Source organism: Accipiter gentilis, chromosome 33, assembly GCF_929443795.1.
Source record: "Accipiter gentilis chromosome 33, bAccGen1.1, whole genome shotgun sequence".
In the NCBI taxonomy this organism is placed as follows: Eukaryota; Metazoa; Chordata; class Aves; order Accipitriformes; family Accipitridae; genus Astur; species Astur gentilis.
This window is the reverse complement of record NC_064912.1, coordinates 6,340,157-6,412,245: the sequence shown is the minus strand read 5'-3', so window position 1 is coordinate 6,412,245 and position 72,089 is coordinate 6,340,157. Positions and strand designations below refer to the sequence as shown.

The window sequence follows — 72,089 nt, the reverse complement described above, 5'->3', positions numbered from 1 at the left end:
TAATCCCAAAGCAGTTCATATAGGCAATTGCACAAACACTGACTGTACAGCACTTACCTCCTGGCTCCATCAGGTGTTTGTTTAACACAACGTTTTGCTCACACATGGCCAGAAGATCTTCGCCAACATCTGGAAAAAGTGATAATGATATTCAAAATAAGAATATTTTGCATGGGTCGTGCATGCTCCTGACCTCTCAGACTAATACTCAGTTTCTCTCAAATTGATGAGATTAAGGAAAATTCAGAGCAACTCTATCTACTGATGATTGCTTCCCTAGTATCCTTCTTGCTTTTGTCTTTCAGTACTAAGCTCTGAGCCACCCTTGAAGAAAGAACTTAGATCCCCATACTACCTATTTTAATCTAGGCACACTACCTTGAGTTCACAGCAATGCATCTTGCTTTTAAACTCGTGCACTTAAAAGTAGTAAAGCTTTTTCAATCTGTTGAGAAAGTTCTTGTTATTTTTGAATAAACAACACAACTTTATATACACTAATAAAAAAGTTATTAACTAAAACTGAATAGATGAAGATGAAAATGCCAGGATGAAAGCACTGCTTTGTGAAGTTTCATGAAAATATTTAACTGAAAATAACAGTCTTACCTGTGCAATAAACTCTCTTGGCAACTGTTCCCATGATAATGCTTGTAATTCCAGTGCCACCTCCAAGCTCTAGCACCGAGCGACACCTGAATGTGTCCCGTTTAAACAGAATGTAATCAGCAAGAAGAAAGGCTGCACGCCAGACCTGTGGATAAGAGAAGCAGTTAAAACAAAGTAAATTCTGATGCACAATCCATGAACAGCAAGATACTGCAAGGCAGAATACTTACTTGTTTACCAACATCTTCTAAGGGGGTTGCCATAGTATGTTCTGTGAAAATGAAATAGAGCAGAAATAATTACCTCAAAATGTTGTTGAAATCAAGTTCCATAGTGGCAAATTTGAAAATCACGGCACACTTCCCTTTCAAATATAGAACTAAACACTATTAATTCTATATAATAATGCTAGATAAAGCCAAAACCCCAACTCTAGCTAAGGACCACCAAGTTTCCCATAGTATACTACTGCCCAAAATCACTTCTGGACAAAAATGGTATATTTTTTAAATATTTACAATATCACAGTATTAGGTTTGTTTTATTATCTCCTTTCACTCAACAACTGCTGTTCCATTTCTAAAGAAAACCTATTTTTCGTTTTACACAAACATATTTATTCCATTTCTCCTTGACTGTAAGCCTGATACTTACCTATTTTAACAACATCACTGCAAGTATATTCTTGTTGTTCATCTTCAAAAGCATCTTCTTTCCCTTTCATCAGAACTACAGGATACACTCTATCCCTCAAAGGATCCTCTGCCTCTAAATCAGAGGCACTTCGAGGTCTTCTGACCACTTCCAAGTCTCCATCATCGTCTAGCAGAGCTTCTACTCCTTCACTATTTAATTCTCTTTCTGTTTTTAGATTATTCCTGTCCTTGTCACACAGTTCATCGCCACTTCTGTACTGGTGTTCTCTTTCTGTTGTAGCTTCTTTCACGTGTTTCTCAGATGCCAAATCTTCTGTGCTCCAAAGGAGTTTGAAATATGACAGGAATACTGTAAGAACACAGTGGCGGGGGGGGAGGGGGGTGTTAAACACCAGGTAAGAACAGAATCTATGCGCAACTTCCACATACACGAAATTTTGGTATGCATTCCACATATTAAAAATCTAAAGGACAAAAAAATTATACAGATAACTTGAAATACTAGTTCAATTTGCTACAAAAAAATATTTCTGTTATTAAGTTCTGTCAGTAGAAATAAATGAAACACTTTCATGGTCTACTGGCTGACTCAGCATCTACGCAGTCACAATGCACACTTTCATCTGATTTAGTAACACTTATTTTAACAACTGGCAAAAGGGATGGTTTCTTATATCTTCATTGTCTATCCTAGCATGAGAAATTTTTAAAGTCATCTACTGTTTACATGACAACCAGATTAAACTGATTTGAATATTTACAAATTAGATGATGCCATCAATGAATGAAACTTTTGTTCTCCAAGTCCAATCTGATCCTTTGCATGTTCTACTGTGTTTCAAGAGGTGTAAGGTAAAACTGACCCAAAGCAGCAGAGACTAAATCCCCATGAGGTTCCCTAAAAACCAGCAAGTGACAGTGGTAGACAGTTGTCATACTTGTTAGAGTAAAAGCTGTCATACTACAATCCAATTCTTGTCTTAATAAATGAAGGAATTTCCCAGACCAAGTACCTTCAGAGTAGGTAGCACATGCTGTCATTTCATTCTGTTGAAAGGTTCTTTGCATCAAGCAAAATCACAGCAAACAGATCTTGAACAGCATGAAGACACACTACAGCACTGATTACCCGTTTTTGACCCGATCAGGGTCAAAATTATTATCCACTCCTTTGTCAAGCCTGCTTTTATAATTTTTTACATTGTCATATGCTAGAACAACTGCAAAAGTTATTCTTTTTATGTCACAACTGAGTTCAAGAAAACAATGCTTCGGTCACAGCAGGAGCAGTACTTTTCTACAGAACATTTTACCAGCAGCTTCAAGGCCAGTTTCCTCAACAACTTTATAGAAACCTACAAGCTGGCAATCAGAGGCATCTGCCAATTCATTTCCACTACAGCCTTGACTTTTCACATTATATAAGTCAGTCAAAACCATTGCTATTCTGAGCTTTCTTGTTGCCAATTTTTTTAAAACAAAGAAATTCCCCAAAACCAAACAAAGCTGTTAGGCTCCTCTGGAATAGATGGTAAGTCATCACATAAAGATTTTATAGAAATTCATAAATTAATTACTGATAATTTTTATTTTAAACTTAAGTTACACTATTTTAAACCCCTGGCTTCTCACCTTTTGTTTGTATGCGGGAAACACCCCAACTTTTTAACATGATTCCCAAAATACGATATTGATATTATAGCCAAATGAACAAATAAATAAATAAAATTAAACCTGCAAGCAAGTTAATTTGGTTACTACTTCTCAGAAAGTAATTTTAAATTTCTTTTTTAAGATAGGCTGTCTACAAATTCTATATTAATAGGTTTCATTTCTGTAGTTAATTTTATGAGGAGAATCCAGCTAGCCCTCTTTCTGAAGACTGAGTAGGAAATGATTCTGCTTCTAACTGGAATAAAACATGTAATGATTAATATCAACCATTCAAAGGAGGATTCAGACATTACAAATATATGAATACACTTAAAATACAGCTCCATCAGTCTAAACATACATTACCTGGTTGTCCAACTGCATTCAGTCGTACCATGAGATGTCTTTTGTTTGGACAGTATAAGTGAACATCAGAAAGTACAGTGTCACTTTTAAATGTGGGATTATCCATCTTCTTCTCTGTTACATCTACCATGATGTGCTGGTGACAGGAACACCTACAGTCCCCTATGAAGTGCTGTCACAAAATGATTTGATACTCTTCTATTAACAGGCATCAAGTAACAGTTTTGCTCAGCAAGATAACCTCATGACATAGTTTCTGAGAAGACCTCAGGCAACATGTGCCCATGCAAGCTCCACCATGCTCCAATAAGACAGCAAGAGGAGCATCAAGATATTCAACCTAAAACCAAACACAGACAGCTTTTAGTGACATCCTGACACAACACTGCTCCACCAATATTTTAGAAGACAAAAATCAGATTACGGTGTCCAATAAAGTTGCAATGCTCCAATGCTCTCTTTTACAATGCTCCAAAGAATCATCAAATACATAATTGCTGGTAGCTCATTGGCAGACATCACATATTTTAGGAAGAGCTACTAATTAGCTTGTGTTAAAAACACAGCCCTCCCCCCGACCCCGTCCCTGAAAAAAACCCAGACGTTGTCATGAATGCACCGACTTACAATGCCAAGTCAAGGTCTTCAAAGGAACACAAAGCCTTGCGCGCACAACTTCACCATTTTAAGGGATCTTGTTCTTCATAGGAATCTCTGAATTTTCTCAGAAACTAACACAATTACGGAATGTATTATCATAGGTTAGTTCCCCAAATTTTGTAAAAGGACTATCTTCCCTTCCTGGAGAAAATCCAGCTCCTTTTATACACCTCCACTAATCAGGCAGTTAATGTCTCCTGCCTTTGGTGCTCATTACTCTTCCCCAGAAAAAAAATATAAACACCTGAAATCATTCTCGTTACTTCATGTCCAAGGCTGAGCTGTCTCTTTGTCCTAAGACACAAACAAATGAATTACCTCTTATGAGCAGAAAAATAAAGAGGACATTTATTTCCCTACGCTCTACAAAACTTGACATTTTGTGAAAAGTATGTGAAACACTGACGAACCATAGATCTGAAAACAAAATTTATGTCCTCAAAAACTGAGATGACAAGCTTGGATCACAAACACACACACAAATCATCAAATGTGATATGAACGATTCAGTTAACAAAGACACGCAGGTCTCACCAGCTATGAGCACCCCTAATACTCCTTATGTAAAAACCGTTGATGCCGTTTCCTATGTTGGCATTAACATCTTGGAAGATTAAGCTAAGTTTTCTATTACCTGCTTGTGCTTGAGCAAGATCATAAATATACAGGCTTAAAATGCTTCAAGTTACCCAAGCAGCCTTCGTAACTGTAGTTCTGAAGTTCTATTAACAGCTGCAAAACCTAATCCGGCCTCCAAACCTGCCCTTCGCCCGAAAAACACGCGCACAAGCTACGTCCAGACGTGACGTAAAGCAACAAAACGCACTTTCCCACCACCCGCGGAGGAGACAAGCCAAGGCAGCGCTGTGGGGGGACGGCCGGGCGCCGTTCCGCGGTCAGGGCAGCGCCCGAAGCCTCGCGTTCCGCCCGCAGCCAAAGCCGCCTCTCCCCGAGGACCCACCGCCTCCTGCCCGCAGGCAGGCCCCCAGCCCTGCCAACACCGGCAGGTTTCCAAACGAAGCCGCCGCCGCCCCCCCCCCCTCCTCCTCCTCCTCCTCCTCCTCCTGCTGCTGCTGCCCGGGGCCGGCCGGCGCCCTCAGCCCCTCCGGGCTGGAGGAGCGGCTCCGCAGGGAAGGGGTGGCTGCGGGGCCACGGCGGCGCCCGGGCGAGCGCGTCCCCTCGGCCGACCCCGGCGGACCGAGCGCGGCGGGCCCGCCCCGCCTCTCCCACCTGCCGCCCGCCTCTCCCACCTGCCGCCCGCCGCCATTTCGCAGGCGACGGCTCCTTCCGGCGCGCGGCTGACGCCGCCGCCGCCGCCGCCGCGCCCCGGCAGCCCCGCCTGCAGGGAGGGCCGGACCCGGGGCCGGGGCCGGGCGCCTTTCCGCGCCGCCGGGGTCCCGCTGCTCGCCCCGGCGGGCGCTGCCGGGCCGCCGGGCTCGGGCGCTCCTCCCGCTGGCGCCAGCACAAGGCCCGGGCTACGCATGCTTGCGCCTAGCGCCTGCCCTGCTCGCTGCGGGGAGCCGCTGCCCGCTTGCTGGTTTCCCGGGGCAGAGCGGGAATGACGGCCGGCCCCGGACGCTGCAGTCGCCCCCGGTGCTCGTGAAGGCTCTTCCCTGTTGAGGAGGTACCCGGCACTAAGCCCTCGGTGAAGATCTCTCGGGGGGGTCAGTCAGAGGAAACACCAGCAGCTAGGCTTAGTCTTGCCGCTGAAGCATCCGCAGCCGTTGCCCAGGGTTCGGACCCTCGTTTCTCACCCCTGTTCTGTTATTGCTTGCTTTCAGCGTCGCTTACCCTGTCGCAGTTCATGTGTAATTCCATGCAAAACCTCCAAACAGCTTCCAAACAAAAGACGGAAAACCTGTATGGAGGCAAGGGGGCATTTCTTGCTCAGCCCAGATAACGCCAGAACTCTTACTTCTGCCGTAAGATGAGATGAAGCAATAGCAGTATCTGCTCGCTCACTTGGCGGATGGGGGGGGGTTAGCTGCTTAATTCTGCAGAGTTTCTAACTAGGTGTCATGAACCAGGTAAAATAAACTGACGACTGAGTTCATACCAGAGTGCTTCGGGAAACTTAATAGAAATTTATATCGCTTGCATAGTTAGGCACCAGCGGCCTAGCAGATTTTAGTATCTACATTCTGGATCTCGGTGCCTTAGGTACTCATCGCACAGCCGAGCTCATCTACAGCCGAGAGCTGGCTGCTGATCTGGCGCCGAACGCGGGGCCGTGTAGCCCGGCCGTGCTGTCTGGAGGCCACGGGTGTTGTGCTGGCACGGTGCACCACAGCAGCTGGATGTGCTGCCGCTGTCCGTAGCTCTGCAGTCCGGTCTCTGTGCAAAATCACAGACATAGGTATGCTCCAAACTCCCATCCGTGTTCTAGTCAAGTTCCTCTGCAAGTCTGCAAGGGCTATTGAAGTTGTTCGTATCTTTCAGCAGGAGGATCCGGTTCAAAAGTGGGCATTTACTTATTAATTACTTGTTATAGGATACTAATGTCAATTGCTACAGATGATCTTTGTATTTTTCTGGAGTGGATGCTTTTGGGGAAGGAAGAATTAAAGAACTAATGCTGGAAAAAAACCCTTGGAATGTAATGCATGGTCTGTATTTCTAGACGTCTGTTTCTCGTCATCTGCATCCTTCTTTAAAGGCTAAGAATTATTAAGAGAATGAAGTAATCTTTCCCTGTTTTTACAGTCTAGAGTGTTGAGTGGTAATGAAACGGAACATACAGCGAGCCATTCAGATCTGCCATTGGAGTTTCTGTGGGGAATTCTATTGGATGAACATCTGACAAAAATGCTTTGGAGATTTGTTTTCCTTTTATCTGCCTCCTGTGAAAGAGCACAATATTATTTTACTTCCTGTGGTGATATGCTGCCACATAAATTATTACTGCAGTCTCTCTCTGCTGGCATATTCCCCACTGCTACAAAGTGCTAACAATATGCAGACAAAGTGGATTATATTTTTCACAAAATCTTACCAGTTTGCAACAAGAGACACTTACTGGTGTGCAGACTAAGTATTACCAGAGGAGTAGCTAAAAAGCTGGGTGTTTCACTGCACTAGACAGAATCTTTTAAACACAAAGGCACGCTATATGAGAAATGCAGCTGCTATCATTTCTTTTCTAACAAATGCAGCTACCTTTTTTTACATACATATAATCATTAGGCAAAGCAGGAATATCCTGTGGCTGTAGAAGGTCTTAAAGGAGCCAGTGTGGCTGCAGACATTATAATGTGGGTGATAACAACGATAGTGTTTAGGGACTATCTGGAGGTGCAGTTTCTGTACTACACACAAGAGGGCTTTGGCAGCAAATTCCTGAGATCTACCTCTTTTTTAAAGACTTTAGGATGCACCTCAGTTACATTTCCTATCTTCCTCACAGCCATGTGAGATAGGAGTTTGCTTAAAGAAAGCAACCCAAGAGTGTCACTTAGTCACATCACACCAGGAATTAGGGGACTTAAAATAAATGACTGCTTCCCGCATGATTTTTGTCCAATCCTTTCATGGCCCAAAGGATATTGCTAGGACAATTCCTTAGAGTGCCTTCTAAAATGCCAGCACTGCTGCAGGAGGGTCAGAGAAGAATACTATACAGACAATCCTGAAAAATATGCATCACAGGGAAAATCTAATTCCTTAGGAATAGATAAGAGAACAGAGCTGATTCTAAGCAGGCAGGAATAACCAGATGAATTATTATGCCACCACATACTTGATCTTGTACTGTGCTGTAGTATATCCCTGGTAGCTCATGATCTTTTTCCAGTACATACTACACTGTCTCTTTGCTTGTCTTCTTTTCCTTCATTATATGTCTACCAGACAGAAGCACATTCTGTGCTTTCCTTAGGTCAGTAAAACCAAAAAATAAAACAAAAAACAAACTGAAGGCTATCAGCAAGAAAAAATGTATCAGCCCTCATAATTTCAGTCATAATGTACTGGGGCTGTTGAAAGGAGATATGCTGAACTAGTTTTCACTTCATCTTGTTTACTGGTATGCTGGTATGCAAAGTACTTGAGACAAGTTCCTTAAGCCATCAAGCAGCACAGAGAAATGTCAGGCAGCACAGCGAATAAAAGGACTGTTGGTCTAGATGATAAATCAGTGAAGAATTTTGCTCTGCTCTCCAAGCATGTATGGCACCTTGGTGTTGGTCACCAGGTTGAAAATTCCTAAATAACTGCTTGAAGTTGAAAAGTGCATGAGAGGAATAACCAAAAAATAATTAAAAAGGGCAACTGCAGCTGTCAGCTTTTGTGTTTCCACATTTCCTGACCATCCATTTTTCTTTCCCAGGGGAAGCTAAGAATCATACTGCCTCACCAGCAAGAAAACTGAATTACAAAGCACTAACAGTAGCAGCACAGAGCTAAAATCCACAGTGATTTCTTTTTCATTAACTATTTTGTTGTTGTTTATCAGTTACATTCATACTCATTGACTATAGCATTTTTCTTTATGGGCTTATTCAGAACAATAATTTGCATGCCCTTGGCATCACCCCATCATGACTCCTCACATCCAACACAAGCTGATTTGCACTGAAGTTTTTCTGAGAGGCATGTATGTAATGTCTCAGGTGATTCTTAGAACAATGTCAGCCCAGTGACTATAATTGCAAACACCAAAAATACCTCTCTTTAGTTAGGGGAAAAGGAGCAAAATTAAGGTAAATGAAAAGCCCCCCTTTACTCCCAAGCATCAAACCCACAAAATACAAAAGCTACTCTGATTCTTCAGCAGCAGTCAGTGATCATTGTCTTAAATCAGTATCTCTACACTAGATTATAGTCAAGAACTGCAGAAAAGTATTTTATATTTCATGCTGCATACCAAATGCTCTCTTAAAATTTTAGCAAAGACTTTCACATTGAGCAATGCTCCAGAAAGTAAGAGAAAGTTCCATCCATCCATTCTGCTCAGCAATACTTTTCATTACTTCTTCAAGCATGTCAGACTAACAAGGCAGTGAAACAGCCTCAGGCATTTCTCACCCTTAGACCTGTAGTGGATGAAAAAGAGGAAGGTAAAGACTTTAATTTACCTCACATACCAGACAGCTTTACAGAGGTTTAACTGCTTGTTTTAAATGATGAATTGGGCCAATTTCATCCACTGACTGAGTCCCAAGAAGTCTATGCTAGAGATAAACTGGGTCTATTCAAGACAGAGTAATAATTAGATAATACAGCAGTTTATTACAGGCTGTTCACATCATCACCGGGGGTCATTTAATCTCAATTTAGATTCTCATTAGACCTGCTCCTCTCTGACATGCTGTACTTCTCACGTCCCTCTCATTGTGCCTCCTCTGTATTTGCTTGCACATACCATGGCAGACTTCCTCTTTTGAGCTAGCTGGGCTAGCCAAAAAATGCTACTGTTCCTGTTGCTTAATACAATCCACCATCTTGTCTCTTGGTATTAAGACTATAAGAGTGTCCATTGAAGCATACAGATGAGGTCACCTTTATCACCTGCTTCAAGTGGGCAGTATTTCACTTACTCTGTAACAAATCATAAGTGTGCAATGGAAATGAGACACTTTTATTAAACTAAGAACTTTGGCATCACCATTGACCTTGATACTATGAAAAGTTTTTGTATTCACGTCCACCACATTCATTTCTTCCCTGACCTGTTTTAGAGGCAGGCTGTTAATATAACCTTTGTTCACAGTTTGGGGATTCAGATCAGGCTGTTCTTTAAGGCTGCTATAATTCTTATCCATATACTGAGTACGTGGGGCCTTATTATCTTAAAAAAATGCCTGGATAATTAATGTCTGGATAATGCCCAAGAAGGAAGGTTTCCGTGTTGCTACATGTCTGTCTGTTTTTCCCTGCGACATATGCACCACTAGATCCTGTGGAAGAAGCACAAGACTGCAGCCTTTCAGAGACCGCATGGACATGGTCAGCTGGGAATCACATAGGTGGGACAAACGGCAAGTGAAGGAGACACATATGGAACTTCCTGCCTGGGTATGGATGGAGAACAGAGCCTGACCGGGTGTCAGAGCTGACGGCAAGACACACTGAGGGACCTAGAGAAGACTGTGAAAAGTGTTCCAATGCAGGAGGCCACTTCAAGACTGCAAGGCAAGGCAAAAGGAGAGGGCTGACTGTGAAAGTCTCAGTGGGCAAGATGGAAAATAAAAGTCCCATATTTTAACATGATTTCTTTATTTTAAAAGCTGCTTTGCTCTATTTTTTTTTTTTCTTGATAGGTCTTACAGACCAAAGTTAATGCATCCTGCAAGTCAGGGTGCTGAGACACTAAGGGGGAATTTATCTCAAGCTCTTTTTTCCACATACTTCTTCAGCAGCCAAAAATATTTCTGTTGTGGGTGGATTGGTTACTCCTGTATTTCCTGCACTGCCTTTGTGTTCTGCCCTCTTTTCCCTAGTCTTCCTGAGCAGTATTTGTCCCTGTCAGGCTTGTCACTTTCAGTGTTTTAGCTCATCAGCATCTGTTCTACCTGCTCAGTACACTCTTATTACCTATACATCTTCTTCTGCTTGACACACTGCATAAATACGTGCTTCACTAAGATTAAGTTACACAAGCTTCCTTTTTTGCCTTGTGGTTCCTACACCAATTTCCAGTAAATCAAATTATGCTTCTCAGAGTTTTATGCAGTTCTTTGTATGTAGCCATGTCAGAATTCAAACCAGTGCTCTGTAAATCAATTTCCAGAGTGCACAACTTTCAAGAGAAAAGAAATGAGACCAGCAGTTGATTTTTACTTTCAATACTCATTTCTTTTTTTGACTGGCACCTTTCTTGTGTATCTGAGGGATGTGAGGCTAAGGCAACTTTTGGGGGTGTGTTTAAATACAATATTTGATCTGGGATGCCCCACAGTGAAACATAGTGCCATTATAACTGGGGATTGCCATGTGGATGACTTGGAGGCCTTATTACTAAGAAAAGTGACACATAAGAACAGCATTGATCTTCGGGTGTTTTACAGTGATGGAGATCAAGCCCAGAAGAAAATGTTAGGAAATCTTATATTCAATACAACAATGACAAGATAATTTTCAGATGTCATTAGGTAGGATTAGAAGTAGAGTGCCTAAACCAGAAGCTTTTCTTTCACATACTTGAGTTAACACTTTGTTCAGAGCACTGGATTAAGTGTCTTGCATAGTTTACAGCTACTGGCTTCCTATGCAAAGAAAAGCCAGATTAAAAAATAGAAATTTTTTTTTTTTTGGCTCTAGACAAGAACTTTCGAAAGGATGAGATGTGACTAATCTCTTTATTGAGTGTTTTGAACTGCCTTTCAAGCAGAAAAATATTTGGAAAACCTTAACTACAAAGCTTATCTGAACCAGCCTCCTGAGATACTTCTTTAGTCCAGTTTTTGTTAATGGTATTGCCAAGCATAAGCATGGATAATCAAAGCTTTCCCACAGTCTATATTCTCACATAGTGAAAATAGAAATATGTGGGACTTACAGTTCACCCCAGTCCAAAGGAGGAAGCTTAGGTATCACGTGATGAAATACAGAAACACAAAAATACATTAAGAAAGAATGCCAAGGGAGCTTATTCAGCATGTTTTGAACCTTCCTCATATGCTTTGCTTATAGCTTGTATGAAAGCTAAACCCTCTAAAGACAACAAAATACTACACAGATAGTGTAGTAGTATTGGTACTATATAGTGTCTTGGTATGTAGTTTTCGTACCCATAGTCAAAGCAACTGCCTGAGACCTTATGGGGCACACCATAAGTTGCCAATGTTCTTAGCTGATCCAGTAAGGAGTTTACAGGACTTGCTGGCATATTTTTCCTTTTTTGCACCAAAACACAATCCTATATTGTATGCAGCAGCAGTAACTTATTATACACCATTACACACCATAGTCTTGCCAGATAATCCTAAAGCCCGTAATGACTTTGCCAGAACTTTTCCTATGTCCAGTGTACATGCCATAGTAACATCAATAGGATTTTTTCTCTGGGAAACCATTGTGATGTAAAATAACATGGCATAATACTAAAGAAGAAAGTTTTGAGCTGCATTCTGAGGCAGCATTTGATCAGTGACTGCAGATGGCCAACAGTAGTCTTTTTTGTTGTTTTTATGACTCCAGTAGGAAGCTTTGATATAACTGAGTAGGAGAGTTAGTTTCTGACGGTATGATACTGGATTTTGCCTAAAGATTATCATTTTTCAATAGAACTGCAACTTCTTTTAGTGGCATGACCATGAACAGAAGATTACAGGAACTATAGCTCCAGTAGATACATACAAGACAAACTTAAATTTTAGTTTGTTAAATATTTCAGTTCAACAATTGCACAAAGAATTTGCCAGTGCTCCTATACATATCAGATGCTAGCACTTGCTGATGGTTACCCAGCTTGCAGAAAATCCTCATGTAGTGGGGTCTGTTTCTAATGGGACAAGTAGCTACTGCACAAAGCATTTAACTTTCCAGCACTTTCCCTTTCTGTACATGGTTAAGCATTAGAACCTGAACTTGGTAAAGAAAAGCACATACTTATTTGTGCCGTTCAAAAATACTGCTTTAATACTCCATAAATACTCATCTCATTTTCTGTATCGGAAAGCCAGGTAATTATATTTCTTCATTTTTCCACAGCATATTCTAGCAATCTTTATCTAAAAGCAATGACTTTATTAAAAAAAGCCTTCTTAGGTGTCCTTGTCAGTGTACTTCCTGAGTGACCTCAATTCCTCAGTGACCACTCCTGTATCACAGTGGAACTAAACCTGAGAGACTAAAACATTTACACTTAACATCATGAAAAAGATTATAGAGCATCCAAATGAAAACGGAACACTAACCATGGATTTTTTACTATTCATGCAAACAGCACTGTAGAGATACTGTTATTCTACCTACATTTAGAAATGGATAGTGCTGTGTATGTGTAGACAGAAGATGCTTACCTGGTAAATGGTAAGCGAAACGATAGATGCTACTACAGAATATTTGTTGCTGTAATTTGCTAGAATAAAATTGCTAGAATTTGTTGCAATAAAGTCACAGAATATAATCTAGCCAGGTGGCCTAAAAGGAGATATCCCTCCTACTATAACCTCAACAACTAGTTCTCCATCAAAACAATTTACAACAAGACTTGAAAGAAACCTAAGTTGACTGTGATAATGTGTGCTGGGTACTTCAGGCACGTCCCTCCTTTAATTCCTCTTTTAATTCAATATGACATGTCTACACTCCATGGGTTTCTTTGGCAGATCAGGTAACACTGAGTAAGAGTCAGGACATTGTGATATATGCCCTGTATTCTCTTGTCAGCGATAAATTGTGACTGGGCAGTGCTCCTTTAAATTCACTGCAGGTTGTGGCTGTTCAAAAAATGGACATGTACAACTGCATGATGAAAAGATTAAATCCGAGAAGTAATGGTCAAACCTCAGATCAACCCGCCAAAAGTCAGTGATTTCAAAATGCAGCAAATCTTAAAATTGTAATATTGTACATTGCCCTTCAGCTTTTCTCCTTTGAACCACAGGGGAACTAATTGTAGTAATCTCTTAATAGTTTAAAAGAACAATAATTTTCAGAACCCAATAAGCTTTACTGGAAGTGCTGAATGGTAAACTGGTTTTCAATTTAATTCTTCAGTCAAAGAAAAAAAAAGGAGAAAAAAAGTGGTATTTCCCTGGAAAAGACTGTGAATAACATCAGGTGTGTTGATAGTACTTGTTTCTGTGGCAGCAATTAATTACAGTCATTGGTGCACATTTATGCTGACGGGCTTTTACTTTCCTGCAGTCTTATGGGTAAACATTGTGGGAATCCCTCCCTTCCTCAGTTTACATATAATTTACTTTTAGTAATTCAATCAACTCTTTCACAAATACAAACAGAGCAGGGGAAATTGAGGAATTAATCTTGTAAGAAGAGTCTTTTTTAAAAAGAAAGGTTTTGATGAACATCTTAAAAAGTATACGTGCTTACTGAACTTACATGGATAGTTTATGTAGTTTGAAAAGACAAACACTGGACCTATGAGAGGAATTGCTCTTTTAAATCCAGACAGAAGTTAAGTCCAGAGAGAAGGTAGACATTTTGCTGGTAACAACTGTGTTTGTAATAAGTTTAATGACATGCTGTTCCCTACTCTGAGTGCTGATATTCAGTAAACCATTTAGAATGATTGACCACAAAGTGCCAAATCACTTCCTCTGGCTTTCACTCACTCCTTTCCAGTATTAACACAATTAGTATAGCACTTCCACAGCAACTTTACCTCAAGGATCTCATTTGGACTTAGCTCTCAATTATTAAACGTAAATGGACTGGGGCCTCTGCTGAACCAGTACAGTACAGGTTGAGAACAACTCAGAAGAAACTGTACCATAGATGCATTTTACCCAGTAAGAGTCCTGGGAAGCCATGCTGGTGATTGCCAGAGCACAATGCCCTCTGAATGCTTCAGCACCCATGTAATCTTGCAAGCAGAAATGGTAGGGTAGAAGTTACTTACATAAGCTCTGCTGTGCTCAGACTGGAAGACTGCTAATTTTGCTGCATCACACTCTGTGGACTGAGAATTAGCTGCAACTTTGGAAGCATTTTCTGAATTCTGATATTCTGAGCAGTGGATTGATGCTAGCAGATCTAACCAACACCTAGTCTGTCTATGCAAAGTGAATTACTCCTCCACTGTCGTGGTTTAACCCCAGCCAGCAACTAAGCACCACGCAGCTGCTCACTCACTCCCCCCCATCCAGTGGGATGGGGGAGAAAATTGGGAAAAAGAAGTAAAACTTGTGGGTTGAGATAAGAACGGTTTAATAGAACAGAGAAGAAGAAACTAATAATGATAATGATAACACTAATAAAATGACAACAGTAGTAATAAAAGGATTGGAATGTACAAGTGATGCACAGGGCAATTGCTCACCACCCGCTGACCGACACCCAGCTAGTTCCCGAGCGGCAATTCCCTGCCCCTACTTCCCAGTTCCTATCCTAAATGAGACATCACACAGTATGGAATACCCTGTTGGCCAGTTTGGGTCAGGTGCCCTGGCTGTGTCCTGTACCAACTTCTTCTGCCCCTCCAGCTTTCTCACTGGCTGGGCATGAGAAGCTGAAAAATCCTTGACTTTAGACTAAACACTACTGAGCAACAACTGAAAACATCAGTGTTATCAACATTCTTCACATACTGAACTCAAAACATAGCACTGTACCAGCTACTAGGAAGACGGTTAACTCTATCCCAGCTGAAACCAGGACATCCACAAAGATAAATCTAGATTAAAATTTTGAATCTTTTATGCTGAAAATCCTAGTTTGACTTTCAGAGTCTTGAATTCTTTTTGAGAGACCTCAGTAAATTGGAAATTACATCTCTGGACAAACTAATCTGTACTACTGGCTTTTTCCTTTCATTACAAACCTTTCCTAATGAATACATGAAGGTGTTTTGATGAACTCATACTCTTTTAGTTTCTGGACTTTGCAGGAATTAATTTTTCCTCAGCATGAGAATGAATGCCTAAATAGATTATGCTGATGTGGAAATTAAACCTCTATGTAGAGTTGATTTATTCTTGACATAAACTTTTCTATCATCACAGTCTGGTCACACAAGGATAAGGGGTTAGCAGGCTCTAACTTTTGTTTACTGTAAAGTTAGTCTAGACAGATTCAACAAGGACTCCCACATATCTTAGGCAAGGAAGGAGAGGTGATGGGTTGGCTCTCTATTTTAGGGAGTGTTTTGATTGTACAGAGCTACATGATTGTGATGACAAGGTTGAGTGCTTACGGGTAAGGATGAGAGGGAAGGCCCACAAAGCAGATACTGTGCTGGGAGCCTGTTATAGACCACCCAACCAGGGTGAAGAGACAGATGAATCATTCTACAAGCAGCTGGCAGTAGTCTCACAATTGTGTGCCCTTGTTCTCATGGAGGACTTCAACTTTCCAGACATCTGCTGGAAATACAACACAGCAGAGAGCAAGCATTCTAGGAGGTTCGTGGAGTGTGTGGAAGATGATAACTTCCTGACACAGCTGGTAGGTGAGCCTACCAGGGGAGGAGCCTTGCTAGAGCTACTGTTTACAAATAGGGAAGGACTGGTGGGAAGTGTTATGGTCAGAGGCCATCTCGGGCACAGCAACCATGAAATGATAGCATTGTCAATTTTTGGTGAGGCAAGGAAGGTGCTCAGCAAAACCACCACCATGGACTTCCAGAGGGCAAACTTTGGCCTGTTCAGGACACTGGTTGAGAGAGTCCCTTGGGAGACAGTCCTGAAGGGCAAAGGGGTCCAGGAAGGCTGGACATTCTTCAAGAAGGAAACCTTAATGGCTCAGGACCAAGCTATTCCCATGTGCTGCAAGATGAACTGCCGAGGAAGACAACAGGCCTGGCTGAACAGGGAGCTTTTGCTAGGACTCAAGAAAAAAAGGAGATTTTATAATCTTTGGAAGAAAGGGCAGGCAACTCAGGAAGAGTACAGGGATCTCGTTAGGTCATGCAAAGAGGAAATTAGAAAGGCAAAAGCTCAGCTAGAACTCGATCTGGCCACTACTGTAAGAGGCAACAAAAAATGTTTTTACAAATATGTTAACAATAAAAAGAGAGCCAAGGAGAATATCTATCTCTTATTGGACACATTGCCACCAGAGATGAGGAAAAGACTGAAGTACTTAATGCTTTCTTTGCCTCAGTCTTTAATAGTGAGACCAGTTATCCTCAGGGTACTCTGCCCCCTGAGCTGGAAGGCAAGGACGGAGAGCAGAATATACCCCCCATAATCCAGGAGGAAATAGTTAGTGACCTATTACGGCATCTGGACACTCACAAGTCTATGGGACCAGATGGGATCCATCCAAGAGTACTGAGGGAGCTGGCAGAGGAGCTTGCCAAGCCACTCTCCATCATTTATCAGCAATCCTTGTCAACAGGGGAGGTCCCAGATGACTGGAGGCTTACCAATGTGACCCGCATTTACAAAAAGGGTTGGAGGGAGGATCCGGGGAACTGTGGGCCTGTCAGCCTGACCTCGGTACTGGGGAAGATTATGGAATGGTTCATCTTGGTGTGCTCACATGGCATGTGCAGGACAACAGGGGATCAGGCCCAGACAGCATGGGTTCATGAAAGGCAGGTCCTGCTTGACCAACCTCATCTCCTTCTATGACCAGGTGACCCACCTAGTGGATGAGGGGAAGGCTGTGGATCTTATCTACCTGGACTTCAGCAAGGCCTTTGACACTGTCTCTCACGGCATACTCCTTGAGAAGCTGGCAGCTCATGGCTTAGACAAGTGTACTCTTCGCTGGGTGAAAAACTGGCTGGATGGACAAGCCCAGAGGGTTGTGGTGAATGGATTTAAATACAGTTGGTGGCTGGCCACAAGTGGTGTTCCCCAGGGCGCAATATTGGGGCCAGTTCTGTTTAAGATCTTTACTAATGATCTGGACGAGGGGATCAAGTGCACCCTCAGTAAGTTTGCTGATGACACCAAGTTGGGAGGGAGGGTTGATCTGCTCAAGGGTAGGGAGGCTCTACAGAGGAATCTGGACAGGCTGGATTGATGAGCTGAGGCCAATCGTATGAGGTTCAACAGGGCCAAGTGCTGGGTCCTGCACTTCGATCACAACAACGCCACACAGCACTACAGGCTTGGGGAAGAGTGGTGGAAAGCTGCCTGGCAGAAAAAGACCTGGGGGTGCTGGTCATTCAGTTGGCTGGCCATGACAGCCAACTGAATATGAGCCAGCGGTGTGCCCAGGCGGCCAAGAAGGCCAACAGCATCCTGGCCTGTATCAGAAATCGTGTGGCTGGCAGGAGCAGGGAAGTGATCGTCCCCCTGTACTCGGCGCTGGTGAGGCCGCACCTTGAGTACTGTGTTCGGTTTTGGGCCCCTCACTACAGGAAAGACATTGAGGTGCTGGAGTGTGTCCAGAGAAGGGCAACCAAGTTGGTGAGGGGCCTGCAGCACAAGTCTTATGAAGAGTGGCTGAGGGAGCTGGGGCTGTTTAGACTGGAGAAAAGGAGGCTGAGGGCAGACCTTATTGCTCTCTACAACTGCCTGAAAGGAGGTTGTAGTGAGGTGGGTGCTGGTCTCTTCTGTCAGATGGCTGGAGATAGGGCGAGAGGAAATGGCCTCAAGTTGCGGCAGGTGCAGTTTAGATTGGACATTAGGAAAAACTTCTTTACTGAAAGGGTTGTCAGGCTTTGAAACAGACTACCCAGGGAAGTGGTTGAGTCACCATCCCCAGAGGTATTCAAAAAGAGTGTAGACAATGCACTTCAGGATGCGGTTTAGGGGGCATGGTTGATGGTTGATCTTAAAGGTCTTTCCCAACCTAAATGATTCTATGATTCTATATCTTGATGGCTAAAACAAATTATTTAATAGTGTTTCTAAAAATAAACGTGTGTCCAGAACTTTGTGGGCCCTAAGATTAGGACAAGAACTCTCCAGGACACAGATCATCACTGATAAGCATTTCATACAATACTTGATTAACAGCTTGGACCCAACTGGGTTAAATGTTCCTGCAGTTTTACACCCTTTGCTTTCCCTTGATTTTAATTGGGAGATGACAATGGCTGATCATTGTGGTGGCATGGTGGTTTAGATGCATGAATGCCTCTGGTTTAGATTTATGAGAGGAGAGCTGATAAAACATGTGCTCAATACATGATGTCTGTGGGGCTAAGAAAAACTTTCAAGTAACTCTGCAAATATAGTTAGAAAAAACCAAACAAGCTTGGGGTCCCAGTTAAGACTCATGTGCCCCAAAGCTCATTCATTTTTTCTTACTGCATTGGTTAGTCTAAGAAAACATTTCACCTTGCTTCATAAACCTTGTATGGCTGCTGTCACCTAACTATCACTATTACGACGAGGTAACAGCTGCTTAGCTTGTAGAACTACACAGGCACATTCATATATTACAAATACAACTTGGAGATGTAAGAAAGAGATGGCAAAGGCTCAGAATAATGCTACAGCTGCTTCAGTGTATTCCTGAATGGAAAGACTATTATAATCCCAGCAATATACACCTTTCTGTACTTTTGCAGAGCAAAACATGGTCTGTAGTGCTGATAATCACTGTGTTTAAATAAATGCTCTCTGCCAAGGAATATTTTCCTTTTAACTGATCCTACTGCTGAAACCCTACTGGTTCACAATAGCTTGTTGCCATGGTTGGGTAATGATGTCACACATTCTGCCCTGTGCCCATGCCAGAAACTAAATGAGAATGATTTTTTTAATGACTAGGAGTTACTTAGCAATTCCCTGGAAGACCTGAAGTGAGTTACAGGAAAACAAGATGCCCCGTTGACCCAACCTGCACTGTATCTTTATGCCAGTGAAGTGATGCTGTAAAACTTCATAGTAAATGCTCTGCAGATTTAAAACCAAGGTTGTGTTACTGCAATTTACCTTGTCAGCCAACAGATTTCAGTGGGCTGAAGATCAGCAGGAGGCTAGGTGAAGTGCGGCTTAGGGGGCTCACACATGACCATGTGCCCTTGGAAACTACGTAACTGTTTGTCCTTCCCACGTTTCTGGAAGAGGGTATACCGTCTGTGTCCTCCCCTCCATCAGTGATGCTTTGACAGGAAAATCGTCCCGAGCAGGGTACAGACATCACTGTATCAGGCGGCAATTGCCACGTTACTGCTTTCTCTGACACCACCTTTCAAATTAGATCTATCCTTTCGGGGTCAGCACCTGGAAGGCAAAGAACACGAGGAAATCTCTTGTAAATACGGACGACAACAGAAAGGCAGTAAAAACACCCGCCCTGTTACTGCTCCCCAGAGCCTGGCTTCTGCTCGCCCCTCTCCTCAAGGACAGTGGTGTTTGGAACAAGGAAGCCTTTGTCCCTCTGAGGCGAGACCGTCCCGAGAGTTTCAAAGCCGCCTAAGCTATCCGGATGCCCCCCTGCCCGTATTTCCTGACGGGTCTCCCTTTCTAGGAAGGCAGCCTTGTCTTCCAGGGCTGCCCCATCCGTGCCCAGGGGCGCAGGGCTCAGCGCCCCGCTCCCCACAGCCCCCCACCCACAGACCTTCGGGGAGAGCGCAGGGCCGGCGGCCGGGGCTGACAGGCCGGGCGGGAAAGCGAACCGAGCGGGGCGGGGGCGGGCCGGGCCAGGAGCAGGGTCCGCTGGCGCCCCGGGGAGCACCCCGGGGCCGGGGCCGGGGCCGGAGCGTTGGGGCCGGGGCCGGGGCCGGGGCGCTGGGGCCGGGGCGTTGGGGCGGGACGCGGGGTCCCCGCTCCGCCGGGCGGCGGGCTGAGGCGCGAAGGGAGACAGCCCCCCCTCCCCCCCGCCCCGGCTCCGTGCCGCTCGGCCGGGGCGGGGCTCGAGGCGGGGCGCGAGGCGGGCTACCTGCGGCGGGCCCCGCTGGCCCGGCCCGGCCCGGCCCGGCCCGGTGAGGCGAGGCCGCCGCGGAGGTCTCGCTGAGGCGGGGAGGCGACGGCGGCCGGCCGGCGGCATGAAGGTTAACTTGGGCGTCCTCTCCCTCTTCGTGGCGCTGGTGGGAGCGTCAAGCTTCGTCTTCCTCGTGGTGGCCATCGCGACGGACTTCTGGTACATCATCGATGCCTCCAGGCTGGAGGCGTCCCGTAACGGCACGGACGCCCTCAGCTCGCACTCGGGTCTGTGGCGGACCTGCCGCGGTGAGTGGCGCGTCCCGTCCCACGCGTGACCGGCAGGGCGGGGTGGCCGCGGGCTCCCACTCTTCCCGGCCGCGGGAGGCGGAGGCGGCGGGGGGGGGCAGCTCCGGCCTGTGGCAGCGGAGGGGCCGCGGCAGGCGGTCGCGGTCGCGGTCGCTCCTTGCTCGGGCTGTGCGTGCTCGGAGGAACAGTCCTTTGTCCAGTATCGACAGGAGGTGACTTGCCCGAGGAGGCGTGGGGATAGCCAATTTTCGGCTACCGTAACCCGATTTTACATCGACTTTTAATTCAAAGTAATGTAATAAACGTTAACCATTTAGAAGGAGGGAGATGTCTCTTCGTTTGACTCGGGGGGAATCGAGGGGCGACAGCTCTGGGTTAAAGCCATTAAAATGGTAAATAATAACATCAAGAATATTAAACAATGTCTAGTTTACATACGTAAGTAATATTAATGTAAGTGATATCAGTGTAAATATTATTAGTTTGAAATGTATCTCTTTAAATAATATAAATAAAGTTAACTTAATCCCATGGTAACTAAAGGTAAGTGACTAAAGACTCACTGGGTTCACCGAGTAATTGTACTGCATTTGATCTTGCTTGGTGTTTCACAGTTCTGGATTTTAATGAAAGATCGATCCATAAATCCTACGTGGATTTTACAGGATTTTCCCCATTTAGTTTAACTTGTGTGCCAGGCATATTACTTTTGGTTTTGATTCCACCATTAAGAACAAGCAGTAAGTAGTGTTCATCGTAGGCAAGAAAGGATGTTACCGCCAGTGGAGCAGGGGAGAAGGGGCAGGTTAAAGGAATTCTCCCCTTTGCTGTGCCCTGAGCCCCTCTGAAATGAGCAGATGTTTCCCTCTTGACTTCAGTGGTCAGGCCCCATGGGAGCAGAAGCTGGCCAATGCTGGGTGGTGAAAATCCCCTCCTTTCCTTCCCTACCTAGGAATGACTGTTTTTAAAGCAGGTAATATTATATGACTTATATGTACATGCAAAAAGAAAAAAAAAAGAGGATCTACTGCAATAAGATATGGGTAATTTTTTCTCATTGTTTTTTCCCTTCTCTGTTAGTGAGGAGCGAATGTTACCCTTTGATTAATCCCTTCTGGCACGAGAATGCAAACATCACCGATGCACACAGACAGCTTTTGTGTGAGTAACTTTTATATTATTTCTATAGTTTCATCCATCCTTCCCTCCCTCCTTGTCCGCTTACAAGTTCTCATTTCTGATTCAGAGCGGGGGGGGCTCTTTGAGATAGTGTTTTGACTCTGCTTTTGTACAATATTTGTCACTGCATGTGGTCTTTAAGTGGGATTGCTGTTGAAAATGACCACCTATTTGATGTCAAGTTCAGCTAATTTCTTCCACAGGAGCGAGACGTTTCTACCTGGAATGGTTCAGGAAGGTACACAATTGTTAAAAATAAAAGGCAAAAATGTTCAAAATCTCCTCAAAAGAGTTGATCACTGAAAATGCTTGAGCACACATTTAAATTACTCATTAAGACAGCTACTTATCTACCCTTTCAGTGAGATTCCTTGCACTGAAAAAAACCTTAAGTATGTGGGCATTTAAGAAAATAAATCAATGACTAAAAGGAGTCTTCAAAGTCTTCGTGTTCAAAAAGATTACTTTAAGTTTCTAACTGTGTTGGCTAGTATTTGCTTCTTTTTCTTTAGATTCATTTGTCAATGACAGAATGTTTTCAGAAAGTCCAAACTAAACATTTTCAAATACTTTTAGGCTTCTCCTAAAAGATAATTTTGCTTCTTTGCATCATATGCTGCACAATGCTTTGCTCATACATGCTTGTATATGGGTTTGCTTTTTTGTAATTTTGTATTTGCTTACATCTCCTCTCTGACCCTGGCTGTTTTCCCCTTGCAAGCGAATACATGCATTTTTCCTGTATCTTAAAAATGGTACTTTTCCTCTCAAAACCGGCCATTTCCCTGAGCAATCCTTCAGAAAGGCTTTGCGTGTCTTTAGTCTTTTGGAGCAGCATCTCATGATATAGCTAAAAGTGCAGCAGACAGGGCAAAGTAAGCCTATAAGGTACTGATGCTAATGTAGCTGTGTTGCAACAGTAACTGGAAAGTTAAAGTAGGAATAAGATCCCAGTGGGCTACGGAAACAGCCATACAAATATATTGACAGGTTCAAGACTAACACCACAGATTGTCTCTGTGCTTTCAAATGCAAAGGTGCCATTTCTTTAATATTCCTCACTTAAGACAGAGGGCCTTAGCTGTTTGATGTTGCTGAAAACTGAGGAACAGTAAAAATGATTGTCTGCTGGATCACTTAAGCCTTTGAGGGTTCAGAGTTAATCAAACCTAACCAGACTGATCACATTTTAGGTGTGCATTAAAGTGTGCACCTCAACTATTATATTGGGGATAGTCTAAGATTTCAGGATAAAATTATTAGCATTTCAAAAGTTGTGTTCGTATTTGCAAAAGATATATCTGTAATTTTTCTCAGGCGAGGAGATTTTAGGTTACAGCTCTTCAATGAAAGCTGAATTCTGCAAAAAAAAAAGCAGCTCCTTCGGTTATAAAAATGATGTTGGCTTAGAAACAAAGGACAGCTCTTTGGTAGTCATGGAGTGTAAGAAAATAGTGAATATGAGTAAAAATTGAATTCATAACAGTTTACAGACTCTTCAGAGCCTCAGAGAAATTTTTTATCTCTCACTCTCGTATCAAACACTATTTTTAGGTTCCTGGACAAAGACTTCAGGTCTGCAGAGACACTTGCAGATTTTATTATACGCAGGTGTTGTCTGCCTAAAAATGATAAGAAATCAAAGGTACTTTTAATTGGAAGAACCTACGAGGTTTGATTAGAATGCTCTACAGAGTGAACTTTTTGATATTTTAGGTGTTCAGCTTCAATGCAGTTTCAGACCCACAGCAATAGCAGCTAAACATAGGGAGTGCCATGTCAGTACTTCTTACTTGTAGGAAATATAGATATTTCTAAGTGATGTCTAGGTTTGTGAAGTACTGAGATATTACCTTCTACTTCAGCCTTACACTTCTTAAATATTTTCTGACTGTGGTCACTGAAGCATATCTAGGCAGATCAGGTAGAACATTCGTCTTCATCTACAACACATTCTAACTAGAATTTTAGAGGACAATTCTGGGATCGTGGCTTCCATTGTAGTTACAGTAATTTCTTCACGTGTTGCTATATGGGGCAAACAGGCTAATTGCACAGCTTTAATCGTTTACTTCAGAAAATTACTTTTTGCTCTGTGTGTGCCTGTGCAGGTGTCTGTGTGAGGCACATTCACATGGAATTGATCTCATTCTGTCTAGCAGTACACCCATATTTCTCACTGTTTGATTGGCAGACTGAATTTCAGGAGCTCTGGCAACATCAAATGTGTTTCTTGCCCATTATTCCTAAAAAGATTTAGAAGGGCTGTCTCCTAATGCAGGCACTTAAGTAACACATCAGGAATCCTGTTCCCCATTCTTCAGAGTTCCCATACTCTTGCTGGCATGTCTTAACCAGACACAAGTGCCAAAAAGATGGGAGAAAGCCTATAACTGAGTGCAAATTGCTGGGTCTAACTGGCAACAGAAGTGCTGGTCACTGCCAGAAGACAGACCCTTCACTAGAGAATGAAAAACCTTCACATTCCCTCCCTCCACATTTCCAATCTCTCTCCTATTCATCCCCAGCAGATTCCTTTTAGGCTTATTGCGTACTTCAAATACAGCTCCTGGCAAATGAAAAAAATTGGGTGTACAAGTTAAAGTTCTGTGCTACCAGCAATGTTACTCAGGCAATCAATCTAGGTCTTGTTGAGCCTGAGAGTATGATGTATTTTCACATCATAGGAATACTCTTGAGCAATTTTTCTAATGGATTAGGCACAAGCATGGTTTCTCCTGTACATTAAGCTTCCATTTCTTTTCTTACCACTCCCTCCAGCTGAATATATGGTGTATACCCTCTCTCTCCCTCAAACCCACAATGTATAAAACATTTTCCTACTATAGATTGCACAGTTATGTATTTGTTTAAAACATCAGCTATTGTTTAAAGAAATATACCACTAGACTACCTACCACTAGCTTTTCTGAAATTTCTGCATTTTAAAAGATTTTTTTTTACTGGAGATGCATATTTTCCACTGTCCCATACAGGATTAAAATGAAAGTGTCACTTTTCACAATTTAGACAGTTATTAAGGTCTCTTGGTGACCACTAGGATTAAAGATAGTCCTCTGAAAGTCACCTTTAAAACTGAAATCTGTCAGCAAAGTCACCCCAGATATCTTGTTTTGCCGTGTGTTCTCCTGTGCCAGCTATGACAGACAAGCAGAAAGAGCAACTTTTTTTCATGATGAGCTGAATCTATCTCTCACTAAATGGTAGAAGAAGAATGTCACTCTGACTTGAAAGGAAGCTGCATCAGGAGTTCTGAGCAGCTTTGCCATTTTCCGGTAGAAGAAACATAACATTCAAAATCACATCTAAGTGTTGAGGATCACATACAGAGAGGGCGAAGTTGGTGCGTAGAAGGAATGGCAGTATTTAATCTACTGAAAAATTTTCCCCAAGAGTTGCAGCTTTGTAAAATAATTTCTTTCAGAAAAAAACCCAACCCAAACCAAAACTCAACAAGTTACATTGGGAAAAGGTTACTCTTGGGCATTTTTGTAATAGAGATGTTTTTCATTTGCCAAAGTCTATGTTGTTAATAATTAGTAAATCAGAATAGATTTAGCTAAAGACAACATCAGTGTAATCCCTGCAAAATGAACAATTTTGTAAATAATTCTAATAAAAATCAGTTTGTACTCTGGACTTAGTCCAAGTACTTCTTTCAGGACAGATGAGCTGTCAAAAGAAGAAAGTAATGTGTTTGCTGGATACTGATGTATCCTGTCAAAACTCTTCTACTTTTTGGAAACTCAAGTAACCTGCTCCTATGTGTCTCAGTTATGGCTGGATAGTGACACCTGCTTGGTAACATAAAAGTTACTTGCATCTACATTCTTCTGATCCTAGAAAGCTGTGGCTAAGGTTTTTTCAAAGCATGGTAAAATTTTTTAAAATGTGGAGGGTTTTTTGTGTGACTTCGCCCCCTCCTCTTATATTTTAAAACCAAATTGCCACAAAGCTTTTTTTTTTTTTTTTTTTTCTTTTTTCTTTTGGCACACCTAAGCAACATCTATATGTGTTATTTGGCCAAAATGTAAGAGGCCATTTTGGTCCAAAAGTGCGAACAGATGCAAAATTTCAAAACAGATCATTTTTCTTGAATCTTAGCTTTGCACCCCAAACTGGTGTGGGGTCCCATCTACACTGCAGAGCTGGGACTAGTGTTAAGAAAAATAACTTGAGAGGAACTACTGTTATTTCTTAATGGCTGCCTGGTTTGCCCCTGACACACGAACCAGCTGCGTTAGGTACCTACAAGGTATGATTAAGCCTCTGACAATCCTGATTTTCTGTTAGTAATATGAACATCATGGCCAGTGATTGATTTTCTGTTACAAGTCACTTTTTAGTGCTCTCCTCTATTCCTGAGCCTTCCAGAGATGATCAGTTAATGGATGTGGTTTCCACTTATATATGGCGGAAGAAAATGTTTTTCTTGTTATAAAACCAAGACTGGAGTGTGCAGCTGCCCAGGCAAAACTGCTTAAATTATTCTCCCCAGAGTATTTTTATTATTTTTTTTTTAGACATCAATATAGCTGGAACCATGACACTACAGGAAAGTTAGTGCTTCTTGTAGGGAAACAAATCTTTGCAGTAAGTGCAGTTACTGATACCTTAGGTTTTATAATGTAACAGCTGCCTTGGTTTCTTCATCAACAAAATTAGTTTAATAGTACAGTTAAACTATACTGGATTTCCTTGCAGCATGTGGACCCTGTAACAGTCACTAACCAGCTGCTTTCACACTTCTCCCCATCTTTATGGACCTGCTTCATTTTTACTGAGTTACATGTTTATAATGTTACAATCCCAGAATGACTAATTCTCTGACACCCATTACATTTTTCCTGGGTGATTTACAGTTCTTCACAATTTTTTCCTTTTGTTTTTAAGTTATCAGAAGGAAGCAGCTAGGGCTGGAATACCTGGCAAGAGCCAGTTCAGAGGCCAAATGAATAAGACACAAATGATGTACATAGAAATTCTAATGTAATTGATACGGTTGGTGTATACCTAAACGGATCTGCTTTGTTTCTGAGCAACAGTGCAGGGGTCCTTCAAAGAGGTTCCAGTGAACATTTGCTTTGGTACTTACAGTAGATATTACAATAACTGTATACAGAAATCTGAGATAACTTTAGCATCACTGCAGCTGAGACCTAATGAGTGACAACTTCTGATGAATGTTCTCATTTTCAAATTAGTTGGTATCATAGCCATAGAACGTGAACCACAGTGTATCACTCACTTTTATCATTCTACCCATTCCTAGTTATTGAAGGTTTTCATCAGTGCGCACCTATACCAAGTCTAGCATAATTTTATTTCTACTGTCTATAATTTGTCTTCCAGTTTACCTCAGAGACTTGTTGCGTAAGAAGAGCACAAAGCCAAAATATGTAACACAAAGTCTGGAGCTTAGCTAATTATCCTGGGGTACTCTAACCCTGTGAGCTCTCCTCCAGCATCATCTTTTCTCTACTGAACAGGAAGGAATCCAGGCCTTCGTGTCCCTGGGGTTCAAGCCCAGAAGTCTCACATTTAGACACAGACAGCAGTTCTTTTCTGTTGCTCGTTGTTTCTCTGTTTTTTCCTTCCTTCCTCCCTTGCAAGCAGGTCAGGCTCTCTCAGTGCACTGTTTCTTCCTGGCTTTGCCAAGTCTTTCCAGAGCAGCCCCACTGGTTTTAGCTACTGCCAGCATTCTGTTTCAGCTAGAGTCTTTTGTCTTTCTAACTGGCTATTTAGTTACTGCTGGGGAAGATAAACAGGTCCTTAATTAAGCTCTTCTGAGCTGCTGCCATTTGGAGTATTTCTGATGAGGTGACTATTACAGATTTCTAGAGACTATTTGCTATTATAAGCTGTGCAAACAAAACCAATGTTAGTTTGAAACAATTAAGCTCCAGCATGTTAACAGGAGATGATTAACAAAACTGCTAGACCTGCAGTTGGCCCCTTTTGACACCATTCAATTTTTCTAGTTCATTCCACAGATTTCTGTTACGAACAACTCGTCAACAACTGTGTGAGGTGGTAATTTAGAAATGTCTGCCAAATTCACAGATCTGGACACACACTGCAGATGTCATTCTTACAGACATTTGGTCAGACCTCTAGTTAAAACAGCTTTGGCTAGCTGATGTAAAACTTCATTAACTCAAATCAAGCAATTAAACTATTTTTTGCTACAAAAAAACTGGAGCATTTTTTAAATGTTCATCAGTTTGTTTCAGTATTTTCAAGATTAAACTATTGGGGCTTTCTTGTTGGACTGACAGGGAACTCAGGTGTTGAGAAATAAATGTGGGAAACTGAATTCTGTTTTATAAGAAAGTGCACATACCTCCTCTTGTGCAAAATGCTTAGGTTGGTTTTGTTTCAATACTAGATTAATTTCATCAAAATGAAGACATATGTATAATAATGCATAAATATGTATTTCAACACAACCTAAAACCACTAAAATTACAGCAAAATTCATGTTTTAACTTCTTTTACAGATGATTACTGAAGACAGAAACACAGTAAAGATATTTTAAGTCATGTCCTTCTATAAACTAATTCTGTCCCTCTAATCAAGCAATATAATGACATAATATCATATGCCAGACGGCATGAATTCAGATTCCTGAGTGGTTTCCATGGCAGCATTTTAGAATAAGTTTCCCAGGCAGTTGCAGATTTCGTAGAAGAAGAACAAATGGGTATTAGGTATTGAACTAGAATACTGGAGGTGATAAAAGTGCTGTTTAACCAAATACAATCCATCAAATATTTGATTTTAAAAAAGCTGCAGGTGATTCATGTGAAATGTGATCCCAGCTGTGTGTAGGAAAAGTAAGGCTCTGTCACAGTGGGATTTGTGGGTTTAGCTGAGATATCCCTAAAACCTATATTTTCACTGAAGAGGGCATAAAAATCGGAGTTATTCTGATGTTGCATGCAACTGTCCCAGATCATTAATGTAATCTATGACACTGCCCAGGAGAATGCTCTGGTATGGATTTGTTTTCCCTTGGCTTCAAAAGGTTACATTCAGAGCCTTAGCGTCTTCATCCGCGCTTGTCCTGGCTAAGGTTACAGTCCTAGCTGCAGTAGCTGAAATCACACCATGAAAATGAAAGTCAAAGAAATAGCAACTGTTAGTGTTACTGTCCTGAGGTATAGTTTGTTCACAGCAACTTTGACTCATGAGGGACACCTGGAAAATCACAAAGCACAGGCCCAGTGATGAGCTTGTTTATGTTTCTTCTCTCCCAGCAAAGCCAGGTCTGAGGACAGAGTTGCACCATTCTTACATTCTTACTTTTAAAATATTAATTGCATCAGATTTTATCCCCTCAAGGCCTTTTCACCTCTTACATGCATGTCGTGGTTTAACCCCGGTCTGGTAACTAAGCACCACGCAGCCGCTCACTCACTACCCCTCCAACCCAGTGGGATGGGGAGAGAATTGGAAAAAAAAAAAGGTAAAACTCGTGGGTTGAGATTAGAACTGTTTAGTAGAACAGAAAGGAAGAAATTAATAATAACAACAATAATAAAATGGCAATAATAATAAAAGAATTGGAATATACAAAACAAGTGATGCACAATGCAATTGCTCACCACTCACCAACCAGTGCTCAGTTAGTTCCTGAGCAGCGATCCCCCCCAGCAAACTCCCCCCAGTTTATACACTGGGCATGACATCACATGGTATGGAATATCCCTTTGGCCAATTTGGGTCAGGTGCCCCGGCTGTGTCCTGTGCCAGCTTCTTCTGCCCCTCCAGCTTTCTCGCTGGCTGGGCATGAGAAGCTGAAAAATCCTTGACTTAGTCTAAACACTTAGCAACAACTGGAAACATCAGTGTTATCAACATTCTTCTCATTCTGAACCCAAAACATAACACTATACCAGCTACTAGAAAGAAAATGAACTCTATCCCAGCTGAAACCAGGACAATGCAAGACCAAATCTAAGAGGACACATGGATGCCAAAATGGTGGGGAATCAAGATCAGACCTAATACACTCAGGAAACACAAACGGGGTGAAGACCGGCCTGTTCCTGCTGCCTCTCTAGAATATGAGAACTAAATTGTGTGCCAGATCTCTATTCTGTCACATCATGTTGCATCACATCCCTGACAACCAATTCTAACTCCTGACCTAAGTTCCATGGCTATTTCTCCTCTTGGTATTCAACTAAGATTTGCAAACAGTTTTGACATACTGGTTTATATACAGGAAGCTGAAGATTGTTTTGACTGTTAGCTTCTGAGAATTGCTATAGGTTTGGGTTTCTTAGCCATCAACAGCAACCATGGCCAGTTTTGCTGAAAGAAAGCCGACGCAGTATGCTCAGATTTAGAAGCAAGGCGAGAAAGTGCTCCCGTCCATGCAGAATGCTGAACTCATGCTTTCTGAGCATCAGCTGATCCTGATGTGGGCATATGTGGGACTAAATATGGGAATATAATACCAGCATAAATAAACAGCAATGGAAGAATGATGGGCCCACCTCCCAAAACTTTTTCCTTGTGAGCATCTTCTGTACTACACGTAACAAATAATTATGTCTTCAAACCACATTCCACTCAATTAAAGAAATTAAGTGTCTGCCTTGATCCCATGCAGGCTTTTCCTAATCTTCCAAGGTTCCAGAACTGAATAGAAACATGTACACGATTGTGTCTTATCTTTATAATGGTGTTGAAGAGGATAAGCTGGATCCTTAGCCAGTGACGGGTGGAGTACCTCCAATTCAGTGGGCAGTTACAGTGACTTAAAAAAATTGATTACCTGATCACATACAAACCGTGATCTCTTAACTGACTCCTTTTCCTTAGGAACCAGCTAATGGTGTATTGTTGTTCCTCTGTGAAATTAAATGAAACACTGAAGCCTAGAGCCCTTCAGAAAATGGATTTGAAGTTTTCCTTTCTCATTAACTCTGCACTTCACGCTGGTATGAAATAAATTGATACTGGAAGCCGGAATTACTCTTTTTTGATAATTATTCTAGGAAAGGTTGGGTTGAACGTTGTGGATAGATTGCATGAGAGGGAACAATGACACAAAGATGGTTTATGATGGAAAAAACAGTGTGATATGCAAAAATATATAGCAACCCTCTGTTTACACAGCTGTTAAAATGTTATAGGGATCAAGAAAGACTAATGTAAAACGTTTAGCATGGGAGGAAGCAACCAGGATGGGTTAATGTACTTAGTGAAGCTGCTGTAGGAAACAATGACAGACACAGAATTAGTGCTGGATGGGAAAATTTACCTCCAGTTGGTGGTCAGCTGCAACAAAGGAAAAGGTCAACAATTTGCTAGACCGGTTCAGTAGAGGACATGTGACAGAAAAGAAGGAGTTTAACCAAAGCATCTGCTGGATCCCACCACCCAAACAGAACAATGCCACGCACTGTGATCTGTATGATTCAGATAACCAGGGCTACCTTTTATTAAGGTTGTCAGTGACTACCTGATATACAATGTATGACCTGTTATCCAGCTAGGCTTAATATCTGAAACAGTTTAATTGCTTAAATATATCCATATAGACATATCCTTTTTATTTGTGGTCTCTGTTTGAAACACAGGCTGTGATCATGTGAACATACAGATCGTTGCTCTGTATGTTACATTTTTCTCCATACCATATATTTGTCTTGCCAGCTTAAACTGAAAACCCAAGAGATTGTCCAACTCCTTGTCTGTGTAGCACAGAATAAGGCTGTGAGACTGATGAGGGGCCCTGCACTCAATAATTATTAGTACATCCAATGCCACCATAATAAAATATTAAAATATTAACATTCTTCATTTTTCTTCAGACATGCATGGAACATTTGTCATCCTGATGCCCCTCAGCCTGATATTGATGATTTTTGGAGGAATGACTGGATTCATCAGTATTCTTGCCAGGGCCTACCTGCTGCTTCTAATGACGGGACTGCTTTTTCTTTTTGGAGGTACTATATCAAACTGTTGTAAATAGAAAGAGATTATATCTGGGAAGCATCACTTTATCTTCTGGGCGAAAAAAGCTAAGCAAAAATTTGCTTTCACAATAATGCTGGTGTTCATTCACTTGGTGTCTGCTCAGCTCCTGACGGGATTCTGGAATAGAAAGCTGCCCCTTAATAGTCACAAAAGGCAAATAATCACACACAACCATACATCCTTGTGGAGTGAGTCATACTTTGAACACTATGTGTTTCCTGTGCCCATTAACGCAAAAGATTCAATACCTTCTCAGCACAGTGCCCAAATTCTTTACAGACAGGGTAATGGAGTATCGGAGAGGTGACTTTGGAATTAGTAAAGCATAGGGTTTGATAGCCTTGCACAGATCTTACAACTGTTAAGAAAACTGATATTTTTTCAAAGGCATTTGCACTGAGTTCCTGAAAAGGGTCTTGCTAGGCATTGCTGCGTTAGCTTCACTGCTAGTTTTGAACTACAGTGGTCTCCCTAAACTGTGGGTAACAAAAGGAAACCACAAAGAGTTATTTTAGTTGGAGTGTAATATTTCAATTTGAAGCTAGTAAAGTTCTTTTACATTTTGTTTTCTATTATTTTTGCTGTAACCAAAACCTCTGTGTTTTAGAAAGTAATTTACGAATTAAAACTAAAAACATTCTGTCAATGTAGAAAAACTGGGTTTAAATCCATCTCCCTTTTCTTCTCCAAATACATTTTCAGTACTGTTTCACAATGTAACTTGAAACAGAAATTTTCCCCAACAGAAAAGGGGATCATCAGTATTGGCTTTCATCACCTGATTATACAGTTCGGTTGCTAGGAAGAGAATGCTAGGAGATGGCTGGAAACAAATGGTGCTGTCTCAAAGTCTTGACTGACCTTTCTAGTCTGAAATGATCTTACAAAGACCAACCATCCCCCATTACAAAAAAAAAAAGTAAATTCTATTTCCTTAGAACATCAGAAAGCTGTATTCACTAAAAAGGCTTAGAGCTATTTGAAAACTACTCCAAATAGTAAGTGAAAGATGAAAAAGCTGTGAAGTGCAAAGCATGATTATCCTGCCGAGGAGTGGGTTACTGCACCTTTCTTGGGGTTGCAAAGAGGGAAAGGAAACACAAAGACAGTATTAGAAGAAGGGTGCTTGAATGTGTTCTAAAGATGCAACTAGTGCTGTTTCCCAGGACAGTGTGAAGAGACTGCAGGGTGGCCTTTGGTGTGAGACCAGACCCTCCTCTCGCTCAGATGGTATTGTTCAGCTGTTTCAGCTGCACCGAGGCTTGATGCATATAATGGGCATGCAGTTTTATAGGATATTCCAGTTCATGGAGTCCGGTATTGATTAGATAGTTCTGTCTCAGCAGAAAGAAATATTTTATGATGCAATTCCGGAGACCTGAGTTTTTTAGAAAATAGCAGAACTGATATGTTCCACCTCCCAGGACTTGCTATACGCTTTCCCATTTTTTTGAAATATGGCCACATTTAAGGGGGATCAGAGAACTTGGCATACCTTGTTGAAAATGTCAACAGAACAGTCATTTCCATTTCTGCTGACAAAAGGTATAAAGTGATTCTTTCCCCCCCTTGCAGAGGACTAGGATAAGGTACAGGCATCACAGCATGGTTAAAATGAGGAATATGAGTATGAATTTTGACTGTTGGATAACCCAATACTCTTCCATCTTGGTTTGCCTGTACTCAAACTTGTCTTTCTGGCAAAAATGCCATCTAGACTTACACTGTCATTTAACAGAAAGCCAGACCAAAATTCTTCTCCCTCAGAATTAGATAAGACACTATCTTGTCCTACAAGTGTCCTGTATCTACTTTCCCTGGGCTACAGTCCTTTAATCCAGGGCCTTTCTATTGCATCTTTCCTGCCACTGATCCAGTGAAGTTATGACTTTAGTTAATATATGTCCTTTGAGTGACATAGACACCAGCCCCAGGATGTACTTGTGCTAGATGTGCCATTCCCTAAGTTTGCTAGCTTCTGTACAGTCCTTTCATTCTGAAAACATCTGTCTTTTTGTTTGAGTGTCTTTATGAATTTATTTTTAGTCTGCTCCAAGGATGTCTTTGGCTTAATTATTTGGAAATGATGAATAGTCACGACTCCACAACATTTGGTGGGAGGTGACAGTAAAGACCAACACGTTTACACTGAACACTGAAAACTTACAATACTCAAAATTAGAAAACAGCCTAAATTCAGGTCACTGAGCTGAAATGCAAGAATCTCTGTCTCCATGGGCTTTCTTGCATAGAGGTATACAACTGTATGTGGTGCACAGCAGTGAGAAATCAGGATGCATTATAACACAGTATTGAAAACAGAGATGTACATGCATTAGATATCTGTAAAAGACATGACGAAATTTTTATTGTGGGAGGCTTGCTGTTACACATTTTGATTCAGTATTTAACAGTGAGAACACAGTAAACTCAATGGACAGAAATAACCCTCCCTTTGCTTCCCTCTCACCCTTCACCCCAAAACTGCCTCAACTAGATTTCAAAGGTAAACAGAGCCTAACTGGTAATCTGGCCTGGGTAGATAGGAAGGAGTGGCAAAGAAGCCATAAGAGGTATCCAATTAATTATTTTTAATTTCTGCAGTGAATGCTAACTAGCTGAATATGTTTTTCTTTCCCAGCTCTTGTTACACTTACTGGGATCAGTGTCTATATTGCATATTCAGCTGCTGCCTTCGAAGAAGCTGTCTGCCTCCTGAGGAGTAAGGATCTCCTGGTAGAAATCGACATCAGGTTTGGCTGGTCACTGGCACTAGTCTGGATCTCCTTTGTCGCAGAAGTTCTCACTGGGGCTGTGTTTCTCCTGGCAGCAAGAGTTGTGGGTCTGAAACGGCGACGTGAACAGACATTATGAACAACAGGTATTGCAACAACAGAACTCTGCAGAACCTAGAAATGTGGATTTCTGGGTCCATCTGGTCACTAGGGGTAATAAAAACGGCAAGGCTGTGACTGAGTATCTTGTCAGCTGCCGTAAAGCCTTTTCCTCACAGTTAGCTATAAAACACGAAGATTCTGATAAATCAGCAAAACATTTCAAGTGTTGTCAATAAGAAAACCCTTGTGACTTTAGAGGAAAGTACATTGCAGTGTTAGTGTTTCCAAAATAATTTCAGCTGGCAGCTCATAAGACATCTCCATTCATTGCTTAGAACAAGGCAGATTTCTTGCTTGCTTTTCCCCTTTCTGCTGTTCCAGCAAAGTGCCTCAGAGTGCCTTGCAGGCCAGTATGCACGGTCCACTTCGCTTTTGGTTTCTCCTCTGAGACTCCTAATAAATATGCCCAAGATTCCAGTCACGTTGGCAGCCTCTACCAGCAGACCTGCTCTGAGATGACTACTTTGTGGTAGGTAGTGTGATCTTCCTGCTGCCTTTAAAGGACCATAGGGATATATGATGTCTATACACCTGAACCCAGGGAACAAGTGTGAGGCGTAAATATCCTCAGTTAATATTGCATACTTAACATTATTTTGTTGCACAAAATAAAATCAAAAATAAAGATCAAGAATAGGAAGAAATGCAGGCTATTTGGAGAACTCCAGTGATAATCCCGAGTACTAGGGCATGGCTAGGACATCTAGTGAGGTGAAGATTAATCTTTACTCTGGTGTACACCTTCCATATTTATTGGATCTTTCTTTTCCCTCATGTCTCCCCAAAGAGGCCATCCTCTCTCCTGTACCAGAATCACACTATTTTTTTGTGACAACACACAAAAATGGGATGACTTGAGAAACCAGAGAACCCCAGAAGCCTAATCCATGTAAGCTATTTGTAATGTCTAAGGAGAGATACAGCATCATGTTCTCTTTCCTAAAATCATTACTTATAGGGTGAAAATGAAGAAATTAGTAATTTTCTAAAAATTAGCTTCGGTGCTGTGATAAAATGAAAGGATATAAGGCCTAGATACTGTGAAAGACTTGGTATTAGTTATCCAGCAGATGGTAGCAACTATGATGGTAAAGTTCTCCAGTGCAGTGCAATGGTAAGTGTACTGCAAGAGAAAGATACAGCTGCTTTTCCAGATGTTTTAATAACTACTGTAGCCAGCCTCAATCTGTTAGATGGTCAGGCTACATATTTACCTCTTTCAGCTTAGTAGTAGCTGCTTTCTCAATTCTGTAATGCAGAAGATGTGTATGATGCATTTCTCAGCTTTTCTTAGTAATTTTGATGATGCTTCCTTTCCATGAGATTTGTGCACGTTTTGTGCTAGAATATGTTTAACTTGTGCTGAAAACTGCTGAGTAAAGCTGAACACACAGGATACCTGAATTGCATCTCAGATGCCAAGAAATCTGTTTTTTCTTTATTGGTTTTTCCTCTGGGTAATAGCATTTAAGAGAAAATTTACTTCAGTGCCCACTGAAGCTAATGAAGAAATTTTCCTGACTGCTGTGGTTTTGAATAAAGACTTGAATGTGTTAACAGTTCCACTACATTTCTGTTAGTTCATGTATTTCTGGAGGACTTCAGCATATTATAGTTCAAGACTGTGACTCAGGAGCTGTGTCAGCAAGGCGCACTGTGTCATTGGGCAAGTCCATTGTACTTTCTCCAGTAGTGCAAAGGGCATCATTTACCTACCTCTGTTAAATATCAGAACAATTTTATCATTGTGTCTTGTGTTAAAGATTGCACATTTACTCTTACCGAGCTCAGCTCTAATCTAGTCCCACAGTACCAATTACTTTACAAAAAATAGTGGCAGGGAGCTTCTGAGAGCTTACAGTCTTTGGAGATACAAGGAAACATTATTACTACCGTGCTGTGAATGGAGAACTGAGGCAGAAAAACTGTCCAAGGTCACATGAAACCCGAGTTGCTGAATCCCAGTCTAAGACCTTAGTTGGCAGACCTTGCTTGTTATCAGAATGAAATAAGGCTAGAAATCCTGAATAGACTGAGCCGTAGAAATTCTGTGAATAGCCAATACAATTTTGTAATTCTCACTTGCTCCCACATTGGTTTTCACATATTTTCCATGTTTCCTTATGTTGGGACTGTGTAATTGTGTCATTTTGCAAGTTAAAGCATACCGAATCAACTTTGTAAGAAAAGTAAGAAAAAAATACCTTGTAGTCAAAATTCCATATGCTTAAGTGAATTATGTAAAATGTAATATTTCTATTTTTTGGTGCCGGTGAAGCTATTTATAATACAATTTGTATGATGTTACACAGACATTACTGTAAGCTGTAACAGTAAAATATCATCTGAGGGGTTTTTTGAGTATTTATTACAGATGCTATTTTACAGTGGTTTTGGATGTTGTAAAATTATATAAAATGACATCTCAGAGCTGGGAATTATTTACTAACATGTGGAAGAACCAGTATATGTATTTTTCCTTAACTTTTTCTGCAAATCTATTCTACAGTTTATATGATGCTTTTGAAGTGCCTGTGTCACATGTGGTAGGTATTTATAAGATACTTAGGCAGCTACAATAAAAAATACTCTAGTGATCAAATGTAATTAGAAAGCCAACGAATCTGTTATTGAATTACAGCAGTTCTCATTTCCATGGCTTTCCTAAATTTCTCATTCTGGCTTCCTGCAATATCTGGCACAATGGTAATAAAGAGTATCTTCTGCTCCTGAATATTTGTATAACCCCTGAATTTCTCTGAAATTCCTTCTAAATACAAAGAAAAGAGGATGGTTTGGAATAGTCAAATAAGTCTTGAACATTTTAAAGAATTAACTAGAAAGAGAAAACATCCAGGAAAGGACTTTATGTAATTTGATACAAGTGACCTTATCGGCTTCTTCCTCGTACTGAAACTAATGTTTACTTAATACTCAGTTCTTTGCTGTATTTTCCCCAAAATGTGTTACTGAGATGAGGACACTGACTGTTCCCATTACTTTCTGGTGAATTGCAAACTCATAGGTAATTAGCCACATTTACAGTGACGAAAACCAGATGTACTGAGCAGAGCAGTACTGTTTGAATGGGTAGAGTGCACAGAGCTACTGGCCAATACTAGCTAGTCACCAATTTAAAGGCTTCCTCAAGGGATGGCAGAGAAGGATAGGGGAGGTCAAAGAAATCCTTGGGGGTGAAGAACCTGCAGATACACAAAACATTTAGAGGAGATGCTTGTGAATATAATGTAGATGTGAAACCACAAAGATTCAGTCTGGATCTGTGCTGTTCCTGAGCTGGCTCCTGCAGAGCAGCTTGGATGTCTCTGTATACTCGCCTCTGATGACCAAGGGGACGTTATTGTTTCACACACAGCTTCAGTTAAAGTAGCTTCAGACATTTGCTGATCCCTGAGCCAAAGCCAATAGACCTGACTGACTCTATGCAGACACATGTGATTCATAATTTCCTCCTTCCAAATTTAAAAGGATGGTAGGTTGGAGACCAAACAGGACATGCTCTGTCCATGCCTGATGGGTCAGCACTGGGGGAGGGCCAGAATATGCCCAGAACGTCTCCACTAAGGTGACCACAGCAAGGCATGCAGTGCCTGCCCACTGAAGCTGTTAAGGAATACTGGAACTGGCCCATGAGACAGATCCAAAAGACTTAGATTTTTCCCAGGTTTGATTGACATCTTGGGATCTCAAGTAATGGCCTCCAATTTTATCACTTGTTTTGCATTGGTTTGCAAATGAAAGGAAATCTAAGCTTTCATAAATACAGGTATCTTTTTCTCTGGTTCATTTTGTAAATCCCTTGCAGCGAAGCAGTTCATGGTTAGCCAAGATATATCAGTAAAAAACACATGTCCCTTGGCATCCTGACTGTCATTTTCATATTAACAGATGAAATTGCCCCAGCTCAGGACCAAAAAGTTTAGAATGAATGTTCTGGCTTTGTACTAGAGAATCAAACTGACCCCAAAATTGGTATATCCATGCTCAAGAGAGACTCCTCTGTGCCTCAGTACTCCCAGTTTGTTTGCTAAGTGGGCACAGTTGTTAGCCCAGTAATTGCAAATTCACGGGATATTTGGTCAGATGTTCTTGGAGACCAGACAAAACTACCTTGAAGTCCAGGTTCAACCCCCAGAGTTTCAGCCATCCCTGGTTTAGGTTACAGGTCTTTAACTACTGGATTGCACTCTAGTTATGGTACAAAAAAACTAGATCTTTTTGCTCTTACTAAAACATAATAGCGCTGTTTTACTGTAATAGCGTTCTCCTATGTTTTACACATCGGCTTTAACTCTAACTAGGCTCTCAAAACTTTTCCCTCCCTTTTTGCCAGTCCTTTCAGCAGCCATATTACTGTCACATTCAGTCTTTGGATGCATATTAGCAGTGGCAGTATATACTGGGTCACATCCCACTTTGGCATTTGTATTGGTAGTAATCCTAGTTTGAATGCTCTGAATTGAGAGACCTTTTCTGTTTTATAATTGTTTGCACAGAAACAGTGGTCTCTACTGACATCTCATGGCTACACTAAGCAGTTGACTGTATTTGGAAAGAAACCCTTTCCATATATACCATTCTTTGTATGGTTTGAAGAGCAGAGGATACTGTCATGCTTACTAGGCCCTAGCTCCTGTATTTTATAGCGCAGAGAATCTCATCTAGAAACTGCTGAATCTGAGTCAATAACATATCCCAGCTACTGCCCATCTTAAGTTAAAATGGCAGGTGATGGGAAATATACTGTTAACCTTCCCTGTTTTTTAAAAAAATTAATCACATAACATTCTTAAAGGTTTTACTGCTTTTGTTCTTAGGAGATAGATGCTATAGCCATTCTATTGATGGTTATGTTTTGATTAGATCAACCAGTATTGTTTTTTGTTTACATTTGCGGCATAAATGTCAAAACTATTAAGCTGAAACTAATCAAATTGAATATCTGAGGATGTAAATAATAAGAAAAAAATAAATAACTTTATATTCTGTCTTATTTCCTGAATATGACAGACTGTCTAAGAATTGAACAATTGAACAGGACAGACTTCAGGATCAGTCCAGAAAATTTAAGAAGGTTTCTGCAGGAAACAGCATGCTACATTTTTCTGTGGCTCTTAATTTCTTTACCATGTCCCAATAAAAACATTTTTTCCTACAAAGTCAGGAAGCTCTGCTCTCAGCATGAGCTGAGCAACTTCAGCGAGATTCAGCAAGACGTTGTTGAATTGTGAAACTATGCAACAATTGTCAAATAGAAGAGACCAGCTCTAACCTCTCACATTTATTAGTTTCTGGGAACTGTGGCAGCATTGTCCACTCCAGATCTATGAGTTTACCTCTGCATAGACTACTCAGATACATCTGTAATTCTTCCAAACCAAATTACTAGGGTAGACGCATCTCCTGTAAAAAGAAGTTCTTTGCAGTGGTGCAGGATTGAGTTGCTAAACTTGTATGTTGGATGAACACTGTTTGGGGATAGTTCTTTCATCGCTGAACTACAGTCCCCAAACAGATGAGCAGCAGTTGGTTAACAATCTGCAGGTATGTGGAGTCAGGAAAGGAAGGAAGGGATGCAACACCATACCCCACCGTAACTAAAGTGGCATTGGCAGATTGAAATCTCTTGTTACGCGTGACGTAGTTTCTCATGCTATTACCTAAGAAAACCCATCTTTGTGATCTTACAGGAACCTTTCAGGTTCCATCACCACTGAGGACAAGGCACTAAAGTTAGTACTTGTAAAACTATCAGAAAGGAAGGGATATGGGACTGTAAGTAGGCAAGTTATCATCAGTTAATGAATTACTGCTTATCAGCCAAGCTGTTACAACTGAATATATTCATACTCTCAAGTCATCTCCCACCACTCTTGAGCATTAAAATGCATTTATTCAGAACACCACCTCTACAGCCTGGTCCCATTTGCATGATGGTTTAAGCTGTTGGGTTTAATATTTCATTTGGAGCAGACCAGAGCTGATGAGCAGTGAAGTATTAAAAAGTAGTGTCTTAGTCCTTGTGATAGTCTGCTTATACCACTCATTTCAAAGCTAGCTGAAAGACTGCTTGGTTGGGGTTGGAGGGATGGTAGGCAGTTCCCCAAAGAGCTTTTGGCTCATTATTTTACTGTTTTCATTTTTGCCAAGGACAAGGCAAACACTTGTCATGGAAGGCTGGGATTCTCTCAATGTAATGCTCCCTAGGTGTTGAAAAGAATTTGTCTGCCAGTAGCTGAACAGCATTTACTAACGGCTTATGCTTCTGGACAACACATCTGGCTGCTGAAGGAGCTAACATATTTCTCCATCCAACCTGGCCTTCTCAAATATTTATAAGCTAATGTTGTATGTAATGCCTGCAGCATACAGAGAGACTGAACTGAATTGCACTGTGGAGGAGTCTCTATTTCCACAGCCTTTTGGAGTTGGCTGCATCAGCACTGTGAAAACCCTTTGGCATCATAAACCTTTTATTGCCATAGCTCCCACTTGACTAGTATTATACAGTGAAGCATTTAATTATGCAAAAAAACCACATAAAAAGAATTTTGTAACTGTCAGGCAAAATCCATAGAAAGAACAAACTTTGTAGGACTTGCAATAACAAGTCTTATGAGTTATCTGCCTTTCTATTTATAAACAGTACATTACAGGCATGGCAACAGCTGTAGCCAGCAGACTTGGAAGCTGTATCTCCTTCCCGTCTGTGGCAAACTTCACATATGACAGGACCTTGATTTGGTCCAGGGCATTTCTGATAAAATGGAAAAGTTCTACATAAGTAACTGAGAAGACCAGGCTTGTTTCATTCAGCGAAGAGACAGATAAGAGAGCTGACAGATAAGAGAGCTGTTTAATAAAGTGTGCAGCATAAAAGTGTAAATATTTCTTTCTCAAAACTCAGGAATAATGCAATATTTAATGAAAACAAAAGAAGAAAGAAATGGCTACAGGGTGCTTTCTCAGCCAACAGGAATCAAGACATTCACAAGCCTGTGTTTTAGGTTCAGACCTATAGGATCACCTCATACTCAGATACTCACTGTTTAAGCTGTTAATATAATTTATGCAAACACCCAAGTGACAGGACATACTACTGTGAGTTTAATTTTGCTGAACAGGTGACAATTAAAAAAACCCCATCTTTACTTGAATCATTCAGATCAACAAGACACACTTGAGGTGCTCAGCACACAGCAGCGAGGGTTTGAACCAGCTGTAACTGACTGTCCTGCAGGCATCCCTGAAATAGCGGGGGCAAACAGGTAGAAGAAACAACATCACCGGTGACGGTGTCTTAAAGAGAACCGTTCTGCCTGCCTTCCGTGGCTTGCCACAGATGAACCTGTAGGTGGAAGTTGGTGTTAATAATCCAGCTGAATAGCAACATCTTTGCTGAACAGGCTGATTAACAAAAAGGCACGGCAGAGTGTCTTTATTGTCCTACTTTAGTGAACACTTGCTTGTCCCATTAGCATGCAGAGGCACATGACTGTTACTGTATGCAGGGAGCTGTGCTGGGCTGGCTTCCTTTTGAAAATAAGACTTGTTATTCCCCCCGAGGGTCTCTGATTGCTGTGTGTGCAGCCAGGAGGCTGTTAAATCAGCAACATAAATGAGAAAAAGGTCCACTTCCTGTACAGATATCCAACAGAAAAAACACGCTCCTGCTCCCGAGCCCCTCCTGGGCACAGACCTGCCCTTCAGAGTCTGTCTTGGGCTCACTTTCCTGCTCTCCCGTTCCCCGGAAAGTCCTTTTACTCCTCCTTGGCAGTAATAGCAGTGCATCGGGGCCTTCTGTCACCATAACAACTAGGATATCTGTCTTATAATTCAAACTGCCCTCTCTAACTTCAAGGGCCTCTTCCTACACATCGTCTAGAGCTCATCAATCCTGCCCTGAGCAATTGTACATTTTTTATTGGAGTAGTAAGTCCCACACCCACTCTTTCTAAAGCTGCTTCTCTGCCATTTTATTTCCAAAAGCCTGATGAACCATATACTCAACCATTTGGGAAGAGGATTGAATTCGATACAGGTAAGCCTTAGTCTTTCCAAAGACCAGCTAACCCTGTGATTAACCTCATTGTCTTGGGTTTGCCTGTGGGAACGGTTGCCCCAAGGAGCTCAGAAAATAATCCCACAGAGAGCAAACTGCTCACATAGCAAATCCCCTTGTAACTCCTAATTCCTTTGGAATTTAGACAATGTGACAAGCATTAAAACACTAAAGGCTCTTAGAAAGCAGTATGTTACTCCAAGATGACAAATGCATCCCCAGAATCTTACTCAGCCACTAACTAACTTTGTGACATTGGACTAACTGAACCGTTTCTGTACTTCACCACGTTTAATGGCAGCATTCCTATTCAATTGCCTCAAGTTGAATAAATGACTTTACTAAACCTCCTCAATAGCTCATTTAGAGATTGAATCATTTTCATCAGATTTTCTTTCATTATATGCCGAGATTTCAGCCTGCACTGGCAGTTGCAACCCATACAAGCACTGCAAGTCAATACAAATATTTTCTGCTAATTTGGTTAAAATGTGATTACCCTCTAAATAGCACTTTTACATGAGAAATAAGGATACAGTATAAATTAGTACTTAAAATGGGTTTTGAAAGACACATAATCATAACTTGGCATGTCACCAAACTAATTTATAAACCGTTATCATGACATGGGCACCCAACTAACTGGTAGCTGTTTGTATGAGTGTAATTTTACTGTACAGAAGCAGTCTCTGTGATAACAGCATTCCCGGTTCTATATTGTGCTTTGTCTGAGCAGCCACTGCACGTCACTGTTGTTCCACACAGAAGAATCAAAAGAGACTCATTTATGTGAGCAGGTAGCAGGACTTGGAGAGTTTCTTTGCCTTGTTAATCAAGGGAAGAAAATGAGCTACAGACCAAGGGATGGAACTTACTGAAGCCAAGGGGGACTTTTTCCTCTGGACTGAAAGGAGGTCATACCTGTTACACTTTCGGTTTTTTCATTTGCCTTTGCTAAAAGGCTTTATCAATCTTTTATCTCTAAAGGTGTAAAAAGAGAATGGTCATTAGCCAGGGACACAAAGATTCTAAGGGAATTGCCTGCTCTTCACAGGCCCTGTGTGAACTGTGACAAATCACTAAACCTCTTGATGCTCAAGTGCTGCAGTAATGACATCATACCCTGCCTCACAGTGTTACTGTGAGGACTGGAATTAAACATATGAGATGCTCAGTTTTAACTGTAAGAGCAATATCCTGTATACCTTCTTAGGTTTGGAGCATTTCTTCTTTTCAAGCTAAGGGGAAATTCTGGAGCATTATGTTGTGATTTTAGAAATAAAGAACTTGAGAATTTGGCATGATTGTTAAAAAGGCAGCTATAACCAATTTTTCTAGAAGCACGACACTCCTAAGAAAGCTTTGTCAACAACTAGGTCACATAAGCTGACTAGCACAAAGCACCTCCTTCCAGTACTTGCCACTAAAAATACAGAAATATTCCCAGCTCCTCACATGACTTTTTCCCCAGGTTTTCAGCAATTGCCACGTTGTCCGAGTGCAACGGGGAGGCTTAATTCCTTTTTCAATAAAGTTTCATACAAAACAATTCGAGAGGAATGAAACTGCCAGTAAAGACAATTCCAGTAGAGGGTAGGAAGAAAGAGCCTGAAGGATAAAATAAAAAAACCAAACCAATGAGAAGGTGTTGAGGGGAATTAACAATAGAAGAGATATATAAACTTAACAGAAAATTATTTAGCAAGTAGAGACCTTGTGGGAACTTCTGCAGCACTAAACACACTAAAAGCAATAGTTCCCATCCATGGGTTTTCATACTGCACTTGCAGACTATGTAGACGTACTCAAGACAGGTTTACTCATCTAGCTCAGTGTCCTGGTTTCAGCTGGGATAGAGTTAACCGTCTTCCTAGTAGCTGGTACAGTGCTATGTTTTTGCGTTAGGTATTCGAAGAATGTTGATAACACTGATGTTTTCAGTTGTTGCTAAGTCATGTTTAGTCTAAAGTCAAGGATTTTTCAGCTTTTGATGCCCAGCCAGCGAGAAAGCTGGAGGGGCAGAAGAAGTTGGTACAGGACACAGCCAGGGCACCTGACCCAAACTGGCCAACAGGGTATTCCATACTGTGTGATGTCTCATTTAGGATAGGAACTGGGAAGTAGGGGCAGGGAATTGCCGCTCGGGAACTAGCTGGGTGTCGGTCAGCGGGTGGTGAGCAATTGCCCTGTGCATCATTTGTACATTCCAATCCTTTTATTACTACTGTTGTCATTTTATTAGTGTTATCATTATCATTATTAGTTTCTTCTTCTCTGTTCTATTAAACCGTTCTTATCTCAACCCACAAGTTTTACTTCTTTTCCCCAATTTTCTCCCCTATCCCACTGGATGGGGGGGAGTGAGTGAGCGGCTGCGTGGTGCTTAGTTGCTGGCTGGGGTTAAACCACGACACTCAGGGTCAGCGGCAAAGCTGAGCGACAGATTTCAGTATGGAGTAGCTGTATTCCTGCCAGGCTTGTGAGGTGCATGATGATTCCCATGCCACTGCATTTTCCTGATACAACTACCCTGACTTGTGATGATTACAGTTATTTCACAGATGCTTTTACACTTCTCCAGCCTGCAGAAGAGATACAACCTGAGAAAAGCATTCTTCTTTTCTTCCCTGGTACCCCACTAAAAGTAGCAAGAATCAGATGCCAACTTTGTAAGGTTGAGCCCTGGCATTTCCCACACTGGGAACGCTTGCACAGGCACAGAAATACCTGCATCTCTCTGGCTGTAAGAAGAAGCTAAGCCTCTGCATACTCGACCTGAGTGCTGCTGTAGATCCTGTGTCACAGAAAGGAAGAAAATTCCAAAAAGAAATTATCCTGCAACCTCCAGCCGTGATCTTAATCCTTTGAGAGGCCTAAAATCAGGCCAGAATTCTTCATGCAGCACAAGAACAAGGAGTTTTGTTTCTCAGGTTACGAAACCAATGTTTATTTCATAAGCCCAGATCCGCAAACATGAGAGGAGAAGAGATCATACTGCCGGAGGGAAGGAAACCCTTTCCTGAAGCAAATGGCTGGGCTGTAACACTGCATCCTACTGAGACAGGGATGATTTATAAAAAAGAAAACACACACTGCTTGCCGATCAAAACAGTTGCCTCAAGATTGCTGAGCTGAGTGAAGAAGTGAAGGGACACAGAAGTGAATCAAAGTCTAGAATCGAAGGCAGAGGACTGAAAATGTCCGTCCTCCTCCAGACTTTGTGAGAAAATAGCATTACCTTTGCCTGCAACTTTTGTTCTCCATTTTGTGTGTTACTCCTGTGCTGCTAAGGGATGTGTAATTTCAGATGTCTTGGTCTTTACCTTACGGTAGCATGCATTGGTCAAGATGATTCCTGCTGCTGTACTGCCCTAAGTATACTTGACCTGCAGGTGATTCCTCTCCTACAGATAACAGATGAAAGGAATCTGACAAAAACGATGGGCCAGATTCTTCTCTCAAGCAGAAGCCTTGGCGGAGAAAGTGGGGCACTGGGGAGTCACAGCTGCCGCATAAGAGTGTCCTGGTGCCCGCTGGCTCTTGAGCCTAATACTGCCTGCAGGTTCATTGCCCAGGCAGGGCTGAGGAAGAGCTGTGCTTTGTCTTGACCATTGGCTGAGCTAAGAATTAGCATTTAAACCAGTAATGCCTGATTTTTACTGGTGAAAAATTTTAGCAGAGACTTTGCTGGTGAAGTTTTTATCAAGGCAGCTCTGAACAGCGTCAGGTCCTTTGTGTGACTAACGTCCTGCTGAATGGTTGGAGCCAGAGAAGCCAAGTCTGGCTCTGACCTGGCACCATAAATTGTTATTGTCTGTAAATTGCAAGATTTGCTTTTGTTTTGTTTGCTACATGAGGCCAAATGGAAGCTTGAGGATCTATTTGCAGACCCAGTTATCTAAAGCTTTTCAGCATACATGCTTGTAGGTCCAGCTTTGTATTATTTAGAGCTTTTTCTTGTTGTTTTAGGTTTAATGTGTTTGCTCTCTTGATGGCTCCATCAATATACATTCTGCGCTGAAAAAGTTAAGTGTCAATATATAAAAAAAAGATAGGGCCAAAAATACCCATCCAGAGTTTGGAGATGGAAGGCAAATTGCAGGTTTGTCAATAGTGTGTTTGGGAGCATTTTAAATAGTGAATCACTTGATGCTAGCTATTGTAAATATTGGTTTAAAGGTGCTATAAAATTGATGGTACATAGTTAAACCTTCCTTGAAATCCTGATCTATTTATGCTGCCTCACTTAGTGTCAGATCCAAAGACCACTGAAGGTAATAGGAGTCTTTACCAAGTCGTTAACAAGCACAGTGTAGTTTTAGCAAATGCACATAATCTTGCAGTAGGAGCACAGTACATTTTCTTACAGTTTTTGTTAAATTAGGCATACTATACTGCAGAACATGCTTTTCATTTTCTTTTTTTAAATGACAGAAGAGAAAAATGGCATAGAGTGACATTCAAAGGAGTGTACTACTCTCTACCTTAGCTGCACAGCTTTTTGTGATGTGAGCTGAGACAATGAAAACAGTATTCAGCTCCCATCACACATCGTAGTGTGGGACATGGTGGCTGAAGTCTGAATCCCGAGCAGAGCTGGACGGAGTATTACTTTCAGTAGCAGTTGGGTGAGGTTTGCTGTTTCTGCAGAGTCCTTCATTGAATGCTGGATCTGATCAGAGTAAAACATTTGAGCTGTGACGCCAAAACAGTGAACCTGAAAAATGATTCATGTAACTTCTACCCCGTCCAACCCCCTTTCTGTGGCATTTGAAGGAATTTTTTTCATCACATTGGCCCTGGGCTCTACAAAATCTTATTTCATCTTCTCAGAGGCCTGTAACTGTCCCAATATCTATGCATTAGATTAAGTCCTAATTTAGAAGCAATGGATTATTATTGAGGGCTGGATTTCACAAAAGGCCTAACATCATCGTCACAGCCGTATTTTCCAAGGATTTAATGTATTGCATACATATGGAAGAGTCTGGCCAGCGCTGTCCTAACACTGGCTTCTGCTTTTTATTTTTGTGTTCATGTAGATACCTAAATGGAGGAAAAGGTTTTATATATGGTGAGCACCTTAAAATCTGGCTGAAAAAGTTCTGAAGAATAAATGGGAATTCAGGCTCCACAAAGGTAAATCAGAGTTTTGCTGTTGTTGACCTGAATGGAACTGGCGTATGTAGGTGTGGAGAGCTTTGAATGAAAATCCATTTCTCAGTCTTGCAAAGACAAGTACTTAATTCAGCCCAAACCTTATGACACCATGATGCTTGCCTAAAGTGTTAGTATACCTGAACTCCACATGGAGAAAGGAATTAATGAGGAGGAAAATCCAACAGGAGAGTTATTCATGCTCATTTGCTTTTGGTGTAGCTGTCTATTGTAGTACATCTGCATTTTTGCCCTTGTCTCCCCATTTTCCCCCCATCCTTTTCCCAGGGAATAAATTGAAAACAATTCTGCTGTGGGCAAGTCTGGAACCTGTCTGGTTCTTCACCTGTGGTTTCCATCACAAAGAAAACTGTGATTAAGGGTGACAGGGCCCTTAGGAGACTGGAAGGTGAGATGGCAGCTGGAGAAGAAAATGACAGGCCTCTAGAATTATCTGTTCCCATAGAACAGGTGTCAGCAATCGCAGATAAGGCAATGCCTGAAAGTTTCAGTGCTCCAGGCGGCACTGAGAGGGGAAGATGTGTTTGCAAAAGGGCATGTTCACTCAGTTATAGAGTGCATGTGTTGTGCTAAATGTCCTTAAATCCCTCTGGTAATGCAGCCGTCTGTAACAATAAATAGCAAATAACTATTGTCTCCTCTGGGACTACAGCTATCATGCTTCCAAATAGGAGTCATCCTGCTCTGTGTTGAGGTGTAAGAGGCCATACACTTACTATGAGTTCTGGGGAAAACCACTGAAATGCACATAATTTAACCTGAAATCTTAGACTGCTTCTGTTTACACAGTATCGCGTAACAGCAGTAATATCGCTTTAAAAATCCCAAACAGCTCACTCCTCCCAATTATTCTAGGTTTGAAAACACCTGATAGGTAAGAAATGCTTGTGTATTAGTACTGAAAAATGTTATTATTTGTCTGTCTTTCCATTCCACTGCCTGCCCCCTTGTTTCCAGGGACATCCTCATTTAAAATTTTCCCCTGAGTAAAGATACAATTGAAAATCCCTTATTGTGCAATTTTTTGTGATTGGTAGGAGTATAAGAAAGTGGATAGATCAGCTGAGAAGTGAGGAATCTAGCAGATTATGTACATACATAATCTTTTAAAAAGTGAGTAGCAGCTCACCCTCTTAGTTTTAAAATTTTCATGTATATTTCTGGAAAAGAGGATAACAGAACATCTAGTAAAGGCAAAGGGTTTTATAAGCCAAGCCAAGACACTCAGTGTCTTGAAAGTATTTTACAAACGTGGGCATAACTATACTTCATGACTCATCTGTAAGGTAGCTATCATTATTTCTGTTGTTCAGATGGGGGAAATGGCATCCAGAAATGAAATTATTGTAATACTAACACCTCCAAAAATCCAGGATCATATTTCACACCAAAATACACAGAACCAGAACACCCTAAAGAAAGATACAAGTAGTTCAAGGGCTTTAAAGAACGCTGAGGTTTTCTGAGCTGATCACAAATCTCAGCCAGGCTCAATCATAATAAAACATTTAGAAACCCTCCAAAAGCTAAAATTCTTCCCTACTGCAATACCCATGCCCAATTATTTGACAGTTTCTTTCACATGTAAACCAGTATTTCTCTCCTAGATCTGGGAACAGAATTCAGCGATGTAGATACCTGCTACCTGCTCGCTGTTTTCCATAAACCATCTAAAGGTTGCAGTGATTTAAAATTTGAGTGGGAACACACTGATTTCCATGGTTTTGAAGCAGTCCTTTATAAAGGCAAAGCCTGTTAGATTAATTCCTAGTAAAGAATGTATTACTGATCACTGAGCTATAGTATACTATGAAAGGTCCGTGAGAAGCCTGTCACACAGTTAAAAGCTGAATTTTGCAATGAGTTTGGTGAAGGACAAAACTGGTCTTCCTAGAAGCTGGTAAAACCTTCTAAGGCCTGAAGAGACCTCAGATTTAGCTAATTATCTGCATCCTTCTTCTCAAAAACATGGTTTTGATCTTAGAGTCTTGAGCTCTAGAGCCACATCCTAGATAACAGTCACAGACTGTGGGGAGTGGGACTTAGAACTGCTGTGCACTTCATCGATGAAATACATGCAGCATTTACAAATCTAAAATCAGGATTTAGCAGTTCATCAACAGAAAGGTCAAGGCCTACCCAATATCTTTTCTCTTTCCTCTATCAGAGCAGTGAAAAGTGGTTTCCTTCTGGCTAGAAGTCTAGCATGTCCACTGTTATGTTCATCTCTGACAGCCGCATAACCCCTAACTTCTTCCTCTCCATGGAACTTTAAAAAGGATATCCTTTCCACTAACTGCCTCCAGCACTGGATTTCCTGAATGATGCCTTCACCTTTTATGAAAGTGCTTTTGTCAGTAGTTGTATGGAAGCACTGAGCATTTGTTTCTTCATCACACCTTCTAATAGCTTGTCATCAGCCAGCATATCCACCTTGTGCCAAAAGCCAGTCACAGAATTGTTCCATTCCAGAGAGTGCTGCCAAGAACTCCTTTTCTATCTGTCCCCTTTCTGTATTTGTCAAGGCATTTGAAGCCAATGCTTTTGGCTCCTGATCTTCACCACTGTGACTCCTGGTCTTCCTTCCGCTATATCACTCTGCATCCCTAACTGCTCTGCACTTAACCAGCAGTAAGCTGCAGCATTGCCTCTTCACTGCAGGCTCAGTTCTCCATAACCTGATGAGTATGACTTGCTGCGTTCTCATGGTTTCATGTGGGGTCTGTTTCTAATTTCAGCTTGTCCTTTAACTCTTCACATTCTTCCAAGAAATTTTGCTCTACTATTAGAAAACATCTAGTCTATATGATGCTTGGTGCTCAGCTTGACTTTCTCCTTCACCCTGAAGAAATGTTGGTGCTGCACTAGCATCAGCCAAGCTTACCTGTCCATGCTATTTAGCGGTGAACGACGCTTCTGTTAGTCAAGTACTTCGAAGTGCCAACAATTACGTCTTTTCCTTTTCATAGCTACTGACTACTGTACCTTTCCAATATCTGGTTACATTTTTCCAGCTCAACACTGCTGTTTATCTCTGCTGCTTAGATTTTATTGAGCTGGAATTGAACTGGTCATTGTCTTATTAACACAGCTGAAAATATGGCAGTGGAATGACGGACAGCCTTCTTCAGTAGTGCGTGTATGCTGAAAATCTTCAGATTTCTTCACAGGTCCCTATACCTAGGTCCACAGAAGAGGCTTTTGAAGAGGACTGTGCTTTCTTGTAAGATTCAGGGAGCAGCAGGAGGCAGAGAGGGGCCATAGACTACACCCGGAGATTTTTTTTCTGACCACATAGGCTGTCAACCCGTCTGGTTCTTCTCAGGCTTCTGAAAACATCTCATTTACAAGGGGCGTGCTGAGAGGCTTCGCAGGGGTATTAGCACAGTCAGTTCCATTACAAGAACATGACATCTGCCTTTCCCTCCTATGTCCTCCTTGTCTTTCCGCTGATCACTCGTAAACTCTGCAGAATCACTTTCTATTTTCAGCTTTTTCCACTATTTTTGCACATACCTTCTACCTCCTGTCCTGTTTGCATCCCAGTTGCTTTCCTTCGCACCTTCTGTGGCATCTCCTTCCACTCCCTTTCACTGTCACATCTCAGTGTTTATCTAATTGTTCTTTTTTTTTCCTTATAAAATTTTAATTCTCTCTGTGCTTTGCATTTGCTGCTGTTCTTTACTTCTATTATATCTTAACAGGGTTTGAACTGCATAGGTCTTAAAAATCTTACAAAAGGGATTAAATCAGATCCATATTATGATTAAACTCAGATGAAAACTGAATATTGTAATGTTTGAATGTAAGTGGCTTGACAATGGTATTAAAGAGATCAGTTATATCTGAAAGTACTTTAATCAGTGCTACAGTTCAGAAAGACAGTAATCATAAAAAAAAAATTCAGAGGTGCATGTGTGACTACGTACATATACATGTATGCACATACACACTCAGAAATGAAACACATATGGTAGACATAACTGAGTCAACTGTTAAACTAATGAGTGTAAGACACTTTCCCAAAGGTTTACGGTACATTGAAGTACCCATATAGAAAACTATTCCCATCGGTGTGCTGGCTGGAAGCTTCACTTCTACTATATGGGCCTTTGTAAGCAAGAGGTCTGTTATGTGCAAGAGAGGAGACAAAGCCTTGGTGAATTTTTTCTAGTTCTGCTTAGCTTTTCAGAGTTACTTTGTTTAAAAATAGGCCAATTTAAAATGTTTTAGAATATCACAGCCCAATTTAGAATCGAGACAGGCTTGATTTTCGTTAGCTGCCATTACTGGTAAAGGCAAGGCAGGTTGCCTCAGAAAACGACCCTCCATCAGGGGTATATAATTCTTCACAGGTGCCAAAACAAGTGTTCAAATGCTAAAATCAGTGAAATAGACACAAACACAAATATTATTTAATGTCTTATTTTAATGGGCAAGAATTGTTTCTGTCCTTTAAAACACAGGGACAGCCGCTCATTCTCCTTTCATTACTCACAGAGCAGGTGCTTTATTATAGTCTGCAGGGAGGATATGTTACTACATACACAGGGGCTGGTCAGATTGTATTTAAGAGGTCAAGCAAGGTGTTTAGTTTGATAACAATTGAGTTTCTTATTCACTTTTATGTATCTGTCTTTCACATAGCTCTCAAAATCCCCTTTTTGCTGATCCACCATGTTAAGGATCAAAAACAAAGAGAAGCATCCAATCTAGTTTCATAAGGCTTCCAAAACATGGAGACCAACAACACTGGTATGAGATGTGGCCAGAAAGGAGTTCATTAGTCATGTACATAAAGAAAAGTAAACCCCACTGCTCCTTGTTTACTTCAGCTGGATGCTGGTTTCTGGAGTCAGTCGCAGGGACATAATAGGTCTAGATCCTCCCATATTTTGCCTCAAAGAGTTTTTCCAAATATTTCATGTTGATTTCCCCTTATGCATAAGCGGTTATACAGTTGACTTGCCTAATGTCTATATTAATTTTGGTACATTTTTAATTAGCAGATAGCTAATTAACATAGTATAAGGTTATCTTGTTAAATGTTAATTGGATATGTAAACATTCTTTACAAGTTAATATTCAGAGGAAAAATATGTAATATGTATTTGTTGCATGTGTCATTTTGAATTAATTACATGACAGCCAGATTTATCCCTTCCCAACTTGAGAACCCTCAATAAGTACTCTTTTAAGAATCAATTGATACTTAATTAATATGTACTGGCTGTCCTATTTAATTTAAATTAGTTCTTTCAACAAGTTACAGCATTGCTGAAAGACACAGCATTCCCCCTGTGACACAGAGCATTTTCTGCTGAGAGCACACGAGGGTGCTGTGAGAAAAGGCTTGGTGCTGCTGGCCCATATTTCACGACTGGGCACACAGCCTCCTCCTTTCTTCTTATCAAAACCAAAAACTACCCACACGGAAATCTTTATGAAAGTTGCATGTACTGTGCTGTATCTCATTCCACGGGGCTTCATATTGCTCAGGGCTCTGCGATAGCTCCCTACCTGGATGGTGTTTATTACATTAGATGATGAGGTCAGTAACCTTCTCCCCCGATCAGGTAGGGAGCGAGGTCCACATTCCTTCACTCCCCTTTTATGTTATCTTCATAACATCCACTGATGAGATACGCGTAGATTTAGCTCATTGTTTCGGTGCATTGATATTCCTAGCTACAGGAGAACAGCATGATTGAGTCCCCGAGGGGCTGAATCCTGGGATGGATGCATGGCAACAACGTTCACGTATAATTTATTATGTGTATGAAATCCTTAACATCAGCAAAATGGTCACAGAGTTTGCCTTTCCTTTCATCACACAATAAGGCTGTTAATGAATAAGAAATGTCTCTGCATGCTGCAGTTTAACACATTCTGTGCCCAAGCAGCGGCAACAGGGATCTGAACAGCTTTTCTGTCTGCCCAGACACAGATTCCCTCTTCTGTACCTTTGCTGCAAATGATAGTGGGTTTAATTTTTGGATGATTGTATCTCCAGCGATCCCCAAGCACTTTATAAATAACAATTAAGTATCATCACACTCGGGTGATATATGTATTAGAGGCAGGTTAACTGAAAGACAGAGGTGAAGCCTCTTGCCCAAAGCCACAATGTGATACAATAGCAGCTCCCAAGAGCTCTGACTCTCAGTTTCTCCCTCTACACACAACAGCACACTTCCCTTCTCCAGTAGCTGCACTAACTGACCTCTTTCTGGACAGGTGATCTGTCATCATAAGAAAAATAAAACCCCTTGAATTCAGACTGGACCCTGTAAGCGAGGGCCTGGTCTGACTCTCTGAGGTCAATACAAAAGATCCCTTTCACCCTTGTGTGGTATCAGAATGACAAATGGTGAAGATTAAAGTCTGATTTTCATAGGTGCTTAGTCCCTGGGCCTGCTAGTAACTTCAGGAGGAGTTTTAAATGCTTAACCTTTCTAAAACCACATCTGAAGGCTTGCCCAAGGTCACACAGGCAGCCTTTTGCAGTGCTATGGCAGCAGTAAATTTGTCCAATTGTCTTGTCTCAGAGTTTGCTGGTGTTACTAAATTTTCCTCTAAGCAGGATTGTCCCACTTGTAGCAGCTGAAAAAGCTGTTCTTTCAGCTTGAAGCAGCTGAAAGAATCTGAATACATTGTATTGTAATCATTAAATACCAGTTTTCTACCAGATATAAGCAGAACACCTATTTTTAGTTAAAAAGCTGCTGTTAGGTTACACAATATCTTTTATGGCTGAAGTAATGCAGCAAGCTGGTACAAACCAAATGGTACTTGACAGTTTGCAAATTGAGCATCAACACAAACAGCAGGTGGTCACTCAGCTCTAGAATTTCATGCCAATTGTTATAATAATAGTTATAGTAATAATACTAAATAAGTAACATTCAGCAATATACGTGTTTTTTTCATGGGGGGTTTGAATACTGAAGATCCACTTTTACAATTCATGCTCAGACAATTATTGCCTGCAGCTTTATTTTTATGATCACTTTCTCCATCTTCCTATTGTTGAAGGTTAGGATTAGTATCCCTGTATCCCTGTAGTCAGGCCTTCAGATCAGATAGATGCTTTTCTGGAGCTCCAGGGTGCCTTTTTATTGTACATGACTGCTGCACCAAGTTTTGTCTAGAGTGAATCTTTTAGTTTTGTAAACCTTAAAAGTAGGAACACATGACCCATTTTAAAACATCTAGGAATCATAACTAAAAATTTCTAAAATAGGCATGTATGACAGCAGTCTTCTTACTGCTTTTCTCGTAGCTTCACTAAACATTAACCGATCTAGTTAGCTTCCCTATGTCCATCAACCTGGGCAGGGGGAAGAACGGAATAGTCATTCACTTTGGAGTATTTTATGACACTGTGTCTGTGTAGATACATGTAAAGAATTCAGATTATCATGTAGCAGTCAGGAATTTTAAACTGGAACCCAGAATTTAGGCTAAGAAAATCTCCTGGTGTCCAGAAATGTTGAAAACTTGCAGATCCCCATCACTACTGGCCTTTCTTCTTCTTCTTCATCTTTTTCTTCTTCTTCTCATCATCATCATTATCATCATTATTATTACTACATACAGCCAAACTTCTATTTCCTCGTCCCCACTAAAGAGCACTAGTGACCACAAGGACTACTTGTGGAAGAAGATGCTAGTCAATACAGAGATGGCCCAGCCTGTCCCTGAATCAGGCTAAATGCAGGTTTTGTAGCTCTCACTGTTAGGCACTTAAAATGTCTGCTGTTATATTTACTTTGAGGAAAGTTTGCCTCTACAGTTATTTGTTCTAACAGGACACTGGGAACATATCAGTTACAGACCAAGAGACATTGGTCCCTATGTGACAGTTCCCACGTGCTTGTCAGACTTCCATCCTTGCTGATGCTGATGTGCACTAGCACAGTCCAGTACAGGAGAATCCAACAATGTAATAACATTAACTGCTCGGTTAAGTCCACCCATGTGGTGAGGATGACGCTGCTGCAGAATGAAAGGTCTGAGATAAATGGCAACTAAGATGTAGAAAGAATAAAAAAAGCTGATGAAGGGAAATTCTAAAAGAAACTTGTGAGTCTGGAGGAAGAAGGTGAAAGCAAACATTATGAAAATGAAAACAACAGAGGCTTTATCTCAAAAAAATTTAGTTTTATATATACACTAGTATTTATCTTGTGTATAAAAGCCCTCCCAGGGGTGCTACAAGCATACCTGAGAGTAATGCAACACCTAATTATCACTATTAGAAAACAATGAGAGACAACATTAATGCCAAACATATAAAGCAGATACAAAGTTTAATCTTAATAATTTTCAGTGCATTCCCATGAAATTTCAGGTCCCCAGAAGCAAGCAATATACAAATGCAGCCTTACAAGTATAACACAGCAGTTTACCTCTGCTAGAAATAGGCTAGCCTTCATCCGAATATTCTGGTTGCCCCAAACTGTAATTTGAGGAGACCTATCACTCGCTATGAATTCAAGTCAAGTATTTTTGGTGGAGCAAAAGAGAAAAGCCTATATTGAAACATTCCAATGTTGTTTGAACTGTTTGAAACTAGACTTCCCTGACCAACTGAAAATTAGAACCAACACAAAACAGGTCAATATGGGATTTCTAGTCTGAAGCCCTGAAGCGTGAGCAATCTGAGGTGAAGTTCCAGAGACGGTGGACAGGCCACATCCTCATGTGACACAACTGCTGCTTTTGCACACACCTGGTTGGCATAATGAGCACTTGCCACCAATGAAAACTAGTTGCTATGAAGCAGGGAAAGCATGAAAAAGATTTAGAAACCACTCTTGCAAGTAGATGTCATGTGATTCCAGATTATCAGCAGGCCAGCCTGAAAAAGAAGCAGGCACTGTATTTTTACAGGTGTAACATACAGGGAGATTGCCGAAACTGCTCTCAAAGAACTGCAATTCCCAGAACTGACAACCCCAAAGATCACACAAAGACTTAAAGTGAAGCATTAAACAGGGTCTTGTCGGCTGAGTGGCATGTCTGTTAAACCTTCTAAAGCAACACAATCAACTACTGTCAGAAAATTCAGATTCATATTTGTGTCAACATTTGTGCTCTCCGGTGTCAGCTGAGATATCCTCTTTGCTTGTCTCCTGAAATGATTAGTAGACCTTGGGAGAGTGAAAGCTATTTTTGTGAGCAGCTGGTTCTGATATTGTAAAATGAATCCACTCTGCATTCCTCTGAAATCTGGTGACAGTGGGGATTTTGATCAAAAATGGCTGGCATTTCATGGAGAAGGGGAAAAAGTAGGGACTCTGCACCGGAGGCTGCATTTTTCAAAGGCACTTCAATCTCCGTGGCAGAGACGAATCTACAGTGCCCACAGAACCCGCTTTTTCTAGTCTAGCAGTTTGCTCCGGGAGGTGGGAGTCGAGTTGGTTGCCCAGCCGTGGTGTACACCGTTGCATTTGGTCCTTGCCTCCAGAAGAGGATAGCGTGGAGTGGGGTTAGCGCAGGGGCTGGGTTGGAGGCGTGTGAATGCCTGTGCCTGCAAAGCTGTGGGAGCAGATTTGGCGAGGATGGCTTTGCAGACCTAACACTGCCTACTCAGCGTGGTCTTCACAGCACAACGCCGGCTTGGGGATGCTTCCAGGACTAAAGCAGGCAGAGGGCTAGGCAGAGTGAGGACCTAATGCTGGAGCAGAACAGATACCACCCCTGTTTGGGAAGGGAGGCTGTGCGGCCATGTGGGTGCAACACCAGCCTGGGCTCCCTAGCTGGTGCTAATGAGGGAAGAGCCGTGCTCCTTCTGCCTGCTTTACTGGCTATGACAACACAGAAGCCCTTTAAGTGGAATTAAAAGCCCTTCCTGCCCTTAATATGCGTGAGAACAAAATGAGTTTCTTCAGCAAGATACTCACATTTTGTGAAACTTCAAAGAAGGCTCAAACTCCCTGTTTCTTCACGAATAACCCAGTTTGAGTATTATAATATTAATAAATGCATTAGAACTATTTTTAAGTAAGCAAAGACTGGATGATAGTCATCCAAATTAATGAAGGGTATGAACTTAAAATTGATTATGTAAACTGCACTAAATCCCTGCGTAGATTTAATGATTTAAATTCAAATTTAATTTAGATTTAACTCAAACACTAACTTGAATTAAAGCCACTTTAATTCTGAATGAGACTGCCCAGAATGGGCTTTAGTATAGGTTAACAAATCTGCTCTGTGCAAAGATTTTCTTAAACTGCGTTATTTTTTCTTAATGCCATTAAGTCAGTAGTCAGTAGATTGAATACACTGGGCTGTGAAAGAGAGCGTATGCTTGGAAGTAGAGGATGACTCACCAAAATGCATAAGCAGCCCACAGCTATAAGTACAGGAGAAAACTCACATTTTTTAGGCTAATTAAATCCCACAACAACTCCCACCTCCTGGAGCACATTTCGAAAGAAGAGGAGTTCCCTTCTCCGGTGTGCGGGACGGTGGGCTGAGGCCTTGACTCCCCCCTCCCACCAGTACGCTCCCCCCTAAGGACAGAACCAACAGGGAAGCAAGCTCCCAGGTTACCGACTCCCTTCATTGGGGTCCATAAAAAAACCAAAAAGGCCGAAGGAAAACTTGACTGTTGCGAGGGAGGCAACCTCCAGATTTTCCTTCATTGCCAGACATTTGTTTCTCTTACTTAAATCTCTGTATTTATCGTACATATTTATCACACACACTGCCAGTTCACTGGCCAGGGAAGGCCATCAGTGTATTTCTAACGAGGTCCTCACTGGGTGCAAACCGGTGCAAGCAGCAGACGGTGCAGCAGAGCCGTCCGTGTGCTTCAGCGTGCTCTAGGTCGGACTTTCTGCGCTGCACGTCTGCTGCTGCTGTGGTCCAGGTGGATGTAGTTCCCGTTTATTTCATGTTGGACACGTAGCACTGTGCTGGGTGTCCGTGCCCAGGCGCCGGCAGTGGGGTGCAGGGCCCTCTGTGAGGAGACGCAGCAGGGGACAGGGCCCTCTGTGAGGAGACGCAGCCAGTTCCAGCCGGTTCTGGCCATTTGCCTGACGGCCCCACCTGGGGACACAGCTCAGCCCGTCAGTGGAGCTGGTGACGCCTCTGGGAAAACAGGTTTAAGAAAGGGCAAAACCCTGCCCAGGTGTGAGGGAAATGGTGTGAGGGACTGGGCCAGAGAGGATCCTGCAGCCTGTGTGAAGGACCCATGGCGGAGCAGGGAAAGGTGTGAGGAGGAGGGAGCGGAAGAGAGGGGCTGCCATGGGCCGGCCACAGCCCCCAGTGCCCTGCCCTGCTCGGGGTAGGGGGACAGGAGGCAGAGGAGTCTGGGGTAGAGTGAAGTTGAGGTCGGTGAAGAAGGGGTTATGGGAGGTCTGTGTGGTTTAGCTTTTGTCTTTGTTTCTCACAATCCTACTCTATTTTTACTTGGTAATAAATTAGATTAATTTTCCACAAGTGAAGTCTGTTTTGCCTGTGATGGTAAGTGATCTTCCTTCTTCATCTTGACCAATGAGCTTTTCCGTCTGATTTTCTCCTGGCTTGTCGAGGAGGGGGAGTGTGAGAGTGGCTGAGCGGCACCCGGCCAAGGTCAGCCCGCTGCTGGGCCTTATCTTGGCTAGATCAGTGCCAGTTTGAAGAAGTGCTGTGAAAACTGGTGGCGTTTAAACACACGCACGCTTCTATCGTGTAACCAAGACTTTGGACAGTGCTCTGGCAGACATCTAGAACATCCTCCTGAGGCAGCAGGAAGGTTGGTTACCTCTAGCTGTGGGTGCAGTCTTTCTGCTTGGGACTACTCAGCCCAGGCTGGTACCACCTGCCAGCGTTCCAGCACCATGAAACTTCTACCCCTCAGCTAAGTCCAATCAAAACAGGAATGGCGACAAGCGATGGAAAGGATCCATCTAAGTTACAAGTTCACTCCTGGGCAGCTGTGGATGTGACAGCTTCCCCTCTTCCATGGAGAGGATTTTGCCTGAATAAGGGCTCAGGTTTCCAGGGCCAGAACACAGGCTGGGGCGAGGGCCTTTGCAAACTGCCTACCCTGAGCAGGCTGGCTTTCTCTTTAAGAAAGCACACGGTGTACTCTAGCTTAATGGTACGTGTTAAGCAAGAACATCTGCTTATGAAGAGATAGATATGCTGAAACATTTACTGATGTTTTGCTTCCTCCCCTTGTGTCACCTGAAATCTATCATCTCGCTATGGTATCCCAGCACAGTCCTGCTTACAAATCTAGGGAAGCAGGGCAGTGGTGCACAGCTTTTAGAAAATGATTAGTGATCTGTCAGGCTAACGTCTAAACATGGGCACAGACTCAGATGTGTTACCTATAAATCTGTTCATCAGCAGCTGAGGAACATATGTGCCTCCTCTTTCTTAAACATAAAAACATTAATTACATTATATTGTATCACAGTAATGGGCAACGTAGTAAGAGAGGCTTGCCAAAACTTCAATTTTAACCATAAATCTGGAGGGTCTGAAATGGTGATTCAAGCTGCTTTAAAAGATGAAGATAAAGCTCAAGTCAGGTGTGTAGAAGCAGGGGCTGATGGGGGTGGGGAGGAATTAGCATGGAGAATTAGCACAGACTGGCTGAAACACTTGAGCCTGAGATAGCAAAACTACGATCTTCCCTGGACACGGGACAGGAGAGAACAAATTGCAATTCAGTAACAGCTCCTCTTCAGACTATCTGGAGTAGTCATGGGATAAAAAGGTTTCTTCTCTCCTACTATTGGGTCTTGGCTTCCTACTGTTTGGTTTAGCTGTCTCTCCTTTTCTCTTTCCCAGTGTAATCATCTAATCACAGAGAGCATACTGAACAAGCAGCCCTTGGTGTCCTTTCTCTGGCTGGATTTTCATTTTGAATAGAGCTAATCAGGAGAAAAGATGAGGCACAGCATGTAGCTTTCACTGTCCTTTGTACCTGGATAAAAGCAATAAGAAGGAGCACCCAGATTATTTACCAACAGAAACAGGAGAAATATGGAAATCTGTGCGTACCATTAAATATAAAAGGCACCAGGAACAGGTTCTGTTGCATTAGATGCTGTATCATTGACTGTTCAAGGGGTTTATCAGATGAAGCAGTCCTGCTGATTTGGGCAAGACAGAGTAGAAGGCGGCAGCTGCCAGTGCCCCGTGCCACTGCTTGTCCCATGCGTGCTCCTCCCAGATCTGACCCAATCCTGCCTGGCTGCTACTGTGAACCAGCTGATGCCCCTGAAATCAGTGCAAAGATGGGCCCTTTGGGAGCCAGACATCTCTGCTACAATTGCCCCAGTCTGCCTCGTTATGCCACAGGCAAAAGGGCAATAAATTCTCTTTCTGAAATTACACAGAATCCCTCTGAACTCTGCCTTCATTTTGGGATTTGCCTGCAGTGTTTCAGAGCCATCTGGTCATGCTCAGGCTACAAATCTAAAATGTTTCAGCAACCTGCATCAGATAGAGGGTTGGTTTTGGTACTAGGTGTTTAAAGGTGTGTGTCCCCTGGTCACTTGTGTCTACTCTTTAAGAAGAAGGAGGAAATTATGCTGGAGATGGGACTCTACTGAAGGGAAGCCTACACCTTTCTCTTCTCATTTGTTTATTCTCTAATTCCTCTCTATTATACCAAATTCATCTCCATAAGAGTGACAAAGATGATGCCACTTGTCTGCATAAGAAAGCAAGCACAATTAAAGCAAAACAAACTGTTCAGAGTAATATTCTTGTGGGCACAAATCCAGAAGGACATTTTCCCTTTGGAAAGGCAGCTGCTGTTCAGAAGCTATGTAGCCACTGTTACTCTACAGTCCTGTTCCACTTGACTATATATTTGCTGCTCAGTTTTCTCAGGTAGAAAGCCCTGAAGTGGGTTACCTTTTCAGCAGTTTGTGAAAGTTTTGCTCTATTTCAAGTAGAGCATCACATGTTTTTAAAACAACACAAACCTATGGATGGCTTATATTCTACTCACAGGCTGTTTCCCTGCTTTCACTCCAATATATCTCTTACAGGTACATATGTTCCTCCCGTCTTCTGTGAGTAGTAACTCAACCTCTTCCATGCTGCTTCTCCCTTCTGATGTAAGAAAGCTTTCAGAGCTACAGATACACTGGCCCTGACAGAGCAGTGCTTTAATCCATCTAGGTCCAGTTTCAATTGGCAATGATTCCACAAGTATTAAAAGGGCAAAAATCCATGTACAAGTACCATGTACAAATAATCCAGGCCTGGACTGCAGACGTCCCAGATAAAGATATGTAATTGTTTAGAAATTCCATAAGGTCAATGATTTTTTTGTTTTCTCAAAGCAGGAACCATGACATGGAACATGCTATCTATTTGCCTCTTGGCTAAAGAACTTAACTGGCTGCCAGACTTATTAGCCTAGAGAATAGCGTGTAGCAGCAGAAGATACCAACCCATTTAACCCAAAGTATGGGCTGGGGTGCAGGGCAGAATTTGCAGCTGCTGTGCGGGGCGTTTCTCCCCTGTCAGATCAGCACAGGATGTATCTATCATAGAGCAGAACACTGAATAGTCACTGTGCACTGGACAGCAATATTTCATTTCATGCACCATTAAGAACCTGCATTGGTTCCAACTAGTCATATAACCTCATCCTGCACTCACTTTAAAGCAAAAGGGGAGAAAAAAAAAAGGAAGTCTCTCCTTCCCAAGTCACTAGATAACTTTAAAACTTGGGTACTTGAAGAAATAGTCTTTCTTAGTGTCATCTTTCTTGGGGACCAAGATGCCAAATGCAGTACCCTATGACTTGGAAAACAGTAAGGACTCCAGTGAGGGTCTTGGTTTCAGTGTAGCATGGATTTGTTTAGCACACATCCACTTTGCGGTCATGTATTTGCAGGAGGTCTTATCTCCCCATCAGTGTTAGAGTCAGTTTGATTTGGAGTAAAGTTCTGTTCAAATATACTAAAAAGAGAGGAAAAATATCAGAAGAGAATAAACTGGCACAGTAGCTAGCATTGGTCTTCTCAGCCAGCTGAGCTGGCTGTGAAACACATGCTCCTAGGCAGCCACCTTTGGTGCTCTCTGGTATGACCATGTAACAGTGCTGTGGACAGTAGTAAGAGAACCATATCAGCTTAAAAAAAAAAAATCTTTGTGCATATTTCAGTTTGAGGGCATTTAGTGGATTTAGCTCAATCTACTGTAGGTGTCTAGAGCTATATCTGAATTTGGGGCCTGGATCTAGATTAAGAAGGAAAAAAGAATTCAGCAATACTAACACTGAGTTGCCCAACACTAACGGTCCCATGCTTTAGAAGGCAGAGTGTCCTTCTTGTAGGAGCATAGAGATGTTACAGAGCACTACATTTCTTTCTAGGCTGTAGCAAGACAGTTGGACCATGCATGATGGCCTTCCCCAGGGTCTTGTCTGGACTGTGATGGGGTTGCTGGCCCCATTGTGAACTCAGTTTAGAGTGAAAAGGTGCCAAGCAGAGTCATCTGGGAAGACTCAAACAGCTCTTACTGTGTCTTTTCAATGGCCATTGCTCATTTCTAACCATGGTCTTTGGCATGTTACTAAAATCTCTAACTGAATTTTCCAAGAATCACATGTCACTCTCAAAGGGAACCTGCAAATGTTTATCAGTTAAAGGAAGGAGCCCTGAAGACTGACAGTGCTGTACATGTTTGCTAAATTCATGGTATTTAAGAGGAATGTTATTACTTGCTTATACTAGCAGTCCCTTCTCCTCAACTTGAGAAGAGGAGAGGGACAAAAAGATGAAATTTAACTGGCATCATTACCAGCTGTTCTTAATGGCAGGGTGCTTACTCTCCACGAATAGGCTGGGTTTATTGTACATGACATAGTCCAGAGTAGAATAAGAGCCTTGCATTCATTTCTGACCATAATTTCACAACAAAACTTGCCTTTTCCTTGTATTTTAGTCTCTCATTGCCACTGTTTGGCTGTTTGGGTTTTTTTTTCCCCTGTATCTTCAGATCCCACAGCATCTGGTGGCAAATCAAACATGGTAAAATGTTGGTTTTGAGCTTAATAATATTTTCCAAGTCATTTATTTACCAAATGCTCTTGGTGGAAGTGTTTTGTTCTGTATGTTAACAGGTGGTGCATACTCAATCTGAATGTATGGGTAATCAAATCATAGCAATAGGCAAGTCTCTCAGGGTGTTGTGCTGAAGTTGGACAAATCCTTATAAATTCAGAGGCTGCATGTTTTGACTATCTGAGCTTCCTGTCCACTCCTCCCAAACATGGGCATGGATTTTGCTACCACATTAACTGTTACGGTTTGCAGGGCAGTGATGGCCTCTTTCAGGGAGAACAGTGAATGGGTTTATCCAGTACAAAACTTCAGCTAAAAATTCAGGATTCAGCTGGAAAGCTGCCTCCTCATCTTTCTTCAGACCCAAGTCAGACCTCAGCACTCTGTGCTCTCTCCTTGGCAGGCTGAGGTTATCTTTAGAGCTTGCCAGACGTGTCTTGCTCTTCAGGGGGTTTACGTCTTATACTCCCATTTTCAGTGAATACAGATCTCAAAGTGAACAGAAATAGCAGTAAAAATGTATAACTGCTGTTCTATACGTTGCATTTGGATGAATTCACAGCCAAGTTTAAGATTAGTCACCTAAAATCTATAAGGCAAAGAAAATGAATAGAGAAACATTATACGTGAAGTAGCCCCCCCCTTCTTTTTAAATTGGAAAACCATATCTTTCTTTCAAAGAATAATAATTTTTACCCAATTTCATATTCTTAGGGTATCTGCAGAAATGTGGAGTTATCCATCATAACCTCTGTGACACGAAAACTTAAGGGGCCTTTGCAGTATTATACTGTTTATAAAAAAAATTAAAAAAGTTGTAGGTGTCTGTTATTCGACAAAAGAGAAATTCATTATAATGGTATCAGCAGGGACTGTCTAAAATCATGACCCTTCTAACTTCAGAACACTGGATAAATTCAAACTGTAAACTTAGACATGGAAGTTTTTTCAATCCACCAAACAACAGGAGCAGATGCAGATTATTTTTTGGATAAGTCATCCCTCTTTTGGAGTGATTTCACATGCTAACTTTGCTTGGGAACTGCTCCTGTTGGTGACCATGTGTTCAGCACATCTGCTTTGGCTTGTTGTTTTCTCTGAGACTGACAATATTGTGGCAAGACGTCAGAGTGAATTGAGGTAAAGAAAAAGGAAAAGGAAAATTAACATGAAAGAGCTGCATTGCAAGTCCAAATGAACCCTGAGAGACTTTCCATCCCTTGATCCTCCATGTGTATATTAGGATATGTGTAGAGGGATTTGAAGAGGTGGGAGGAACTGACAGGCTTGAAGTAATACCTGGGCTTGTCTTGTCACAGTCAAAAACTGAGCTCTAGCAGACATGCTGGGAGGACATTTCTGACTTCTAGCCCACGGGAGAGGATGCCTTCAAAAAGTTGGGAAAATCCTGCCAATGACTCATCAAGGCTAGTTTCACTGTTCACTGCATAATGCACTCATTCATCAAACTGAAAGGATTTCAATCAATATTGTCAAACTAAAAAGTTATGTATTATATACACATGCACACACAAGTGCACTCAGTTATGCATAATATATGTGATGGCCATCATCAAATAAATTACAGACCTGGGTTCCAAACTGAATTTACTAAAAATCCCTGTCTCTACCTGTCCCTTATTTGCACTGAGATTACCACATAAAGTTCAATATTTTTTCATCTGCTTCAAACAATCATTAATTAATGAAAACATTTGAAAAATAAAACAAAAAAAATCAGGAACTTTTTCTTTCTTTCTTTCTTCAGCATATGGCTCCTTCACCAAAATCACACTTCAGAAGATGTTGAAGAGGCAGCATTCATTCCCATCACAGAGCAAGTCTGAAATCTGAAGTCAAGCCAGCAGAAGCTAAGTTCAGGTAACACTGTGGTGCTTTGAAGATAGAGACATTTTCACAAGATCCAAGGCTAACTCTCACCCAGAAATCTTTTCATTGGGCAATCAAAAGTAAATAAGTCATAATGTTATATGATCCTTATTTATGGAAATGTGCGTGCAAGTATAGACTGAGTGGTGTGGCTAGGGGGATGCAGGCACACTGCGTTCTGCTCCTCATTCAGTCTCTATCTTGATGTCTACAAAGAGGGAAGTGATGAGAATAAGTATTAATTCTCTTAACACTCCTTTCCTTTGTGCTATAGATAAAGCTGGTTGGAGAGAGAGAAAAAGAGATAAAATAAGGGTTTTCTGTGGCCATAGGCCAATTCCATAAAATTTAAACAGTGCATGAAAATAATCTGTTTTTCTAAAATAGAGGCCAGAGTTCTAGATCTCTGCCTTGATTCCTGACACCTCAGCAGCTCTGCTTCATGGCAACCTGCCTGGTAAGTGAGAACCTGAAGACCTTGTTTTCACCATTTGTGGCTCCTCAGCCACCTAGATTATCTGGGCCCTGGGGGTGCTAATAGTCCTTAATGGCCCTGAGCACCCTCATCTGTGGCCTCCACCCTCCCCCTCTGCCCATGGCTCATCCCCTCCCCTGGTCTGGGACTCATCATGGACCCTGTAATCAGCCCTCAGCTCTGTCTGCTCTGCTGCCGGTACAGCCTGGCTGCGCTGCCTTGCTTTCTGGTTCTCCTTCCCACGTGGAACAGCCCTGCTCTTGCTGGTCCCTGACGCTAGAGTTTGTGATCTGATACAGCCAATTAGGCTGTCATTCAGGGTTTCATGCAAGAAGCTTGGAGCATTGTGTGTGAGTTGAATCAAATTTTGGTATGTTGCCGCTGTTCATGAGCTGGAATTGCTACCCTTCTGTGAACTAATCAAACATCAGGCAAACGGTCTAGATACCAACATGTCTTCCCTTGTAATTATCAAGTGTCTATGAAAAATTGTAAGAGCTGGTTGGCTTAACAGTACAATTCTGCTGAATTCTGCCCACATGCCAACTCTCAGAGTATTAAGTGGGCAGGGAGCTCCTTGTTGCCTTCTTGCAGTGTCAGTTGGTATCTCCTGCCATATGGGCAGGTGCCATACAGTCATGTCCATGTGGCATTGCTCTCTAGAGATACACAACAGAAGAGTAGACTAATGGCTGGCTTTTAAGGCAGACCACTGATGCAGACGAGGATTGAGTAAAGAATTTGCCTGTCAGGTTGAAATCTCACTCATATGAAGCATTTTATATGGGGATCTCAATCTTATAAGATAGATATTTAAAAACATAAAAAGACATGAGAGTTGAAGGGATTTTTCTTTAATATGCACAAAATGGAGCAGCAAATCTTGTAGTAAAGATTTGATTTGACATGGGATGTGCACTCCAGTGCTCAGTCTAGAAAAGTACTTATATACAGACTTTAAATTTAAGGATGTGAATAGGCTCACTGGAGTTAATGTTAAGCCACTACGTAAGAATTTTATTGGTTTGGGGATGGGTGCACTAAGCATCCTTCAGGAAAAATACCTTCCATTTGCTTATGGGCTTGGACCGAATGAGGCAGGCTAAGCTCAGCTACCTTGCGCTTTCTGTGGAGAAAACAACTCTGATGTCAGTCTGCAATCTTCTGAATTGCTAATCCAGGCATCTCAACCAGTAAAAACAATATCTGGAATCACCAAAGCAGTGGCAGAGTATTACAAGCCATGTGAAATTAGAATTGGGCAGGGTTACCAAACTTCTATGTTGTGGTCACCATAGAATGAACACTGGTTTAACTGGATAATTATTTTAATTGTTCTTATTAAATATAGGGAGGAAAAGAGTCCCTCTTTCCTGCAACTCTGGCCTAACCCTTTGTTTTATCAATTTGGGTGCCTTTGTAGGGACAGTTTCTCTCTCCTCCCCTACAGACCTTCTCCGTTTTCAGAGCTTGTTCCCCATCTCCATTTGTTTGGTTTTCCTGGTGTTCCTGATCTCTCTTCAGCTTGGAAGCTCCTGGGCCCTTTCACCTTCGTGTCTTACTTCTCGTAACACTTGTGAGGCTCCTGTTGAATCTGTGCATCCCTCCCTGCTAGATGGAGGCTGCGCACTTGCTGCCAGGGGAAACAACCTTCCCTCCAGATATGCTGGCGTCCCTCCGACCCTAGGGTAGGGGCGTGTGTGTGTGTGTCTGAGATGTAATCTCAGCATGAGTCTAGCTCAGTAACTGATGTATTAACCAACAACTTAAGTGAACAGTGTAATCTGCTCTCTTCCTGTTGCTGGTAGTTGTTGGTCTCTATGCCACAGCTCACCTCTGTGTTGAGTGAGTGAATCTGGTGGCTGGATTCTCAGCTGAGGTGGTGGTACTAGGATGAACTCAAGCTCTCCTTCCAAGTGTGGAAAGAAGGCCACTATCTTTACCTCTTTGATGTTAAATACAGGTCTCCCAACACTGCATGAAGAGCCATGCACTGCTGAGTCAGACTTTTAAACAGCATTAGCAACATTCTCCTCCATCCTTCAACACATCCAGTATAAACACGTGGACACTACACTGTATCTTATAAAGATTGTCCTTCAGTCATCCCTTAACAGTAATCGAGTACCAAACACTGAGACAGCATTTTTCAGATTACAGCCTAGGCAATTTGGTAGCCTTTTAGCAAAAATAGAGTGCGTTGCTACCCACAGGCTTTGGAGGTCTTACTTTCTGGAGTATTTAGTTATTAAAAAACTTAATCCTGGCCTGCTCATTTTACTTTTGAGAGACAGTCAGCAATTTTCCTGCTAAATGGATTGAGTACTTTATAATACCAAAGCGTTTGTGCCAGGGTCGACCTTACTGTGACTGGAGTTCCCTCCTTGGAGAAGGTTGAAAGCTGTACCTGCAGGCACAGATGGGAGAGGTTTATTGCAGGTATGGGAACCCACATGACAAACTGCGGTGCTAGGTGAGATATTTTATTTAGCATTTAGCTTTGCCTCACATGTCTGCGGCCTATTAATTCATTCCCAGGAGACTTACTGTAATTTTCCAGACACCTGAAAATTTTCAAGCAGATGTCACTTTAAACAAAACCGAAAAACTTGGAGATGTATCTGCTGATTCTTACTGTTGTCTGAAAGCAGTAATTTCTACACTAAACCTGCTCATTCTTAAGATGAGAGGGAAAGGCTCCAACATCTGACTAGTAGCAATATTTTTTACATTTAAAAACAGAAGCATGGAAAAGGGAGGTCTGTTATGTTGGAGGAGAAGGAAAGGTTGGGAGTGAGCACTCGGTTTTAATCCTGGAAAGGGCTGGAATAGTCAGCTTCAAACTGGGATGTGTCTAGACAAGAGAAACCTTTGCATAAGTCTTTCTTTGAGCCTCACTCAGGCAGATAATGAAATTCTCTGGAAGACAAATAGGGAAATACACTTAGGAAAACGCCATTTCCAAAAACATTGCTAGATGACAGATTAAGTAGGGAGCTTGTCAGCAGATGGCTAACACCTGAAGAATTTTAAAGCTTTGTTATCATAGCATGGTTATAACCTCCCCCTTGCCCAACACTGTATAAGAAAGTTTGGAACTGAATGATGAGTGTATCCAGCTCCTTTGCAATCTAACGGATTTCTACCACTCACCCAGTTTTCTACACTGTTTAAGGACACTACAGAGGTAACAACATCAGGGTCAGTATCCATGGTTTTCGTTACCTGCGTGTATAGGTGACAGATGAATACACTCATTTTCCCAGTTAGCCCACTTCTAGCTGTTCCTGTGGGAAGGTTCAGGACGGTGATTGCTCGGTGTGGGGAGAGCTGTTGGGGAAGCTGGAGGTGGTGCTGTCTAGCAGGTTGCCTTGTCCTCCTGCGCAGCATCGAGTCAGATGTGGGAGGACTGAACACGAGCATGGGAAAGCTGACAGCTCTAGTTCAGCTACGTTCAGACTGTGTGCCATTAAGCCTGCTCAGGAGGGTGTTCCTTCATCCCTTTTTTGACAAGAAAAACAAAGCATAAGCAGTACTGTTTTTCTGTCTATTTCACTAAACACTTAAGAAAACAAAGACACATTTAAAAGCTAGATGTTTGACTCTTTCCCTAGATGCCAAGGTGGTGAAGTATTAAGAACTTTTCTGGCTCAGTCAGGTCACTCCATGAGCATCAGAAACTCAGGCAGTGGACTGTGTTATGCATCTGTCAAGAAAGTTAACAAACAACTTTCAATTAATTCTTTTTAGGAGGAATGCAAATTGTCTTCGCTTATGACAGCTCCACTGCAGGCCAGAGCCTGTGCTCCATAAAGCAATGTTGTTGCAGTGAAATCAATGCAACTTTGTTGGCTTGTAACAGCTGAGGATACGGCCTATGCTGATTTTTGCTTAAACCTTGTACAATAAAATGTTTTAGCACATGATGAATGTTATGTTTCTTGGAAGTTCCAGGTAGTAATGAGATTCTGATTTCTTAGGTTAACTCTTCAGCGTTTGAGTCTTCATCAGCAAACTTGCAACAGTTCCAATTAAATGAGTCATGTATTTATTGCCTTTTCCTCTGATCTGGAGAAAACGGTTTGCAATAGTTACAGAAATACAAAAGACTGACATAATAGGATTAATATATAAACTCAAACCCTGTATCTATAAATATGTGAGAAGACATTGAGTTGAGAGGAAATACTCATGGCACAGAGCACTGCACATGTGTGGCAAGCTCGCATAACACAACCCTATTTATGATAGGAGCTTTCCAAGACATGATGTTTTCAAGGTTCTCTTCCCCTGCATTGTCATTCTCAACCTTTCTGTTCCTCATAGGCAGGCCAATTACTGGGATAGCTCAGAAGTTTCTGTCACAACTCGAGCAGTTTCTCAAAACAAGTATCAGCTTAAAAAAGCATAGATGGAGGAAACCAAAAAAAGCTACAGGGATATAGCTGGAGGGGGAAAAGGGAGGGAATGTCAGTTGTCTGCTTCCAAAGCAATTGTGGGTATGGATTGCATGGAAGCCTTCTCATCAGCAGGGACTCTGACAGGTCTATCAGGGGAGAGTTCATCTACTTCTATAATAGTAGTTATTTGAACAACTAGAGATCGATATAGTTTCTAGGGGAGATGCTGCTATTTATTGGGAAATAAGAGAGAAACATTGGTGAAAGTTTCCTTTCTGTTTCTACAGTAACCACCATCAGGAGGACTGTGTACATGTTTACTCTAGTTGGGGTTCACGCTTAGTGTTTCAAAACTGCACGGCTACAGAGCAAAAGAAGTCTATGCTTGTCACGTACAGAGCACCACTGGCTTTGCCTCAAACTTTTCAAAGCTCAGAGTGTTCAGATAGTGGGCATTAAAGTGATGAGTTAGCACCTGAAGGAGATCACTTGTGAAATAAAAATCAGCTCTGAATTTGCATCTGCCTCTGGCCAGTGACATGGTGTTTGGATGGGGGCCCACCCGTGCCTGCCTGCAAGTGATTCTTGCAGCCTCTTCTGCTTCCAAGCTTTCTGTGAATAGCTTTGTGTGCAGAAGGCAGCGTGTTACAAGCCCAGGAAACACACAGTGCTCAAGGTCAGCAGCTCATTTCTATGTAGAAAGCAGAAATACCCTGATAGGTGGTGGGCAAAAGGTTTAGATTTAGCTCTGAATTTCCTTGAGAAAGGGGGTCCATGTCATTCATTACATGTAAAAGACTTGGGTCTGTCACCCTACATGAAGAGAGGGGTGCAAGGCGCTGATGCCCTGCACCACCTCAGACCCCTTACAGAAAAGTCATTTCTATGAGTACCCATCACAAAAAAGCAACATACTTAGGATGCTGGGACATAAGGACTGGGATCTGGTTAAGTAATGATTAGGGAGACAATAAATACTACTGCATGGTGCATCGTCAAAGGCAGGCAGGAACAATCCTACTCTGTTAGCAAACATACCTGCAATATCTTTACCTGAAATGAGCTATAAAGTTGTCTGCCTCTCCTGCCCTGTTTACTTTGTGTTACCATTTTCTGCACATGCTGCAGTATTTTGCTCTTTAAGAGGTGTGTGTGATAAGCTCATGAATAACAAATGAGGATTTATGTTTGTGGATTGTGAAATAATATTAACGTGACTATTACTTTTAATCTTTGCTTTTGAATGATGTATTGAGCTGCAGGTAATCCCAGAGGAATATTATTAGGGTCT

General features: G+C 41.9%; 2 protein-coding genes across 9 annotated transcripts in view; one reads left to right on the top strand and one right to left on the bottom strand.

Annotated features, from left to right (window-relative positions):
- Positions 1-5,254, bottom strand: part of METTL22 (methyltransferase 22, Kin17 lysine) — a 13,014-nt gene extending 7,760 nt beyond the window's left edge. Inside the window, exons 1-7 of one of the 6 annotated variants that reach the window (XM_049791551.1) lie at positions 5,195-5,254; positions 3,912-4,238; positions 3,285-3,624; positions 1,264-1,614; positions 840-880; positions 610-754; positions 58-129 (exon numbers count right to left, since the gene is read on the bottom strand). In XM_049791551.1, coding sequence (XP_049647508.1) covers positions 58-129; positions 610-754; positions 840-880; positions 1,264-1,614; positions 3,285-3,414 — 739 coding nt within the window. In that variant the 5' untranslated portion in view covers positions 3,415-3,624; positions 3,912-4,238; positions 5,195-5,254. The other 5 variants (XM_049791553.1, XM_049791552.1, XM_049791555.1 and 2 more) reach the window with 5 other exon arrangements.
- Positions 5,255-20,424: 15,170 nt separating this feature from the next.
- Positions 20,425-37,415, top strand: TMEM114 (transmembrane protein 114). 3 transcript variants are annotated; one of them, XM_049791557.1, is made up of 4 exons: positions 20,425-20,644; positions 21,725-21,805; positions 31,673-31,810; positions 34,483-37,415. In XM_049791557.1, exons 1-4 carry the CDS (start codon positions 20,461-20,463, stop codon positions 34,713-34,715), a joined length of 636 nt encoding a protein of 211 aa, XP_049647514.1. In that variant the 5' UTR covers positions 20,425-20,460; the 3' UTR covers positions 34,716-37,415. The 3 variants fall into 3 exon arrangements, with proteins under 3 accessions (XP_049647514.1, XP_049647515.1, XP_049647516.1); XM_049791558.1 differs by lacking the exon at positions 31,673-31,810; XM_049791559.1 differs by lacking the exons at positions 31,673-31,810; positions 34,483-37,415 and adding an exon at positions 30,678-30,769.
- The last annotated feature ends 34,674 nt before the right edge of the window (positions 37,416-72,089 follow it).

What these genes read in the sequence shown, in the direction of transcription:
- TMEM114 (XM_049791557.1), top strand. Translation starts at nt 20,461, where the DNA reads ATGAAGGTTAACTTGGGCGTCCTCTCCCTCTTCGTGGCGCTGGTGGGA. An exon ending in TCTGTGGCGGACCTGCCGCG is followed by an intron (nt 20,645 to 21,724) that starts GTGAGTGGCGCG and finishes CTTCTCTGTTAG; the next exon opens with TGAGGAGCGAATGTTACCCT. An exon ending in ACTGCTTTTTCTTTTTGGAG is followed by an intron (nt 31,811 to 34,482) that starts GTACTATATCAA and finishes TTTCTTTCCCAG; the next exon opens with CTCTTGTTACACTTACTGGG.